General features: G+C 29.8%; 10 protein-coding genes across 15 annotated transcripts in view; 1 reads left to right on the plus strand and 9 right to left on the minus strand.

Annotated features, from left to right (window-relative positions):
• Positions 1-12,189: 12,189 nt before the first annotated feature.
• Positions 12,190-20,225, minus strand: LOC105638779 (nuclear transcription factor Y subunit C-2). Of its 4 annotated transcripts, none has more exons than XM_037635501.2 (7): positions 20,099-20,225; positions 19,601-19,700; positions 19,426-19,496; positions 19,063-19,278; positions 17,904-17,987; positions 12,985-13,083; positions 12,190-12,481 (listed from the first exon to the last, which is right to left on the minus strand). In XM_037635501.2, the coding sequence occupies exons 2-7, from the start codon at positions 19,668-19,670 to the stop codon at positions 12,455-12,457; spliced, it is 567 nt and encodes a 188-aa protein (XP_037491429.1). In that variant the 5' UTR covers positions 19,671-19,700; positions 20,099-20,225; the 3' UTR covers positions 12,190-12,454. The 4 variants fall into 4 exon arrangements, with proteins under 4 accessions (XP_037491429.1, XP_037491428.1, XP_020536847.1 ...); XM_037635500.2 differs by lacking the exon at positions 20,099-20,225 and adding an exon at positions 19,790-20,079; XM_020681188.3 differs by lacking the exon at positions 20,099-20,225 and adding an exon at positions 19,790-20,078 and having other exon boundaries at positions 12,190-12,485; positions 12,991-13,083.
• A 3,501-nt stretch (positions 20,226-23,726) lies between these two features.
• On the minus strand, positions 23,727-25,660 carry LOC105638778 (Zinc finger C-x8-C-x5-C-x3-H type family protein). Its single transcript, XM_012222642.4, has 3 exons — positions 25,313-25,660; positions 24,547-25,212; positions 23,727-24,356 (listed from the first exon to the last, which is right to left on the minus strand). Exons 2-3 carry the CDS (start codon positions 25,186-25,188, stop codon positions 24,048-24,050), a joined length of 951 nt encoding a protein of 316 aa, XP_012078032.1. The 5' UTR covers positions 25,189-25,212; positions 25,313-25,660; the 3' UTR covers positions 23,727-24,047.
• Positions 25,661-27,712: 2,052 nt separating this feature from the next.
• LOC105638777 (uncharacterized) lies at positions 27,713-28,584 on the minus strand. The gene has a single exon (XM_012222641.3). The coding sequence runs from the start codon at positions 28,510-28,512 to the stop codon at positions 28,108-28,110; it is 405 nt and encodes a 134-aa protein (XP_012078031.1). The 5' UTR covers positions 28,513-28,584; the 3' UTR covers positions 27,713-28,107.
• A 1,637-nt stretch (positions 28,585-30,221) lies between these two features.
• LOC105638776 (uncharacterized) lies at positions 30,222-31,015 on the minus strand. The gene has a single exon (XM_012222640.3). It carries the CDS (start codon positions 30,861-30,863, stop codon positions 30,477-30,479), a length of 387 nt encoding a protein of 128 aa, XP_012078030.1. The 5' UTR covers positions 30,864-31,015; the 3' UTR covers positions 30,222-30,476.
• A 3,271-nt stretch (positions 31,016-34,286) lies between these two features.
• On the minus strand, positions 34,287-35,084 carry LOC149497053 (uncharacterized). Its single transcript, XM_089720589.1, has one exon. It carries the CDS (start codon positions 34,929-34,931, stop codon positions 34,536-34,538), a length of 396 nt encoding a protein of 131 aa, XP_089576715.1. The 5' UTR covers positions 34,932-35,084; the 3' UTR covers positions 34,287-34,535.
• A 3,842-nt stretch (positions 35,085-38,926) lies between these two features.
• On the minus strand, positions 38,927-39,827 carry LOC105638774 (uncharacterized). Its single transcript, XM_012222637.4, has one exon. It carries the CDS (start codon positions 39,696-39,698, stop codon positions 39,312-39,314), a length of 387 nt encoding a protein of 128 aa, XP_012078027.1. The 5' UTR covers positions 39,699-39,827; the 3' UTR covers positions 38,927-39,311.
• An 18,454-nt stretch (positions 39,828-58,281) lies between these two features.
• On the minus strand, positions 58,282-62,605 carry EMB2744 (Pentatricopeptide repeat (PPR) superfamily protein). Of its 2 annotated transcripts, XM_012222636.4 has the most exons (3): positions 59,846-62,605; positions 59,657-59,730; positions 58,282-58,820 (listed from the first exon to the last, which is right to left on the minus strand). In XM_012222636.4, exon 1 carries the CDS (start codon positions 62,099-62,101, stop codon positions 59,990-59,992), a length of 2,112 nt encoding a protein of 703 aa, XP_012078026.1. In that variant the 5' UTR covers positions 62,102-62,605; the 3' UTR covers positions 58,282-58,820; positions 59,657-59,730; positions 59,846-59,989. The 2 variants fall into 2 exon arrangements, with proteins under 2 accessions (XP_012078026.1, XP_012078025.1); XM_012222635.4 differs by lacking the exon at positions 59,657-59,730.
• Positions 58,797-59,403, plus strand: LOC105638771 (putative calcium-binding protein CML46). Its single transcript, XM_020681146.3, has one exon. The coding sequence runs from the start codon at positions 58,797-58,799 to the stop codon at positions 59,382-59,384; it is 588 nt and encodes a 195-aa protein (XP_020536805.1). The 3' UTR covers positions 59,385-59,403.
• An 889-nt stretch (positions 62,606-63,494) lies between the features above and the next one.
• LOC105638814 (agamous-like MADS-box protein AGL82) lies at positions 63,495-65,429 on the minus strand. The gene is made up of 2 exons (XM_012222677.4): positions 65,288-65,429; positions 63,495-64,608 (listed from the first exon to the last, which is right to left on the minus strand). Exon 2 carries the CDS (start codon positions 64,597-64,599, stop codon positions 63,634-63,636), a length of 966 nt encoding a protein of 321 aa, XP_012078067.3. The 5' UTR covers positions 64,600-64,608; positions 65,288-65,429; the 3' UTR covers positions 63,495-63,633.
• A 409-nt stretch (positions 65,430-65,838) lies between these two features.
• The window catches only part of LOC105638770 (putative lipid phosphate phosphatase 3, chloroplastic), a 7,184-nt gene continuing 1,436 nt past the window's right edge, over positions 65,839-71,586 (minus strand). For both annotated transcript variants that reach the window (XM_012222630.4, XM_012222628.4), the window contains 8 exons: positions 69,796-69,888; positions 67,991-68,212; positions 67,811-67,898; positions 67,605-67,714; positions 67,434-67,524; positions 66,977-67,165; positions 66,823-66,882; positions 65,839-66,225 (listed from right to left, as the gene is read on the minus strand). In XM_012222630.4, coding sequence (XP_012078020.1) covers positions 66,029-66,225; positions 66,823-66,882; positions 66,977-67,165; positions 67,434-67,524; positions 67,605-67,714; positions 67,811-67,898; positions 67,991-68,206 — 951 coding nt within the window. In that variant the 5' untranslated portion in view covers positions 68,207-68,212; positions 69,796-69,888 and the 3' untranslated portion in view covers positions 65,839-66,028. The remainder of the gene's footprint in view (positions 66,226-66,822; positions 66,883-66,976; positions 67,166-67,433; positions 67,525-67,604; positions 67,715-67,810; positions 67,899-67,990; positions 68,213-69,795; positions 69,889-71,586) is intronic.

Raw genomic sequence — 71,586 nt, forward strand, 5'->3', positions numbered from 1 at the left:
TGAGTTGGAGGTCTAGTAGTGGCTATTTTGACTTTGGAGAATGTTGTTGGATGAGAAATGTTTATGTTGTGTGTTTTGACTTGAGATTTGATTATTTTATGTCAAAGTGCTGTCGAAATTTTTTTATAAATTGTATGGTTTAATTTTTGTGAAAACTAAATAAATCAATGCATTTACTGTTAAAGTTTATGCCTTTACTTTGAAAATTGATGTGTTTGAAATTATTTTATATTGATTTGTGTTTTCATTTGAATGGAAATCATATGAATAATGCATTTGAGTTGGAGGCCTAGTAGTGACCATTTTGACTTTGGAGAACGTTGTTGTATGATATAAAAGTGTTTATGTTGTGTGTTTTGACTTGAGATTTGATTATTTTATGCCAAAATGCTACTGAATTTTTTTTTAAAAAACTGACCCGAAATCATGCACTTACTGATATTATAGTAAGTTTACGTATAAATTGTTAACTTTAGTTTTACGTTCAGTGTATTTCTCATCCATATGAAAGAGAATGCCTTAATTGTCCAAGTAGGACAGTTTGAAAACGTCTGTCGATAGTCAGAGAATGAAACGACAATCTTATACATATGCACTTATCTATAGTTTCTGTTGTATCTCCTTATTGTGTTCTCCAGCTGCTATTGTGGAATTATTCAAGCTATTTGTGCATATGGAGAACTATGGGGAGATGCTGCCGAAATCCCAGTTGGTGCATAGTGTAAGAAGTTGTTTCATATTGACTACTTAATAGAGACATTACTAAATGTGCTAGGTTCGCACCAAATGTAAATGGAACATGACTTTTGGTCTGTTTTAAGGATGACTTAGGATTAATGCAATTACATAATTTACCCTTTACTAACAGAGTGTTCATTACGTAAAAATGGGGATTAATCGAGATTGGATGTACCGAAGGTACAATGTCAATGGGATATTAAGAAAAGAATTCTTACAAGGATTAGAATCATTTATACAGTTTGCAGTTGGTAACCTAGTTGTATGGATGGTAGTAATTTGAGATGTCCATGTAATCATAAAAAGTGTCAAAATAGAGCCTTCTTAGATATCGATACATTTAAACTTCACTTATGCAAAAATGAGTTTGTGGAAAATTATTACGAATGAATACATCATGGTGAACCTCAGGTTTTCAGTGGGTCAAGCCACTCTATTTCTGTAGCTTCAGAAAGAGCTTTTGCAATTTGAGTATGGTAATCGATGCAATGATATGGTAATAGCTGCGGCTAGAGCAGAATTCCATTGGAACAATATGGAGGAATCGCCAAACTATAAAACACAACAATTGTTTGACATGCTAATTGTAGCTATAATGAATTGTGGCCTGGATGGGAGAATCATTAAGTTCTATCTGTAGTAGCACGATTATTGCATATGAAATCGGAGCACCATTTTTCAAAAAGATGTTATGATGATTTTGTGCAGTTATCAAAAGAAATGTAGCCTGAAGGCCATTCGATGATGGATAATTTTTATTGGATAAAAAATTAGTTCGAGGACTAGGACTGCCAGTGGAAAAGATTGATTGTTGTCAGAATAATTATATGATATACTGGGGTATTGACTCCGAATTAAGAGTATGCAAGTTTTGTAATCTTCTAAGATATCAAAGCCGGGTTCAAGAGACTGGTAGAGTACAAAGGGAAAAGGCTTTCAAGAAGATGTATTATTTCCCTCTTGTTCCTCGACCTCGAAAGTTATATGCATCTAAGGCGACAGTTGAACGCATGAGATGGCATGCTTTGCATGAATATGAGCATGGTATGATGACTCATCCGTTAGATTCTGAATCCTAGAAACACTTTGATAACAATCATCCTTGGTTTACTGTTGAGATGAGAAATGTGAGATTGGGGCTTTGTACTAATGGGTTTTAGCCGTTCGGCCAATCAGGACAATGATATTCGTCGTGGCCTATCATTGTCACACCATATAATCTACCACCCTCAATGTGTATGAAAGAGAAATACATATTTTTCTGTGTCATTGTACCTAGCCCTAATAATTTGAAATACAAAAATAATGTGTTTCTGCAATTTTTAATTGCCGAACTTAATGATTGAGTATGGGCTTGAAACGCTTAATATTTCGGCCAATCAGAATTTCATGATGTGAGCTTCTCTACTTTGGACCATCAATGATTTTTTAGCATTTGCAATATTATCTGGGTGGAGTATGGCAGGCAAATTGGCTTATCCTCATTGCATGGAAAACACTAATGCATTTACACTAAAAAATGGAGGTAAACAATGTTGGTTTGATTGTCATCGCAAATTCTTACCAGAATCTCACCCTTGGAGGCAAAATCGATAAAGGTTTAGAAAGAACACGATTATTGTTGATCCTGTGGGTCCTGAATATATACGGCACAACCCAAGAGGGGAGTGAATTGGGTTTTCTAAAAACTGAAATAAATTTTAGAAATTCTAAACAAAAATTAGAATTCTAAGCACAGCGGAAAACACACAGAACTTTGTGAGAATAGAATATGGATTAGAATATCCTCACAATGTTCTAATAAAGGATAGAAAGTCTGTGCGAAGTGCAGCTATTGATTAGAACAGCTTCTCACTGACTTATACACTATCAGAACTTCTTTATGAAGGAAAGTTATAGAAATAGGAACTTCCTCATAAAGTTTGAGAAATCAAGTAAAGCTATGTGAAAGACAGTTATTAAATTCAGAACTTCTTCACAGAGCCTTAATCAAATATTAGAAAGACTTTATGATGGAAAGCTATCAGGATTAGAACATCCTCATAAAGTTTAGAACATTAATTAGAAACCCAATCAATGAAATATACTGTAAATAGAGCAACAGTTAGAACATGGTATATTCACTTTATTAGAATACCAGAGTTCTGATGTTCAGAATAGTTAAGACTTATTACCGTTTTAGAACATCTGAATAATTAACAATTTTAGCGTTTCTAAAAATTAAACAAAAGTGCTATAGAGACAGTGTCAAGCAAACTTCAGAAATAAAGAGATCAACACCGAGAATTATAATGGTTCGGCACTAACTCGCCTACATCCACTCCCCAAGACGCATCTTGAGATCCTCAACTAAGTTATCTCTTTTAAAGGGTAAGAGACAAACCATCAGTACAAGGCAATAGATCAACACCTAGATCTACCATTTTGTCCCACTAGATTTTCCAAAGGTTCTAGTTAACCTCAACCCTTTCTGTTTTTGGCAGAGTACAGAAAACTCAATTCAAGACATTAATATCCCACACATGGAGAAGGTCGCTTGATAACCTCTATCTCAATAGCTTCTAACCTAAGCTATTACACACAAAAGTTTAACAAATAAAGAGCCTGTCTACTATAGATTACACAATCTAAATAGACAGAAAGAAACGCCCATATAAGCACAGGAAAAATAATTTTATCAGATTAGAAGATTGATTAGAACACAGAATTGTTTTTCAAAAGTAATTGTAAAAATTCTTTTTACTTTAAATATTGAAAACGTTAAGTGTAGAGATGAAAAGAAAATGGGGTAGAGAGTAAGTTTTGAGAGATAAAGATTTGATCAATGAGAAAATGCTCTTAAAACAAAAACTCTTACTTCACCAATGTTCAAGACATGAAAGCTCCTTTATATAGGGAGTTAAGAAGCTGTCGCCTTTTGGAAAGAGATTGAAATCAGAATATCTTCTTTCCTTATTTAGAAGATATGAAAATCTTTGTTACCAAAAATTTATTTTATCCTTCTTGGTAAGAGAATAAAACATGATTTTGCTTTCCTTTAAACAAGAGATTTTCGGCAGCAATACTTGGAAAATATTTTTGCGGAAGGATGCTTGTTACTAAAACCGAAAGATATTCTCCTTCGTTTTTAAGGTAAGAAAATAATTTTAAGTACTTTAGATCTTTCAAAATATATTTTCGAAAAAATGTATGATTTTATTACCAAAAACATTAGAGAAAAAAATCTCTTTAGTTTTATGAAAATAAATCATTTCGATTTAAAGAATATTTTCGAAAAATAAAATATTTTTACGAAGGAAATAATTTTGAAGAAATCTAATTTTCCGAAAAATATTTTTGAGAGAGAAAAATAATTTTTGTGCTCATATATGGATTTTCTCTCTATCCTACAAAGTATCCTAAATACCTAGCTACTAGGATCTTCGAATATCTTCACACTCAATGTAGGACTTGCCTTGTACGATTTCTTTCCATACACATTCTGCATAAAAAAAAATATTAGCACAAATAACATAATTTTAAATTTATTTGTTTTGTATTAATCATCAAAATCCGATATTAGAAATTGACCCTTGAGCCAACAAATCCCCCTCCACCTGTGAACTCTAGAGCTAAAATATTAGAAGAAATTGAAGATCTAGGGCTTATGAAAGTTATGGAGTTAGGTGCATAAGCGGTAAATAGTAGAATTGGTGGGAATAGCGAATGGAAAAAACCGAAGCATCTTTTGAGATTTGCCATACTGGAATTCACTTCTTATCCCTAAAACCTTGATGTGATGCATATAGAAAAAATGTGTTCGAAAATTTGTTCAACACTATTATGAACATTGAGGGAAAATCCAAGGATAATGCTAAAGCGAGAGCAAACGTGAAGAAAATTTATTGCCGACCAGAACTCGAGCAATCTGTAGATACTAGAAAGTATCCAAAGGCATGTTATTCTTTAGATAAACCCCAAAGGCAAGTATGGTGAGTGGGTCTGATCATTGAGGTTTCTAGATGGATACGTATCAAATATGGGTAGATATGTCGACATGAGGAAATATAAATTGTTTGGCATGAAAAGCCATGATTGTCATATTTTTATGATAAGATTGATTCATGTGGCTTTTCGAAAATTGTTGCCAGGGAAAATTTAGGAAGTAATGACAGAGTTGAGTCTCTTTTTTAAGGAATTGACCACGACTGTTATCCGATGCGATGATATGGACCGATTAGTGTGAGAAATCCTAATAGTAATATGCAAATTGGAGTGAATTTTTCCGCCCGGCTTCCTTGATTCTATGGAGTATCTGCTGGTTCATTTACCGTATGAATGTCGTATAGCAGAACCGATACAATATAGATGGATGTATCTATGTGAGAGGTGAATCACTACCATCCCATTCTAATCATTACAATGTTTATTTAACTCACATTTACATATTGTCTTTGTACAATTACAGGCACATGCACAAAATAAAAAAGAACGTGCGCAATAAGACAAAGGTCGAGGGATCATTTTGCAATGCATATTTGGTAGAAGAAGCTTCCATCTTCTGTTCACACTACTTCGAACCACATGTTTACACTAAGCATCGGTGAATGCCACACAATGATGACAGAGGAGATCAAATAGAATTTGAGTTAGAAGGGAATCCAACAATTTTCACCTATTCTGGTTGTACGATTAATGAATAAAAAAAAAAAAAAGATGATTGACATATGTTTGTTGACAGACGTGCGTTGGGCGTCAATGTTAGTAACAATGAAAAATTTTTCAATTTATTTGTAGTCTTCTCTTAAGCGTTCAAGTTCAATAAATCTCGCAACTGCATTGATTTATTATTTTGTTGTTTTCAGAAGAACTATACTCCAGCTCGCAAGCATGTTCTTTCTTTTCAGGCTGGATCTGAAGTTGAGCCGAGAATTGATGAGTTAGCACTATATTTAGAGGTCACAGGAGCCGAAAAGAAGAGAAAAGTATATGGCATTGGGTCTTAGGCATCATAGTTTTACTACGGCTCAGCATCTAACGCTCCTGGAGCTTCCTTATGACCACATCCCCGACCACAATGCGGAGGAGATTAATGCATTATGGGTTCGTGTTTATGCACAGGAGAGACAGCTTGCAGAGCTTAGAGCAGTGCTAGTACTTCTTCCTCTGATCCTCCGCCTACTACAGATCCACCTGTTTCTACAGCTCTGCATTAGCCAACCATCATCTTCTCCTCTTGATCCAGATACTACAGACGATACATTGGTCACTCCTGCAGACACTATGGCACATCCAGTAGACACTGCGACCGATCGTCCAAAGGACTGACATCATAGATTTGATTTCGGAACATTTTAGCTTTCTATGATTTTTTTTCATAATTTGTATAGCATATTACATTTACAATTTCTTTTTGGATTGTGATTCTATTGTTTGATGATGATGTTTGTGATTGTGATATCTGTATGTGGTATTTTGATAAGTGAAAAAAATTATAGATTTTAATATTATTAAATTATTTTTTTCTTGTAATTATATTTTGCACTGATTTGCAACTGTCTTGCAATTGATATATAATCGTTGAATTTAAATTTGCAACTAATCACCAACCAATTACTTTCAGATTTTGCGATCAATTTACAACCGACATATTTTGCGATCAAATTGCGACAAGCTCTGAATAGGAAAACACAACGAATATTGGCGCCTTATTTCAATTATTTTGCGACCGATACGTCGGTCAATAATGTGCGAACACTTAGCAACAATGTTTTCCGGAGAAAATGAAATTTTGTATAGAAATGGTCCTAATATATTTTAGTACAAAATAAAAGTTAAAAATAAAGGCCAACTTAAGAATACACCAACAAAGGATTTCTTGGAAGAGACCTCATCCTCCATTTTTCAAGTTAAACACTGATGGATCTGTTCCTTCTCATAATACTGCTACATTTGGTGGAGGGTTAATTCGCGATTCTGCTCGTTTATGGAAAGTTTGTTTCACCATGAAAATGGGAATTACTTCAGTTCTTGGAGTTGAGCTTTATTTACGAGTATCAATCTTGCTTCCTCTGGTAATTACTCTCATCTCCTTGTTGAATGGTAAATTAATAAAGAAAATTAGCCAGTACTAATTATTTATGTATAAATAAATTAGTAAATCAATTATACATATTACAAAATTAACTATTTAAAGAAATTCATAATTATACATTTAGAAAGTTATAATGGAAAACTTATTTTAAATTTTACTTATATAAATAAATTAAAATTTTAATTTGATAACAAAATTTGAAAATTGGGATATATACTTAATTTATAAAAAAATTTATGTGAGAAAATTTAAGCTGATGGAATAAGTATTTATTTTTTCAAAAGAGTATTAAACGATTATATAATGAATTCTTAAAAAGAATTTATTTTTCCAAAAAAGTATTTAAAAATGAGTCGATATTACTAAATTACTATATAATGAATTCTTCAATTATTCACACTTATTTCTTTGGTAGTATTTTTTTATTCATTTAATTAATAAAAAGTGAAACTAAAAAAAGTAAAATATGAAAACATTAAGATCGTGTTCGGCAACAACTTTTTAAGTAATTTGTAGTCAAAACCTCCAACGCTGCTTTTTGAAGTGTTTAGTAACATAACATTTGAACTGGCTTTTAGAAATTAAAGTAACGTTTTATAAAAAGTTAATTCATATAACATTTAATTTTTCGCATTTTACGAAAAGTTACTCAAGCAGCTAATATTACTAAAACAAATAATAACTACAAAAACAGTTAATTTTACCGAACAAATCCTAAATATCGCTGGATAACATTAATATTTTACACAGTAATAAAAATTACAAATAGAATATTAAATCCATTTAAATTTTTACAAAAACACTTAATTAACTTTCTCACTCTCCCTATTTAAGGAGTTGAGAAATAGAGGATTTTAAATATTTTCAAATTTTAATCCCTCAAAAAACTATAAGAAGAACTTTCTATTCTCCAAACCTTCTTCTCAAAGAAACTAATAAATTTAATCTTACTTTATCTTATTTTACTCTTAACGCTTTATTTGGATAATGGAAGAGAGGGATCGTTAAATTAAGATATAGTAAAATATAGTACGGAAAATATGATAAATGTCTTTTTGTATTTGTGGGAGAAAGTATGGTAAATGAAGGTTTAATAACATTGTTTTGTTTGATTTAATGGCAAAAAAAGATATTGTTAAACATAAATATTCTAAAAATACCTTATCATGGAAGATTTATAAATATAATTATAGATAATTTTAAAAATTAAATTTTTTAACCATTCTTGCACTCCAATTAGGAATGTTGAAAATTGGAGTGTTTAGACGGGTTTTCAAAACTTTCAAAAAACTATATTCTCTCATACACTCTCTTCCCAAAGGACTAAATAATCTCTCTATCTTACTTTACTCTCTAAACCTATCAAATAATCTCCATCCAAATAATCTGTAAAACTTCCCTAAACATTCAAATGTATAGTCGTGATTATCACTAATAAACATTAATTAGCAAGAAAACTGGAAAATTGGATTGCTAAATTTTTTTTCTACGATAATAAATAAATAAATAAAGGAAAAACAAAGATAAAAATAAATCAGAAGCTAAAAGAAAAGGATATTAATTTGTACGCAAATGCTTGAGATGGTGAGGAGTGCAGAGAAAAGAAGGGAAAGGGACGAGCTTCTGGAAATCATCGGAATGGGCGACATTGGGAAAGAAATATTTACCATGTATACATTCTCTACTGAAAGAGTAAATTAAATAAGAGAAAAAATATATAATATAATAATTAATTGATATAAACTTCAATTCTTTCCCAAACCGCCCATTCCAACAACTTCCAGTAGCTCTGAATCTCCCTATCCCCCTTCTCATGATCATAATTATCTTCTTCTTCTTCTTCTTATGTCAAAGAACAAGATCAAGCCTATGCATTCGACAAGTGCAGGCTTAGCCTATTTATAGACCAATGGAGCCTACCTAACTCTTGCTTTGGTTTTAAATGTTTTATCTTATTTTTAGACTATACTTTTGGGTTTTGCTTGTTGGACCACAAGTTTTCTAATTTTGCTGCTTTGATTCTTTCCCTCTTTGTATGATTCAATGAATTTTACTGTGATATGGAACCGTATATCCATAAAGAATCTCATTCGGCTAAGTTTAATTCTGCTCATACTGAGTTAGTCCTATAATTAGGAATGAGCAAGTCACGGATATAGCCGAAAATTCAAACTAGACCGAGTAATTTTGGTTTGATTCGACTGTTAATAAATTAGTTTTGGTTTAGATCGGTTAATTATAAATATTAATTTGATTTTTCGATTTTGATGCATTTAGTCTGAAAAAATCTCGGTTAATCCAAATTAACTAGACTAGTACTCAAGATATATATTTTTTTTATCTCAGATTGTTTTTTATCAAAACATTGCATTTTTTACCTCATATTAAAATAAAACCAAGAGTGCAAACTATATTTATATAGTTTTTATGACAGGTGACAACAATATAATATAACTTATGAGATCACTAATAAAAAAGGTCATGCTTAATTGGTTACTAATTGTAATTTTGTAACTGAAAGTTTATTGAATACTTCTTTTAATGTTAATCATATTAATTGTTATTTGGATAGTTGGATTTAGATATGACTACTTTTGTAATTTTTATTTGGACACTTGTGACTCGTTAGATTAATTAATTAATTTTATTAGTTATTTTTTTATTCTATACAATTGTCTATAAATTTATAAGCATTTGTATATAGTTGCTTTAGGAGTATAAATTGTAAATCTGAAGACACGAGCACATATATTGAAAAATTTTGAATTTGGATATTTTCTTGTAATCGGTTTGGTTTAATCAACTGAAAATACTAATTCGATTATTCGGAAGGTTACGGTTTTTTATAATAAAACTGCATATTATTAGGTTCGGTTATTTTCGATTTTACATTAAATATGGTTTGGATTGGATAATAAATTTATGAAATTTGGCTATATTAGGATTGAGTTATTCAGTTTGGATTGGTTCGGATTAATCGAATGCTCACCCCTACCTATAATATCAACTTAAATTAAATAATAAATTACATTTATTAGATTAAGCGTTAAAATTTACAATCGAAATAAAGATTTAATATTTAAAAATTTAATTTAATTTAATTTTCTTCTTTCCTTCTTCCAATGAGTTGTGAATTTAGAATAGTCATGCACATCAAAAAAAATTTGAAACTTATTCATGCTTGGTTTGGAGTAATTAGAGATGGAGAGTTAAAATTAGTCATATGTTTAGTTGACACTGGAAGAGAAGTTTTCGAAAATTGAAAACTCACTTCCTTGACCGTACAGGAAGTTACTTCCTCCCCCATTTTAAAGAACTTAACTTCTTGAATTTAAAGTATTATCACTTTCTATTTTGTCCATTTCTTTTTATTTTTTTGTTTGCCAAAGATTTCATGTGAAGACTTTTCTAGTAGAAATATTTATGTCATTTGTAATATCAAATATTATTAACACATTTTTACTTTCTAAGAATTTAAGGAATCAGCCAAATACGATCATGTTATACTTTCTAGAAAGTAAGTCAGTTTGAACCGTACAAAATTAAAATTATAAGAAAAATGAGGGATATAAGGATAATATCAAAAATACAAGGACTGAATTTGTAATTTACGATTTTGAAGAAGTGTGTTGTGAATTAAGAAAAAATGTCGGTATGAGACATAAGCTTTTTGACTTATTGCATCAAAGAGATGCTTTTTACTTTAGAATTTCACGCAAAGATATTTTCACATTTCTTTAAACTATTTATACTTTGGGAATATTTCGTCATATCAGATTGACAGATTCTACCGATCGTACATATTTGTTGCTCGACAGCTCGCCAGCATAAAGTGGCATGTAATGGAAGTGTACGCAAAGGATAATTAAATGGACTTGAAATTCATTTAAATCCATGAATTTAATAGGCTAAATTTAATTTTTTTTATTGGGCTCTATTAATAAATAAATTGAGATTAAATCTGAGTTTAATATAAAAATTTAAATAAACTTAGTAATAAAGAGACTTTTTTTTTTTAAACATAATCTGCAGATGAATTTCACTGCAACTTAAATTTTTAAGTTCAAGCATATCTCTTTTTTTTTTTTTAAAAAAAAAAAACATCAATAGCTGGACTGCCTAATTCAGTTTGGATTTATTCACAATTAATGTTCTTTACCCCCTCTTTACAAATGTTTTTAGTGATCATCTAATTCAAAAACTTTTTTCACATGTTCAGTCTGTGTTGTCAACTGAGCCACATCAATAAATTACGATTATATCTTTAGTGGGCTAAGTTTGAGTTCAATAACTTTTAGCTCATTTACAATCTCATTTATAATCAATTCACTGAATTTAATCTAACCAATTATAAATATGTGGGCTCTCTTTATTTATTAATTAAGAATTTGATTCTATTGAACAACACATGATGTTGGGATTATAACTGATCCGAGTGAGGCCTGCGGGAAAAAAATATCAGTGATAAAAGTAAAATAAAATTACTATTATCACATATACTTCCAATAATTACGTATTAAATGTTGACGATCGAATCCACCAGAAATAATAATCACTGTAAAAATTTAAATAATAACCGTAAATACCAGATGAAAAATAAGAACACCAAGATTTACGTGGTTCATCATTCAACTGTTATGGGCTACTTCCACAGGACAAAAACTTCGAATAATTCTTCCACTAAAAAATAGTAGGTACAAAAGAAATTACAAAAATAGTGGTATTCTAAGTGTTTCACAAAAATACCCCAAAAAATTATAATCCTCACTATTTTCTCTCTCTCCCAATTTTAAGAACCCTTTCTTAAAATTCTAAACACTATGTATTTCTATTCTTTTTATTTTTGTACGTTTAAATGAACTTCATCTGCCTCCTTTTATAGGCAGTTCAGTGAATGAGTCGTGTATAACTCATTCACGTCTTTATACTTTGTCAAAGAAGATCGCCAATTTTTTTTCAAATACCACGTTTTTCTTTTTTTTTTTTTTTTCCTTCAAACTTGTGTGGGTCCCACATGTTGGAGGGATCCCACAACACAAGAAAATGAAAATGATAGAGACGTGAGTATGAGTGGAGTTTAGAGGCAGTAATTTTTATTTTAGCTTTGTAGAATTTGTTAATTTAAGTAGGGATAATCAAAAAAATTTTTAAGAGCCCAATTAACTAGGAGGAGACCTACTTAGAGTTTGGGAGGGCATGGCCCTTAAATGTTTTTTATCCTACAAATTAGATTTATAGTTTCAAAAATATACAATATTAGTGTCTCTAAAATTCTATTTTTGCTTTTGGCATTCAGAGCTTAGCGTCTAGTTTCATCCCTGCAATTAACTACAATCAAAATTTAGCTTTCTTAAGCTAATTTCATGCCATCAACAGTCTTTAATAAGAGAATTACTTATCTATGAATTCAGTTATGAATCCAGTAACAGCCATCTACTGTTACTTTAACATAGGAGAGAATGTCTCAATTTTGACTTAAATATCATACCGTAAATTAAATAGAATTCTGGTTAAAAAAAAAATGTACTTAACATCAAATACAAATTAAAATATAAGTTCATTTATTTTTCCAGATTAGAAGATGTTTGCTGCCAGCAGCTACTTTCTTCCTTCAGTTTTCGTTATCATGCTTTCTCTGAAGCCTCAGAAGTAAGATTCTCTGTTATACATCTGGCTGTAAAAAATTTAAAATTTAATATATGTACATATAGTAAATTTAGGGTCAGCATTTAAATTCATATAAAACGTTTTATTCGAGTAAACACGACTATACAAATTAACCAAAAAATAATTGCACAAAAATTAAATAAAAAAAATGAAAATTTGCTGAAATTGAGATGGAAATGAAAGTTTTTTAATTGAATTAGATGTATTTTGTCCAGCAATTATATATATATATATATATATATATATATATATATATATATATATATATGGAGATAAAACATATTTAGATTTTAGACCAGTGTGCCAATTCATAAACCGAACCAATCAAAATAAAAATTTTTCAAAAATTATTCTCAATTTATTTATTTTTTCTCAATATAATAGCCAATTGTATCCTCATTTGAAGAAAAAAAATATTATTTCTCATTAATTTAGTCTAGTCTATAAATAGGTTTATAAATTGGATGTAGATAAAATGATTATAATGGAATAGTATCTGATATTACCTTCACCTTAAAATGAGGTTCAAAACTGAATTCAGCAGAAGGCATTGGTGATCTCATCATGAATTGTTCAGCAATTTCATGATCTGTCAAGACCAAATCCTGACAAAAAAAAAAAAAAAAAAGATTTTAGTTATTAGTTTGAACAATGATTTTAGCAGGAGTTTTAGTTTGTGTGTATATACAATTTGTTTTTCTAATTCAATAATTCAAATGTTTGCACTTTTCAAAAATCATAAAAACGGAAAAACAAGAAAAAGGTGAAAGAGAGAAAATGATCATTAGAAAAGGGTGTGAAATAGCCTAGCTTGCTGGTTACTTTGAAGTTTCATAATAATAGTCTTTTAGCCAATTTCTATTATTAATAAGTTCAAATTAGGGGTGTCCATGCTGGGTTGGGATGGGAATTCATAATTTCTAGTCCCATCCCAAAATATTGAAATGTAAAAAGTGAAGTCAGAATCACGTCCCAATAGATATGTAGTCCCGTCCTATCCCATCTAATTTTTTAGGGTAGAACGAGACGATAATTCAAGTCTATGAGACAAGATGGAATAGATCGGGTCAGAAATCAATGGATTTTTCATAATTTTACTAAATTATTTTTCATCAAAAAAAGATAAAAAAAGTTATTATATTCATCGACTACAATCAAATAAAACTCATTTATATAAGTTTGATTTGAAAAACAAAAGAATAAAACAAATAATTAATTCAATCGTTCATGATCTACCACTAAAGTTATAATAAAAGATTTTTAAGTAGTTATTTTATATTTAATAAAAGCGTTAAATATAATAAAATAAAATAATGCAAATATTATATCCAATTTAACTTTTTATGTATTTTATGAATTTTAACTCGTCATTATTTTTGTTACTGTTGTCTTCAAGCTAATTTAAATTTAATACTTATGCAATTTAATTTTGAATATCATTTGAAAAATAAATAATGATAGCATTAAGCATAACCAATAATCCAACAATTATTCCTCAAAAAAAAATAATCCAACAATTAGATTAATTGAAGTTAATATTTTCTCTTATATTGATTAATCTTTCTATTTTTTGTTTAATAGAAAAAAATTTATTAAAAAAGATTTATTCAACATATATTGTGGAATAACAGAGGAAAAATCTATGTTGAAAATTATGTGTAATTAATTGATTTATTTTATATTTTAAAAAATAGATATATTTTTTTTTCGTATTATTATTACTTTAGTAGTAATTGGTATTATAAAAAAAAAAGTAGAGTAAAAAGGATAAAATGATTTTTAGGGGCATAATTTGAAATTCATACAAAAAAGACAACTAGAATTAAAAAAAAAAGGGATGGGAATTCTTGATTTTCGGACCGAGACAGAATGGGACAAAACTTGAATCGGTACAGGTCGTTTTTAATCAAAGAACCAGATCCCATAAATACTTTCGAGACGAGATTTGGGACAGGACTATGAAATTAATGTTAGATTTTCTCGGGATGAAAAATTCGGGATGATTTTCGGGAATGGATCGGCATTCCCGCAGTCCCGTGCACACCCCTAGTTCAATATGCATTGCACTCAGTTTTGATTATTTCAGGGGTGTATTGAATTAAGATTGTGTTAGATTTAAAAAAATTATTGAGTTTGATAGAATTGAAGGATATTCTAAGATTTTTACACATTTCACTAGAATTCTACATAAAGTTTTATGGAATTGGTGAGACTTTTTTCTATAAATTTTGACTGATTTTGATGAAATTACAATGACTTTTATATCTTCAATCAAAATTAATTTCAGGACTTAATTGAATAAAATAAAAAGTTTTTGAATCCAATTGAAAAATGGAAAAACAATGGGGACCAAAAAGCAAAATGCGTCATTTTTTGAAAATCATTTTCTTCTTCGTTAAAACCTTACCGCCACCGACAGTGAAAGATCTGTAATAGCCAGCGTCGCCGTTGGCCATTCATGGTGCCAAAATAGTCGCAATGTTGAAGACCATGGACTTCTCGTCCTTTAACTGAACGACAACCGTCTCCCGGAAAATTGCAAGTGTGTGTGTGTGTGTACATATTTAAAACCAAAAACCAGCAACATCCGCAGCCAAGATCTGTGTCGGCGACCAGAGCTCACACAAGGAGGTGACGCACATTGAGACGGGCTCAATGCACGGCTCGTCACCTATAGCTCATGGAGCCTGGAGATCCGGCCACAACAACGACAAACTGAGTTTTTCAATTTTTCAACTATTTCAAAACTTTTCAATTTTCTTATTTAATTGAAATCAACCCATAAAAATAATCAAATTGATTCCGAAAAAATTTGCAATAGTATTAATATGGATTTGTTGTCAAAATATCAAATTCTCAGCATATGAATTAATACAAAATTAATTCAATAAATAATATATTGTTTTATACCTTAAGGCGAGTTATTTAGGGATGGCAACGAGTCAGGTACCCACTTAGAATGCACTAGCCGGACTCGAACCCGTTCCAAATCTTATTATAATTATCCGTTTAAATGCTCGAATCCATTTAAATACCCGTTTAGCATTAAAAATAATTTTTTATCTTAATTTTTTAAAAATAAAAAGTAAAAGATATAAAATTATTATTTTGACTTAATAAAAAATATAATATAAATATTAAATATGATTATAGCATTAATTATAATTAAAAAGATGTTTATATATAATTTTATTTTTTTAAAAAATTATTTTAAGAGAAAATTACATTCGTACCCCTATGTTTTATCAAAATTAACTATTTACCCTTACGTTTTTTAAAATACACTACTATACTCTCATATTTTAGGTCCCTTATATCCTGTACTTATTTCGTCTATTTTTTGTACTTTCAAAGAACAAGTCAAAGAAAATCCAGCAGTCTAAAGAGAGAGAAATTTTTTTTTCACCAAAACACCTCTTCTTCCTCTCTTTCTCTTTTAGAAAACATTTCCAAAACTTCCTCTCCATAGATTCCAGCTTCTCTATAACACTTTTTCTCCCTCCATAATCACTACCATACATATATGAGAATCTCCCAATAGATTTTTGTTTCAAAAACATTCATTTTTTGCACAAATTTGAGATGTGTCAAAGCTCAGAAAAATAGAAATAGAGATGATAATATTTGAAAGAGTTTGAATCTCGAGACAATGTAAGCTTGACAAGTTTTATTTTGGTCATTGCAAGAGTATCTAAGAGTTGAATTGCTTGTGTTTGGAATAATTTGTTATAGTTTTTTGGCACATAAAGCTGTTTGTGCATGAATCAATGAGTAGAAACAAAGAATAATAGCAATTATACAATTTCTCTCCCTAGCTTATCTCCCTAAAATAAGAAAAAGAAGAGATTAATATAGTAATAGAAATCTTTATTCTTCCTTGTTGTTATTGTTCAATAACAATAAGATTATGATTTTCAATTTAGAGAGAAAATATGAACAAGTTTTTCTCTCTCCAAAAATTTTGGGTTTAAGAATTTTTTGATATTAGTTTTAATTGGTGATAAAAAAAAAAGGAAGTGGGTGTAAAAATTGACTTTCCCATGAGATTCTAATTATTTTGATGGTTAGATTGAAAGATTATGAGATAACTCAATTTTTCGGCCACTGCAGGCAACAACACTAACAATATTCCGGCAAGATAAAAAATTGATTTCAAAACAAAACTGATTTTATCTTTTAGTTAGGGTCATTAAAGTCATCTCATAGCAATTTACTGAAAGTATATAAAATGGATAGAAGGAAAACTATGTTTAACAGTCTAAACCATAAGGGTATAGTAGTACTTTTTTTAAAAAATACAAGAGTACAGTAGTTAATTTCAACAACACATAGGGGTAAAATTATAATTTTCTCTTATTTTAATTTTTTTTTTTTGAATATTTATTAAATGGGTAACAAGTAGCGGATACCCAAGTCCATGAACCCAAACCCAACATGAAATCTTTGCGAGTAACAATACTATTCAAATCCATCCAAAATCCGTTTATCCACTAACCAAATCCGCTAAAATCGGATCGGGGTACCCACTGGGTCGGATAAAATTGTCATGCGTGGGTGTAGTGAAATAAGACTATATTAGATTTTAAAAGACTTTTCAAATATTTGGGTTGGAGGATGAATGTGAATGACTCTTTTATTTATACCTAGCATTTTAAAATTCAATGAAATCAATAATTTTATACAATACTTCCAAATTAGTAATTTTTTGAATCCATCATATTTGTATGGAATTTTAAATAGTCACAATTGAACATATCAGATTTTTATGGATTTTATAAAAGTCTAAATTTAATACCACAAAATTTTAATAGACTCTAAAAAAATCTAGATTGAATGTAATTAAAATTTTAAAAGATTTTAAAATCTAATAGACTCTTAATCCAATAGACTTTAGTAATTTTATATATTACCAAAAAGCCAATATATAATTTGTTTTTCTAATTCAATAATGAAATATTTTAAACTTTCTAAGATGACAAAATTAGAGAAAAATGGTGAAATAGAGAAAGAGGACATAAGAAAATGGTTTGAAATAGTTTAGCTTGCTTATAACTTTGAACTTTTCATACTAATGGGCTTTTGGCCCATTGTTACTTGTTAATAAGATGAAATAATTATTACCACTGTTCTATAATACTTGTCATTTTTGAAATTTCACGTTTTAAGAAAATTGTTAAATTTGTCTAAGTTACAATAAATTATTGAGTAAAATTGACTATATTATCCTTAATTTAATACTAATTCTCTAAGAAAAGTATTAAATTGAAATAATAATTATTGATCATATATAAAGGGTAAATATGAAAACAAAATTTATTACTCATTGAAACTATAATTGTGACAAATATTATGAAATGAAGGTAGTAAAATATGATGCCCTCAGTTTTCAGTAATGGTAATAAGATCATTTGAAGTATTTACTTACCTCATTAATGTCTATCATAGGAAATGGCACTTGGATAGCAGCAACACGTTCATTTGCTTCACCATATTTTCCACTCTCATCCTCCTGAATATAAAATCACCATTACCGAAAGAAAAAAATAAAAAAGTTTATTGCTCCTCTAAAGGAAGAAAACCCAGTTTGCCCCTTGCAATTCAGGAAAAGGGTATAGCTATTCATCCGAACGTGATGGTAGAGTTCGCTTGCTACTCCCGTCAACACTTTATTTGGTGATTTTTCTTTTTTACATGCACTTGAGTCCAGACAACTCCAACACTGTCAGCCTCTAACAACTCACGTGTCTTAGGAGAATGATTAGTCAAAACATGAAAGCCATGGGGTCCAGAAATAGCCTATTTATTGAATCGTCAATCTCTGCTCAAGAGGTCCAAAGCCTCCAAACAAGCTTGAATCAGGTTTCTATAAAGCAGCACTCCTACCTTCTTCAAAGCTAAAAACTGAATAACTATATACCTCAGAATCTAGTTGGAACTGAACCAGATTTCAGTCACCATTCCATTCCTATCTTAAACCCATCGTAGAGACCCCATAATTCAGCTTCCACAGCATCACAGCTGCCTACATCAGCATCATACCCAGTCACCCAATGGCCATCAACACTTCGATATACTCCCACATGCAGCTCTACCTAGTCCCCCTTGAACACTACCATCACCATCCTAGGCCAGCAGACCTCAACAAAACTAAACCCGGAGCAGCTGAGGTTGGGCAACTGGGCAAGTAACAAGCTATTATTCTTCCTATCTCAAGCTTGTTAATAAAAATGAGCTTGCTCACTTGATAAAAAAAGGCATCCGTTCTTTGATTCAAATTGAAAGTGGAAAACTTAGCAAGGAAATTAAATAATCGAACCTTTATTCAATTTTAGCTGAAAAATATAATCAAACTTTAAGGCAGTATATGGGTTAGAATCTATTTCCCTATAAGGTCTTAAGTAACGTACCAATGGCCAAATCCACCAATTGGACGCACACAATAAATATATTCAATAAAAAGAAGCTTTTCAAAAAAAAAAAAGAAAAAAAAAAAAGTAATGTTCGAATGGCAATGCCAAACAGACTATTAATGTCAATATCCAATGCATTAAATTTAGAGAGGAAAGGGAGAAACAGAAGAACACCTTATTAGGATGACCATGGTCATGATCATGATCATGAGGAACCACATCAACCAAGAAATCAAGAGCATCATCATGCCTGATGGCTCTAGCTATGTCACAGCGCTGCAGAGTTCGACGCTTACATTCTTCAGTTTGTAGCCATGCCCGAAGAGTCAGCTCCAGAATGAAGAGCTCACACGCTTTTGAGAATAATATAGGAGTGTCTGCGCTTATCATCTAAAAAATCATACGTTTCGTTGTTAGCTTTGAGCTTACACCAAACAAACAAGAAACAAGCTAAAGAAAGGTGAAGAGAGTTTCTTGAATCTATTAATCAATTTAGCCAGAAGCGCTTAAAAATATATATATATATATATATCAAACCTTCACTTCTCCATCTGATTTCATGATCCTTTTGATCCTTGCGAGAGGTAGTTGATGATGAGTCTTGCACGCTTAGATAGATCAAGAAGAACCCAACGTGGGTATACAGATTAGTAAATATATAATTACATATCCATCTCAATTGACAAGAAATTCAAATTAATTAATTAATTACCTGAAGTAGTTTGAATCTCCAATAGTTGTTGATTCCAAAAAAAATCCAAATTCTGCTTCTGCATTTGCATAAACCTGGAATGCCTTGCCTCTTGACAGTCCTACATGTCAATTATAATGATAACAAGAAGAAGACAATTAACTATAACATACAAAACAAGAAAGCAATTTAATTAGGGTTAGCTCTCACCTGCTTTGTTGGCTGATAATGGTAATTAGGGAACATGAAATTATTAGAGATTGGCATGAAATGATGGATTGGTGGGGGAGAATTAGTGTTTGAAGAAGGGTTGAATTCAGTTGACTGATTCAAATCCATGAAAATGATTTGCTCTCTCTCTCTCTCTCTCTCTCTCTCTCTCTCTCTCCTACCTTTTGATGTCAAAGCACAAATTTATATGTACTGAAAGTACCCATTTTAGGAAAAAAACACAGTAAGCAACATTTGGTTAAAAGTTAAAGAGAAAACTGTAAACATTAAGTGTGACCTAATCTTTACCTGGATTTTATTTGCTGGTAACTGAAAAAGCAGAAATGCTGTGTTTTTTCAACTTTTGTTAACTCATCAACTTATTATTTTTTTTTTTCAAAAAAAGAAATTTCATAAATGATGAGTCAGAGACTCAGAGTTGTAGCACCTTTTTAAGTGTATTTTTATAGCTGAAAATTAATTAAAGAAGATATTCTGTATCAGAAGATGCATACAAATTTATATTTATGTTGACCTCCAAGTGGGTTTCAAATTTCAATTCAAATTTATAAGGCTATATATGGTTAGAGAACATAAATCTACTTTTATTTTCTTACCCACATAATCTGATAGTGTTCCAGTTATTCACATAATGATGTCAAATACATATAAGATGTGAACATCCAATTTCAAATTTCTCATTTCCTATTCAAATCCGCATATAAAGAGGTTAAATTTTCAATTTTAAATTTTAATATTTAAATTCATCTACATCCAAACATTTTAATTAACCTCTACATGGTTACTTTTGTTAATTTTTTTAGTATTTATAATTAGGTTTTCTCGAGTCAATTTATACGTATCTATTGAAATTTTATTTTCTTTTTAATAAATTCTTATTGTGTATATATTTCGTCTCAAATATATTTTTCATTAAAATTAAATTCTGATCGACCGAAAAATTCAACCCTCATGCCATACTTAATAACTGAATTAATTCTATTGGTTTGCTTGTTAGTAATTATTGTAAATATAAGAGAATTTGATTCTTTTCGTCCCACCTGATTTCTTAGAGTCTTATCTCGTTATAAATAAATAAAAGAAATCTTTAAGTAAGCTATACTCTTACTGTCTCAAAATACAAGTCATTTAATGTTTCTATACGGAATTAAGGAAGCAATTAATTTTTTCAAAGCATAACAAAATCAGGGTAATTGGATCGGATTACCTTTATTTCAAAAATAAAGAATTATTTTATCTAATATAAATAGTAAAAGAATTATTTTATCTAATATAAATAAGGATAACATTGAAGAATCATCATTTATTACATATTTACCATGTTGCATATGAATTAACACAATAGAACAGTGTTTTGTAAGTGCTATCATATAACAGTTATATTCTTTTTTAATTATCTTTTACTATTTTCATAGTATAAAAATTGATATAATTTTAGATGACACTATTTTATTGAGTTAATCTATGAATGGTGACTAATATAATTGACATAATCCTATTTAGATTTTCTTTATGTATAAACAAATTCAACTTAATTAAATTTTAGAAAACATATATTTAAAATTGTGTTCATTGTTGAAAAGATCAACTAAAGAATGTTCGAGTTCATATTAGCTTAATTTCATTTTAAGATTTATGTGAAAAACTAATAATCATTTATTAAAAAAAGTCAACATGAAAAAGATACACCTTTTGAGAAATATGAAATCATTAATTATCTTTTATCTTTTTTATAGTCTAACTAGATTTTTTTTACGTTTATTGCACGTAATTATTATTCATTTTTTACTCGTTATTTATGTCTATTTATTATTATTTTTTATAATATTAAGTATTAATTATAATTTTTATCTTACTTTACAACCATGATTTTATAAATCACCATTTGTTGAAATTCCACTCTAACTACCCCATAATGTCACAATATCACCTAATAAAAATCAAATCAAATTCAATTATATATTTAATATTGGGCTTATAACGAGTTGTGTTTATCTTTAACGCAGAATAATCTAAACCATTTTAGTTGGTTCACTCTTCACATTATATGCCCTTTTAGTTAGTTGTATTTATCCAACGTAGGATTACTCACGTACTCCAATAGTATATGATCATTTTCACTAAAAAATTCAAACATATAATTAACAACTAACAACAATTTATATGACATAACTGTAATCATCTCACAATCTCATCACATATGTCAGCTTGCAGTATACCAATATAGCGGCAAAAAATCTCCTTAGTACTCTTGGCATCTAGTTCGTTGTTGTTTCTCTCATACATTTCAATGCATTATAATCTGGTTCAAGTGATTCTCTCATACATTTCGATGCATTATAATCTAATTCAGCTGAGACTAGTTGCAGAGATTCATTAATGACCATTCACTTTTTTTTTTTTTTTTTTAAATCTAAGTTACAGGGAGGGGATAAGGTCAACCCGACTTTCTAATGTCAAGATCATGAGTACCTTCCGATTGGACTATGCCCATTTCCATGACGAGCCGTTTGCCGACAAATAATATTAGAAATGAAATTGGAAAGGCGGTACTATAAATTATGATATGCAGGATCTTCCTCTTGGGGAGACCTAATGACAACAATCTTTCAAAGTACAATGGAAATCACGGGCCTAAGCCATGAGCTTTCATATTGCTCATTGTCCAGATAAATATAATATTAAGTTATTCCGGCTTGTTATTTATAGTCAACCCCTTTCTATTCTCTTCTTGTTTAACCAGTGTGGATATATTTCAAATCTGTCTCCATGTGCCCTCATCTCCTTTATTTTCCAATCTTGTTTCATACATATGTAACTTACTAACAAGCTAATATTCTCTATGTGGACTCAAAGATGGCTATTGACCTGGTTTTGAAGCAGGATTGTTCTAATGGACGTTTTGTTAATGTGCTTTCCCTCATTAGAGAGCTGTTGGCTAGGAGGGACTAGAGGGTTTCTTTACGGCATTGCTACCGAGAGGCGAACCAAGTGGCTGATGGCATGGCAGATCTTGTGGTTGTTGCACCTGTTAGGAGGAGTATACATCATCAACCTCCTGCTGCTGTTTTGGATTTAATTAGATGGGACCGTTGTGGCACTTCATGGCCTCGACTAGTGCCTAGTTAATCTATTTCTTATGTTTTCTTTCTGGATTCCATCCCTTCCTCTAGTATCTAAAAAAATATTAAGAAAAAAAGGATCTACTATTTATGTCATTGATAATTACATAGATTGATTAAATGAATGATGAGAATTAAACCATAAAATTTTAATAGAATAAATTCTATTTACTTCATTTTGTTTTACATAAATAATTGTAAATTCAGATAACAAATCTTGGCATCTGCAATTAGAATTTACTTCTACTTTGATTCTTTTAAGAAGTAAATTATAATAATAATAATTACTTCTACTTTCAATTTTTTAAGAAGTAAATTAATTTGAATATTATTTTCTTTTGTAGTGTATTAAAAGTATTTTTGAAAATTAACAATTAAAAGTATATTAATGAACAGTGATTTTTTTATTTTTACTATTTTGGTCTATGAGTAGAAAAATTTTCCAATTAGCTGTTTTTTTTTTCATACGTAGTAGACCAGATTAAACATTTTATTCAAAATGTGATCTACGTTTTTTTGTCACATTAAAGATGACGTATAATATAAATTTCCAAATCCATGCGTTTCACGTATCATTTAATACTAAAACCTTAAAATATTGATACTGAGAGGCATTAGAAAAGATGTAACAACACATTCCCTCCCACAATCAACATCAAAATTGACAAAATGCAACAATAACATTGATATCTTTACACGTCCACAACAAATCCAAATATTTATAATTTAATTTGACTGTGTGTGCGTGGTGTGTTAGAGTGAGAGAGATCACAAAGAGAATACAAATAACTAACTTGAAGTGAAGGTTGCGTAGCATTGCACAACAAAATATCATCATTACATAGAGTCACCCAACCGGCTCAATTCATATCAGAATGCAGAAATACTTCCCTATAACAAACAATTTCTCTCGCTTACAAAAATTTATCAACCAACCCTGAATTACCCTTTTTTTACTATTTATTATATATTTTTAATGTATTTTATATATTCCTCATTTATCAGTTCTTTCATTATTATTTTAAATTTTCCATGTTGTTATATACGATTAGGTTCATCTTCATATATACATCCCCTTTGGCATTTACTTAATCTTTGCATTTCCTTCCCTTAGATCAACGTGGGCCCATTAGCCTATCATGCTCAGTGAGAGAGTGGCGAAAGTGGCACCTGTGACCATAGGGACATGCTTGGCCGGCAACAACCATTCTGCAAACCTGAGTTTTGTACCTTGGATGCCTTATAACTGGACGGAGTTCTTTTATGCCGTGAGCGAATTGACAATTGTCGCCATAAGGACACGCGCCTGTCTCCTGCCATTTGTTGCATAGCTCTGTTTTCCACATCCCTTGGTTAAACACCTCCAATTCCACTGCAGGATTATCCCCCTTGCCTCCCCCTGGCACACAGACTCGCTGCTGCACCTGCATATATACATTGTAACAAAATTGTTTTTGATCAACGGTTCTGATAAAAAGATCAGTAAATCAAACGAACTGGAAGTATTCTAACATGACGGCTCGACCGGAGGAATCGACAATCGAAAAATACAGTTGACGTGGCGGTGCAATATTGGAAATTCTGTTAAAAAGAGAGAGGAAATATCTAACGCACCAGTCCAGAAACGAATTGATCGTGATGACTCGCGACTCGGGACCGAGTTGAGGTGCTACTCTGATCACCATTGCTTGCATTATCGGCTCGATTCAGTTTGAGATAACCGCTAGACCGGACAGAGATGCTCTTTGGCAACGTGACTCGCTCCCCATTCCTCCTCTCGAACCTGCTTGGTTCAACCATCTCCCGACTGTTAAAGCGGCTCTGAATCGCGGCCTGTGAGGAGAGGCTAAGAAGCTTGACCAGGTCGTTATTGGCCAGTCTGAGATTTGTATTCTCTTGACGGAGTGATTCGATCTCTGTCGTGAGAGCTTGAAGACGATCGAGAGAGAGCTCGTAGTGGTCGCAGAGCTCCTGATACTCCAAAATCAGGCGCGCCTGGTGAAGTTGATGCTCAATGTCGAAGTCGTCAGTGGTGGCGGCAGAGGACGGAGAGGAAGTGGATGGAGTTATAGAGAAGGAGAGAGATGATGGAAGCGGCGATGGTTTTGGCGGGAAAATGGAGTGATACAGCGTGGTGAAAGTCGAGGCGAATTGTTGAGTGCGATTATCAGACGGTGGAGATGAAGGCAGCGGCGGTGATTTTGAGGCGGGAGAGACGGTTATTTGATCCAACGGAGGCGATGCCCTTTTCTCCATTGTCGATGATATTAAAGTATATAACTGCAAACAAACAAAAAAACAAAACAGATAAATATCAATAACGCGAAACCAAACCTAAGAAGTTATAGAGAGAAACAGAGAGGGAGAGAGAAATGATTACTTGAGCAGCGAAGGATTGTCTAGAGAGAGAGAGAAAATGGTAGCTGGAGTGAGTTTTATGGGGTGCAAGAAAGAAACAATGGAGAAGGGTGAATCCACTGTGGATGGGTACACTGTAAGATAAGACGATGGAAAGTTTCTGATGAGTTGTATTTAGAATGATAAATACGAGGAGTATTGGATTGGTTTAAGCCTATGATGCTATCAAGTGCTAAATCACATCAGAAACTTTCCAAAGAGTCGGAGTGGGGAATTCCTTCCCGCCAAATACCTCAAAACCGTTGTTAAAAATCTAACAGAAAAGAAAGCAGTTAGAGAGGCACATGTGGGCAGATATATAAATGATAAATTCTACATATACATATATATATAATTAAAATATAAAAAATATTTAATTATTAGTTAGAATAGAAGGAAACTAAAGGGAGGTTAGTTAGGGAAGGGAAGGGAATGGAAGGGAATGGCGTGGTATGGAAGAATGTGATGAGAAGATAAAAGTGGTGTGGGTTTGTTTGAACTTAGAAGGTTTGATATAGCTATCATGAGTGGATTAAGGCATAGTTTTCAAGTTATATTTTAAGGAAGGTTTAATGATTAATTATTTATTATATATAAATGTATAGTTGCTTCCTTATCACTACTTTAACTAACTATGGCCCTCCTCCAATCTAAAAGGATAAAATGCGTAATGTCTTAGTTATATAACCAACTACCACAAATTCTTATGTACTCTTCTTCTTCCTTTTCTTTTTCTTTTTTTTTTTCCAGTTTTCCTGATTCTGATTAATCAGGTTTCTTGATTCTCTGGCCAGTTTCTTTGTCTTGGTAATTTTATTAGTGTTTGGAAAAGTTTAATGATTAAATTGCAAAATGTCAAAATCGAAAATGGGGAAATAGAAAGATGCTAAGAGGCTAGGACCATTGTTAAAATTTGAAGTTTGGTTCATGGCTTGATAGGATTTAAGCAGCTGGGATATCTTAAGTTTCTATCAGAACCCACCATTGAATATACAATTCGACCAAATATTGATTTCTGAGGAAGCTCTTTCTATTGGAGGTCCTACTTGTTCCCTGTGAGCCAATCACAATTAGATCTGTTTATGTTCAAGTGCTTCCTATAGGGCTAGACAAAGTTCGGTCAAATCAATCCAACTAAATCAGTTCAGTTTGATTTTTACGTATTTTTTGTTTTAGCTTCAGTACAAAAAATTTAAATTTTTTGGTCTAAAAAATTTTAAAACCTCAAGATAATTAAAAAGTTGAATTAAACTGGTTTGGTTTGGTTTGATTTTGTTTGATTTATTTAATTTTATATGCTAATTGATTTGATTTGATTCTTAAAATTTATAATTGATTCGGTTTATATTGCTCTAATTTAATTTAAACCAGACCGATTGAACCACCCCAAACTCATTCGGCTCAGACTGCCTCGACTTCGAACAAAATCTACGGGTTTCCAATATTCAAGCTCCACCTGGCCTGCAGAGAGCCCATGGATGGCCCAAACATATCCATTTAAAAAAAAAAAAAAAATTGTGCTTTTTTTCTTATTTCTTGTATTCATTTTTTTAACTGAAAATTTAATAATACAATAATCTAAATTCTTTCGCCAAGCAGTTGAGACAGATGCAACATAATTACAATTTTATAAAGTTTAGTTAATTTACTTTTATGTCTTTATAACCAAGGTGTCGACAAAAGTCAAAAAGTCAAAAAGATTTTAATTTCTTCCACGTGTCACGGTATTAAGGAAGATGTTATATATAGATGCTGTTTCTTTTGCAGAAAATTGAAATTGGTATATGTACATGCATTCTTATTGGGCTTATCGGACTAGCCCGGCCTAGTCTTAGTGCTACACTCACCCACATCAAGACACAATTACTCACAAATAGTCCACAGTGCTTACTGCTTAGGACCATGCGTGGGTCAAAGGACAACGCCCAAGGTTTAGGCTTTGTTAATATTAACAAATATTACTACAATTTAGCCTCTTCATCATGATATAATGAAAAACTACTTTTTCTTCAGTAATTAACTCTTATTAGAAAAAACTAATAATAAACTATATATTGAATAATTTAAATACCAGTAATTGATTTTTAAATATATTATTAATAAGATATACATAATTTTGTTGAAATGTTACTGATGAAAAGTAATTTAAAACTATATATTATGTGATAGTAATAAAAACTAATTTCTTATATATTGATTAATAAAACTTCAATATTTCTGTTATATTGTTTTTGAAATAACCGAACTAACAATTAAAAAAAATTTATATAAATTAACAATAATCAAAAACTAAAATTTTCTTATCAAAATAATTAAATTCCATTCGTCGGGTTTAATTTTTCCGATAAAAACCAAATAGTGCACACACCAAAACAATGGGATATATAAGTTCTTGTTTAATTCAACAATGGCTATTTAGAGTTCATTATTTCATGCAGGACAATGTTGCTAAATGGGTTAGACGGTTGGACCCGTTTGTCAATAAAATAATTTAATTTAAAAAAAATAACAAAAGAAAAAAAAAACTAGAAGTTTCCAGTTACCTAACGAAATAAATTTTTTAAAATAAAAATAAAAATTAAACAAGGAAAATTACAAGCAAAAACAAAAATACAATACATTATTTCCCAAACTTTCTATGGGATAAAGGCAAGAACTTGGAACTAATTCCTACTATTAAAGGAATCAGAACCCAGTAAAAAATAAATAAAGGAACTAGCTAAATCTACACTCACACCTTTACAGTTTACACAGTAAGAATTGATCCATCGTCTCAATCTACTGAGTTGCTTTCAAGGCCTTATAAATCTCATAAACAAGTCTAGCCTCAAATTCTTCATTAGAATATGCAGAAGTAGGAACTTGCCTTGCTTTTGGAATCCTTTTATTTCCAAAAACACTATCATTATTCAACAAACCAACATTTCCAGCCAAATTAAGCATCATATTAACATAAGCGCTCTTCAGCTTCCCAATAAGCTTCAATGGAGAAGTAACAATTTTCAAAATTCTTATCTTGGCAACTGTTCTTATCTTCCAACCCCTTTTCGGACTTCCTCGATCTCCAATTCTTATTACCTTCATATTCTTTCTTCCTCTTATTCCTCCATCAAGCCTTTGATATCGCTTTCTTCTCCAGTATCTTCTCCATGTGCCTGTAAATGGCGCAGAAATAATGTCCATTTTTAGTTCCTGAAAGAAAACAGAGAAAGAAGAGAACCGGTTGTTTGTGATAGCAGAGTGGAGAAGAAAGATTTGATTTTTATACATGTCGCGAAATGGTAGGGCATCAGAAGAAATGTCTATAAGATTTCACGTGGGAAGCAAGTAAAACGTGGAAAACAAAAGCATATAATTAAAGTCTTATATTATAATATAAGTCAGGTCAACAATAGTGGTCGGACCATGAAATTCAGATATAGAGACAGCTTTGTCTATTATCAAGTTTGTTTATTGACTTTATGCTTCGTAAAAATTGGACTTTGGAATGAATTATATGTTTAAAACATTCATGCTTTAGTTTTAGTTCGTGTCCTTCGATTGAATATATTTATTTTTCAATTATTTTTTCCGGCTCAAGTTCTGTTATATAAAATTTGACGTTTTAGTAATCAATTTTTTATGACGCTTGTGTTGCATGTCTTTTTTTACTCGTTATATATTTATTTAATTTTTTATTTATATAATGTTAATATAAAAATTTTTATTTAGATTAAAATAAATATAATGAACATGTCTTACAATTAACATTTAAAAATAGTATTTTTCTTCTCTCTTTAATATAAAGAATATAATTTGTCAATGTTATTTTATTAATTAATTATATATAAAATGACTAAAAATTTGCATTTATCATACTACAAAATATTTTATAATTTGACGATGTTATGACATTAATCTAATAAATCAAGACTTACTTAATGTAATCACAATATAAAATATAAATGTGATCTTCACATCAATAGGGTGTTTCTCATATGCTTTTAACCTTTAGAGGAGTAATTAAATATAAACTAGTCTTATACATGCATAGACTATATATCCTAAAGGATTGAACAACCTAACATAATATGTATATATGTATATATATACTATTGGGAATATAGTTTCGAGCAAATATCTATATTTAATATGAATGACTAAATAATGAAATATTACAAGGTGAATCACCAAATAATTAAATATTATTTGCAAATAGTTTAACCTTAAAATGATACTTTTTAGTTAGAAAAATTAAATAATTAACATGGCTAGCTATACCTCAAGTATTAATGAGTATATTTCTCAAACAAGAGAGGTAAAATTATAATTATGATCAAACTTGAAGAGCTAAATAGTTATTTGCATTTTCTTTTTTATTTATTTCAACTTGTGAAATATTCCTAATTGCTTGTGCTTGACTTAACTTGGGCTAAAATTAATATAACTAGCTAGTACATGATAAACTAAGATAGAAATATTTATAGGTTTATTTATTTCCATGCCCTGGGAGCATTAAATACCAGACCCATTATTGGTAACATGGGGCATATATAGTTTATCAATATGATACTACATTTGTTCTATGATATTTGTCATATTTGAAATTTCATGTCTTTTAAAAAAATCATTAAATTTATCTAAATCACAATAAATTATTGAGTAAATTGACTATATTATCCTTAATTTAATATTAATTCTCTAAGAAAACCATTAAAATTGAAATAATAATTATTGGTTATATATAAAGGTTAAACATAGATAAATTCATTTATTACTCTTTGAAACTACAAATATAACAACTATCTTAAAATAAACAATTTTCTCAAACGTAATAAGTATTATGGAACATTATGGAACAAGACAGTAATCCGATTAGGAAAAAAAAATATACAATTTTTCAGCTAGCTAATGACACAAAATTTTAACATAAACATTAATTAAAAATTAAAAAGCAGCATTACAAGGAAAAATAAACATACAAAAATAAACATACAAGATATCCCAAGCTTTCCATGGGATAAAGGCAATAACTTGGAACTAATTCCTAAAATTAAAGGAATTAAAGACCAAAAAAGAAAAAATTAAAGACAAAAAATAAAGGAAGTAGCTAAATCTATACTCTTATCACCTTTACACAAAATGGATTGATCCATCATCTTCTTCATCTACTGAGTTGCTTTCAAGGCCTTATAAATCTCATAAACAAGCCTGGTCTCAAATTCTTCATTAGAATATGCAGCAATAGGAACTTGTCTTGCTTTTGGAATCCTTTTATTCCCGAAAACATTATCATTTCCAGCCCAATTAAGCATCATATTTACATAAGCGCTTCTCAGCTTCCCAATAAGCTTCAATGGAGAAGTAACAACTTTTAAAATTCTCAGCTTCGCTGCTGTTCTGATCTTCCAACCCCTTTTCGGACTTCCTCGATCTCCAATTCTTACTACCTTCATGTTCTTCCTTCCTCTTATTCCTCCATCAAGTCTTTGGTATCGCTTTCTTCTCCAGTATCTTCTCCATGTGCCTGTAAATGGTAGAGAAATGATATCCATTTTTAGTTCCTGAAAGAAACAGAGAGAAAGAAAACCTGTTGTTTATGATAGCAAGTGGAGAAGAAAGATTTGGTTTTTATACAAGTCTGGATTGTGGTTTAAAAGGTTTCAGTTGAGAAGTAAACCATGGAAAGCAAAGCATATAAAGGCCAAGGAGATGATGAAAGACAGGTCAACAATGGCAGTTGGACCACGAAATTCAAATATAGAGAGCTTTGTTTGTTATAAACCTTACGTTTTAAATAAAAAATTTTGCAGAATAAATGATTACGTTTAAAAAAATGCGTGCGACAGTGATTATAATTATTAATTAAATATTGGTTCTTCTAGATGGTTGACCACAATTAATAATGACCAGCAGTCTTTGCAAGGAAAATACTGTAAGTCTGTTTGGGAATCGATTTAAAGAAAATGAATAAACTTTGAGAAAACCGCAATTAGAATTGAAGATTATGATCAAATTAAATAATTGAAATCACCAAATCTGATTTTGATTATAATTTGATTTAAATAAATAATTAAATTTACATGTGTATTATTTAGTATTTTAATTTAAATTTTCATAAATAAAATTAAAACTTGCAATTTTCAGAAATGAATATTGAGATCCGTATTATATTAAATTAATCACATTGCACTTTGTTTATTAGTTGTCGTATCTCGTACAAAGAAAATTCTAAGAATACTCAATATATGGCGGCAAAAAGGGATCTAACAGTAGTAGTCTTTTTAGGAAAACAGGGCTACAAATCACCATCAGATTTAATTGTTTCAATATTCAATATTTAATTTTAAAGTAATAATTCAACCTTGTCAAGCAAGTTTTTTTTTTATTTATTTAAAAAATAAATTAGTCAAATTCCAAGAACTCCGTCATTAGATACAAAAGCAATTGTGTGTGGACAAAATATTTCTTTTTTTATTTTTCTTCTTCTTGGATGGATGTGAAATCAAGTTTTAAATTAAAATTTAATATTCAAGGATATTGTTCGGCAGATACTAATTAATTAATTAAGGGAACAATAATAATACTTAATCACTAAATTATTATACGATAAACATGTAAAATGATCGGATAGACATTCATTCTCTTCTTACCAGAAGTTTCGAGTTCGTATCTTGAATATAGAATCTCTTTAAATACTCGAGAGAAAGCGTTTTATCTCTTTATAGGTCTGTCCGGTGCAAATTTAAATTAATCAATCTAATGAACTATCAACGCAGAATCAATAAAATAAAATAAAAAAATTATTATACGATACATGTGATAGGAATGAGATCTGTTGGCTGTTACAGTAAATAAATTAATCAAGATGCAGATTCTCTGTGTTTTAAAATCTGATCAATGTGAATAGGATGTTATGAAACTGTCAATCTTTCTTTATTTAATTAAATTGTCAATCTAATTTTTTTTTAACTTGAAATAATTAAATTAAATTCTTTTGAGATAATTAAATTACTATTGAAAGAAAGAATTTTTCCACATTGTATCGACATATCCGATCTGTTCAAATTAAGCTGACCTCCAAGAAGAAGATAGCTGGACTAAACTAAATATTATACAACCTGCATTTAATTTATTGGTTAATTATTTATTTATTATTTTTGCATCACTACTTCATTTTGGAAAATCAAAATGAAGGTCCATCAATCTCCCTCCTAACTTTTTCATTACATTTTTGTCTTTTGAAAAAAAAAAAATTCAATCAGTCTGAAATTATTGATTCCACCACTGGTTGTAATTCAGATTTTTTCTCTATCCGAATTGAACCTGATTTTGATTTAAACTAAATTGTGGTCATCTTTACACGTGTATAAAAAAATTATATTAATTCAATAAATATGCGAATGAGATTAATTCATACTTGAACTGAAGGTGAAGGTGGTATGTAAATAAAACATTTCTAATTGTAATAACAATTTTAAATTTTGAATTTCTCATTTTGCATATTAAATTCGCTTAAAAATAGTACAATTTATTGGTGCTGATCCAATCTATTGTTAATTTATTTAATAATAATACATCATTTTCAATGTTGAGGATACTTAATAATAATGAGTGTTAAAATACAACAAACACTAAATTCAATTGATATATGATAATTAGGTAAATGACAGCCAAATGATACATCATCAACAAAACCTATTATTGATATTGAATAATAAAAATTCTTATTAAAAAATAAAATGAATATCTCTTCAAAAGAGACAGAAATAAGAATTTTTAAAGGAAAGAAAAAAAAATAAGATCATAAAAATAAAATTGATGACTAAAACAAACCAGCATTTCTATCTGTATATATGTTGGGAGCGAGTCTTAGACGAATGGGGCAGGTAATAGATAAATCATGAGAGATCGGACAAAGGAAAAAGGAAAAAAAAAAAAAACAAATGAAATCAACAGTTATGAGTGGAAGAAGTCTCTTAGTTTTAAATGTATGAGGTGGACGTGAGGAATCGCACCTTAAGACCATTCAAGACAAACATTTAATGCCAATGCCAGTAAGGCAGTTGAAGAATACACTAACCATATATATATATATATATATATATATATTTAAAGAAAGGATATGATAAAGTTGCGGGGACCCTGCAACTATTTTTTTCATTTTTTAAAGATAAGATTACGATATGATATAATAAAAAATATAATTTTGATGTAGGGATAAGAATAAAAATAAAACTAGCACGTTAAGGCATACCACAGTGATAAGCATTACAAAATTGAAATATCTTAATTTTTTTTTTTCTTATCAAATGTAATTAAATTGATTTTTTCTTTCACATATATCTCAAGCTTGAGACCTCCCAGCTTATGTAATGCTTTTAAAAGAAAGAAAAGAGAAAGGCGGAGATAGTAGGTTTGAAGAAAGCAAGGCATGGGAGAGAATGCAGGGAAGGAAAGGTAGAGATGGGAAGGTAGAGTACTGATTATTCTTAGTTATACGTGCTAGTCCAATAATAATGAGCTAAACCAACTGTCGGACACCTCAAACTGTATCCAAATAGAACAACAACAAAGCATTTCTATAAAAGAGTTCTTCCTTACAAATCCTTTTCGCAGATTCCATAAAAGTTCGAGCCTGAAGAATTTAATTTTCCAAACAAAAGAAAGAAGAGCATTCTATAGACATTGTAATCAAAGTTATATATATGCACACTCACATAGTTAATCATGTTTTTGCTATTGCTAGTGTTAAAAAATAAACACTTTTGCCCAATTTGCAATGAAATAGGGATTCTAAGGGCAGATGGATTGCTACTGATATAGGAAAACTGTTTTTAGCAACATATTTTTATTTCTCCTTTTCTTGAAAAGTAAAATAAAAAAGACAGTATTATTATTGTGCAGAATCATTCGGCCAAAACAGAAACAAGGAAAGCTATCATTAGAAAGAGATCCCTAGAAGTTGAGCGGCTCTATTTGCTTGCCCTTTGATCCAACACAAGCACACATTAAACTTTTTACAATCAAAATAACAGTACCAAACTCCAAAAAAAACCTCTGAGAAACTTCTTTCGGAGTCGATTTCGACTACAATATAGAGTTGAGTCCACAAGAAACCCAGGCCAGCACCTCCCTTAGTCCTTAAGCTTCAGCTTCCCTTGCGTTCAAGCATTCTTGAATAAAACCAGATAATCCCACTAAAGAACCTTCAAAAGTTTCATCATCTACTGAGTTGCTTTCAAGGCCTTATAAATCTCATAAACAAGTCTGGTCTCAAATTCTTCATTAGAATAAGCTGCAACAGCAACTTGCCTTGCTTTTGGAATTCTTTTATTTCCAAAAACACTATCATTATTCAAAAAACCAACATTTCCAGCCAAATTAAGCATCTTATTAACATAAATACTTTTTAGCTTCCCTATAAGCTTCAATGGGGAAGTAGCAGCTTTTAAAATTCTAACCTTGGCTGCTGTTCTTATCTTCCAACCCCTTTTCGGGCTTCCTTGGTCTCCAATTCTTATTACCTTCATATTCTTTCTTCCTCCATCGATTCTTTGGTACCGCTTTCTTCTCCAGTATCTCCTCCATGTGGCCGTAAATGGTGCAGAAATAATCTCCATTTTTAGATCTGAAAGAAAATAGAGAAGGAAGAAAACCTGTTGGTATGATAGCAGAGTTGACAAGATTTAACGTGGTAACTAAACTATGGAAAGCAAAGCATATAAAGGCTGAGAGATAATGAAAGACAGGTCAACAATGGTTTGGATCATTAAATATATAGAGAGCTTTGTCTCTTATCAACTTTGTTTATTGACCTTCTGTTTTTTAAAATTTTTGGTTTTTAGTTTATAGAATACCAAAAAAAAAAAATTGTTTTTTAGAATAAATTATAATGTTTAAAAAATTTGTGGGGCAATATCATTATTAACTATTACTAATAAAATATTGGTTCTTCTAGATGTTTGACCATAATGAAACGTACACATTACAGGCCATGAATCATGATGACCAGCAGTACTTGCAAGGAAAATATTATAAGCTTGCTTGTATTGGAAATATTTGAAATTTAAAACCTTTTTTTTTTTTTTTAAGGTAACAACCAATTTAATTTTACGTAGTGTTGTTAAATTCACAACATTATTTAGGGCAAATGACTGAAATTCAATAAAAATTAACAATAATATTACACTTATTACATTTTTTTTTTTTACTTAAAACCAAATAAAACTGATATAAAAATTAATTTTTTTATTAAAAAGAAATCTAACAAATATGGTAAAAATCAAATTAAACTAAAAATTATTTCAATTTGGTTGGTTGTATCAAATCAAGCTCAGCCCTATTCCCACCTTACCACTAGCTAAGGCATTAACAACTAAATAGAAATGATAGTATATCAACTAAAATTTCAAAGATGAATTTTTCTTTTTTTTTTAAGAAAAATATGAATATAAAGTTTACTTTAGTGCACATATAGATATAAAATTAAAATATGATTATGATAATTGGATTGGTTCTAGTTGAGATGTAACAATCGATTATACTGAGATTTTTTTTTCTTTTGTCAGAAAAAAGTGACATAAATATAAAAAATTTCGAGGTGAATGTAAAGGGAATCTTTTATTTTCTTATACGATAAAATAAATATTTAGCCTGTACCGAAAAATAAAAAAATAAAAAATTATTTAGCCATTGAATTATTTATCCAATGGTAACATAAAGTTTTTATTTTTATTTTTTTTTGAGAAGTAATAAAAAGTCAATTTAATAAAATACTGAGACTGAAACTTTTCAAAAAAAAAAAAAAAAAAAAAAAAAAAAAAGCTTAAAAGAAAAGAAAAATTCTCTAGATCCATCAGCTGCATTATATTGAGTCAAAACTCAAAGCTCAAGCTAAAAATAAAATTCAGAAGTAATTTAGTCTATGCATTATTATTTCATGAAAATAAAATAATATTAAGTAATATAGTAATTAGGGCTGTGCATGGTTCTTGGGATCCAAACTGAATCATAGAACTTATCCAAATCGAAAAACAAGTATTTTTAAGAATAAAAAAAATATATGTCCCGATTTTGGTTCTGGTGCTTACTAAGAACCAAATTGGAACCACAGCGGACCCAAATCGAACCAAAGAACCAATTAATAAATATATAATTTTAATTTTTTGATATATTATTTAATTTAAAACTTTAGAAAATTTGTTATTTATTATTTAAATTAAAAATCATATTACTATTTTACTAATAAATATTAAGATGATATGGGACTCAAAGAGTAACCAATTGAAATACACTTTATTAATTATTAGTTAACAATGAATTTGATATTTAAAAAGAAAACTTAGGCTCTATTTGTTTCCGTAAAATAATTTGCATGAAAATAATTTGCTCAAAATATTTCTATAGAAAACATTTTTCTTGAAAAATATTTTTCAAATGACATATTTTTTATTGCTTGGTTGTAATATTGAAAATTAGTTAAAAATATTAAAGTCTTTAATCTCATAAGACCATAAAAAATATTAATAGCAATAAAAATTTTATAATTTTAAAAATTTTAATTGTAAATATGAAAAGAATGCAAAAAAAAAAAAAAATTATGAAAGCCGCTAGTAGCCAATGGTGGTAGCCGGTGGTGGTGGTCGGTGGTAAATCATGACTAGTGGTAGTAATTATGATGATTAATAAATTAAAAAATATGGATTTATAAGGTTTGACGATGTGCAAAAAATATTTTACTCTCTCGAAAATGAGAAGTTGGTTTTCTTAAAAATATTTTACTCTCTCGAAAAATATTTTCCTTTGATTAGGAAAATATTTTCCGTTAACTTATTTTTCTGAGCGCTTCAAACAACAGAAAATTATGAAAAATATCTTCCTACAAATTACTTTATGGAAACAAATAGAGCCCTAAAATTAACTCATTTTCAATTTAGACATGCATTTTTTTCTATATAACTTTTTTTATATTATAACTTACGAATTACTAAACTTCTATATATATAACTAGCCATATGTATAATTATGCAGATTTATTATTATATAAAATTATAATCAATAGTCATATAAATGTATTAGTATTTTAATAGTACTTTAATTATAGCGTTTTAGTGATAGTTTTAGTTTGTATTATTATCGTAATTCTATAATTACAATTATTTTTAAAACTAATTAATGTTTTAATAGCATTATAATTTATAATTACAATATTTCTAAAAACATGTGTAATTTGTATTATATCTAATGTTGTTATAACAATTAATTCAAATAATATAATAATTATTATCTTTGTAATAACTAATAACTAATAATAGTATAGTTAATTATAATTATAATTAATAATTAACATTTAACAATTAAAACTACTTGGTTTTTGAACTTGAGTTCAATATAATTTTTAATGGGGAACTGGAACTAGAATTGAGGAATTAGAATAAAAAAACAGAACTAAATCCGTACCGAATTATGATTCAATTCTGATTCTGGTTCTAATGTTATTTGGTTCTAATTTTGGTTCTACATGTAATAAAAATCAAAAAAATAAAATTATGATTCTAGTTCCGGTTTTTGTTGAGAACCGAACCAGAACCGTAACCAGCACAGCCTAATAGTAGTAGTCTTCTTAAGAAAACAGAGCTACCCATCACGGTCAGACTTCTAAAGCAGTAATTCATCTTTGCCAAGGAAGTTTTTTCTGTATTTTTTTTTTTATGTATTTAACAAAATTAGTCAAATTCCGAGAGATCCGTAATTAGTTGCGAAATCAAGTTTTAAATCGATATATAATTTTCAAGAATAGCGTTTTGCTGGCGGCAGATGCTAATTAATTAATACTAAACTATTAGATGGGTCACATATGATATTGCCTGTCAGTACATAAATTAATCAAGATTGAGATGCTATTAAAATATGATTAATGTGAACAGCATTTATGACATTGTTAATCTTTCTTTATTTAATTAAAAAAATTAGTTTGTTTTTGTTTTTGAAAGAAAGAATTTTTCCGCATCGTATCCAATCTTATTTTAATTAAGCTAGAACCTCCAAATCAAGATAGCTTGACTAAAGCAAATATTGAACTGCCTGCATTTAATTTATTGTTTAACTATTCAGTTACTATCTTTTATCAAGTAGCCACTTCAAATCCTTGATGACATTCTCTTTTCATTCTAAAAAAAAAAAACCAATGCTCACAGCATTGGTGCAAGTATTTTCATTATTTATTTATTAATAATAAATTACTTACAAAAAAAAACTAAAGTTTTGCAATAAACCCATATATTTTTAGCATAAAAATTGTAATATAATATAATAAACAATATAATTTTAATGCAGGAATTAGAATGAGAGCAAAAGAGATTTGAGTTGAGTCAATTGTCCAAGCCAATCCAAGTCAGTACCTCTCTAAGTCCCACTGCAAAACAACCCTCATTATACAGAAAAAATTATAATTTTATCTCTATATTTTACTAAAAATAATTATTTTATCATTTTATTTTTCGAAATACATTACTTTGTCTCGATTGTTTATTGCAGTAAACATTATTGTACTTCCGTTCAATTTTTCAATTTTAGACTGTAATTGCAAATAATAAAAAAATAAAGCAATCTAGAATTATATAGTGAATAAATCAAATATCATTACTCATTAGAAAAGATACATCAAACTTAATCACTTCTCAACAAAACAATCAAAAACCAAGGATTTCTCTCTTTGCCACTGTGACTCTGATGTTTCCCAATCTTCCTGTTATGGAATAACATTTCCATAACATGAACAACCATAAAGAGCAGCATCCAAATTACATTTAAACATGGATATAAGACTTTAAACATACCATCCATTAGTCTTCCTTCGTAGTGCTAGCGCCACTCAATAACTTTTATCGAGTTGCTAACAATTCTCTGTGGAGCATTATCAACTGCATGCCGACCAAAAAACCGGTTCCTTGCTGCCCAAATAAACCAGGCCACAAGGATTGATGAGCCATCTCCATCATCTACTGAGTTGCTTTCAAGGCTTTATAAATCTCAAAAACAAGTCTAGCCTCAAATTCTTCATTAGAATAAGCAGCAATAGGAACTTGCCTTGCTTTTGGAATTCTTTTATTTCCAAAAACACTATCATTTCCAGCCAAATTAAGCATCATATTAACATAAGCACTTTTAAGCTTCCCTATGAGCTTTAATGGAGAAGTAACAGCTTTTAAAATTCTCAGCTTCGCTGCAGTTCTTATCTTCCAACCCCTTTTCGGACTTCCTCGATCTCCAATTCTTATTACCTTCATATTCTTTGTTCCTCTTATTCCTCCATCGATTCTTTGGTAACGCTTTCTTCTCCAGTATCTCTTCCATGTGCCTGTAAATGGGACAGAAATAATATCCATTTTTAGTTCTTGAAAGAAAACTAAGGAAGAAGAAAATCTGTTATTTATGATAGCAAGTCGAGAAGAGGGAATTTGCTTTTATACAAGTCGAGTTATGGTCTGGATATCAGAAGAAATGTTTATAAAGATTTCATGTGGGAAGTAACTATGGAAAGCAAAGCATACGAAGGATGACTTTATGAAAGAAAGGTCAACAATGGTGGTCGGACTATTGAATTCAAATTTAGAGAGCTTTGTCCGTTATCAACTTTGTCTATTGACCTAATGTCACAAAAAAAAAAAAAAAAAAAAAAAAAAAAAAAAAAAAAAAACTTTGTCTATTGACCTTAGGTTACCTTTATACAAAGCATTAAAGGCTGACAATGAGTTTCCTAGGCCGAGTCCATGGCAGTGACGAGCCAGAATTTTTTGTCAGGGGCGAAAATATCATTTCATACGAGTTAATATATATTATATAATCAAAATTTTTCAATGAAAATAGTATAAATAACCACAAAATAATAAAGATATTTAATATAAATAATAACTTTCAATAGAAAAATAAAAATAACTTTCTAAAACTTTTATACTAATTATAATGAAAATAATTACTAGTGATTAAAATTTTAAATATATTATTGTAAAATTCAATATTCTGTAAAGTATTTTAATGAGCATATGTAGAGTTAGTTCATATATTTTATTTTTATTGCATTTCATATATTTATAATTTGTACCTCAAAATAAATGACTTAATATTGAAAATATATATACAATTTGACTTTGATGTTGACGTACTAGAAAAATATAGTCTGTCATAAAACTACATGAAATTATAATTTACCATAATCTTAAAAATATTAATTTTAAATTACATGTTAGAATTTGTTTGATAAATTTATTTAAATTATTATTAAAAGAACTATTTCTTTAAGTTTTAAAAATTTTAAAATATTGTTTTTAAAATACTTAGTAAAGCAAATGAAATTACGAAAATACAACATAGTCCATCATTTAAAGTAAAAAAAAAAAAAATCAACTTTAAATAAATTTAAAATTTGATCAATTTTATTTGATATTATTTTTAAAATATTAAAATTTGACCATAAGTTATGATGTTAAATCAATCTATTTAAATAAATTGAATACCATATATTTATTCACTGAATTTATAATTCTAAAGTTTTTACAACTTGTTAAGTTTTAATTAAATAATCAATAATAAACAATTGAATTATAAATAAATAGTTACTTTTCTTCAATAGTTTTTATAGGTAAACTATCTGAAAAGAAAATAGGATTTTCAAAAAGAAAAATAGGGCTAATCTCTATTCTAATTTATAAAGAACAAATAAAAATAAGATATCCTTCAAAAAAAATAAAAATAAAAGCTTGTTAAGGTTATGACTTGAATTGAAGTCCAATGGCATTAGTGAAAGAGAATAATACGACTAAGTTACCAAGAAATCAACAAGCAAATGAATCACTCAGTGTTTTTATAGAGGCTAGGGGCAAGTCTACCTCCGTCACTGATTTATGTTTTTAAATTAAGATTTTTCGACATTTATTGGAAAAACTAAAAATAGGAAAAATTTTTATTTTTATTATATTTTTATTAATTTCGTCTGTGTATGATTCATAGATAGAACGTAGATAAGTTTTATCCATTAAGATTTGTAAACGGATAAAACTTGCCTAGTCTATAAACCACCAATGCACTATACCAATTACAAATTTTTTAAAACAATTATTTACATATATCATTTTATTTTTCTATGAATAGTCAAAAATATCCACGTTTTTCAAAAAGACACATATTTTTCTTTTATTTAGACTTATAAACGAAATTTAAATAAGTTATTCTCTCCTAGAATAATATGTTTTTGTGCGATGATTATTCGTTCTTGTAGATGTTTAACCATAATGAAACATCTAGAAGATGTTACAAGGAAAATTCTCTAAGCCCGTTGAGTGGTTGAGATTGGAAATTATTGAAATTTATAAGGAATTTTATTTGAAGTATGGTGTATAATTCACATTAGTTAGGGGAAATTATTAAAATTTAATAAAAATAAACATTAATTTTATATCTCTACATCCTGATACCACTTGTACTCTCACCTTACCTTAACACTGATAATTAATATATAGCTATAAATCTATATCGAATAGATTTTAGTTGAAATGCATAAAAAGAAAAGAAAAAGGAAATGTATATAAATAATATAGAGAGGAAAATAAAGGGAGTGTCATATTTGAATCTCTGATTTTTTTTTTTTTATGATAAAATAAATATTTAGGCATTGAATTTAATCCAGTGGTAGTAGGTAGTTAAATTTTTATGAGAGAAGTAATATAAAGGTCAATGCAACTTTTATTTTCAGGAAAAAAAAAAAAAAAAAAAAAAAAAAAAAGAGAGGTTACTTTTCAAAAGTAAAAAATCACTATATCTATGAGCTGCATTATATATGGTCATGGATAAGTTTTCATAGTCAAAAGTCAAAACTTAAACCAAAAGAAAACAAAATTCATAAGTAATTAATATTAGTCGATATGTTATAAAAATATATCTGGTTTTAGTTCTAGTTGGATTTGAATGGGTGGAAACCTACAATGATATAAAAATATTCATAATTTAAAATTTTATGAATAAAATGTTAGCGTATAAGATTTCCGTGTTCATTCTTATTAAATTAAGATCGTGTTGATTGAGGTGTTTATATATATATATATATATATATATATATATATATATATATATATTACAATTTGCAACTAATGGTATATTAGTCGTCTGGTCGGGTATTAAACAACTTCGATTCTACAATAGTGAAAGTATAAATTTGATTTTCAAAAAGCGATTTATAACAGAGGATCAAAATTTTTATACTTTTCAATTCGGTGACAGATTAATCTAAAAAAATAGAGTGATGCCTACCAAAAAAAATAATTAAAGTAATCACATTACTCATACTTAATTATTTGTGGATCTTCTAAGTGGCCTTTGGCATTAAGGAAAATGTGAAATACTCTGTGCATGGCGGCAAAAAGTATCTGCTACTACTTCTTTAAGAAAACAGAGCTACCAATGGAACTGAGTTGTTTTAAGTTTTAATATTTTAATTTTGCCAAATACACAATTTCACTTCTGTAATTTATGACAAAAATTTTGTAATATTTCAAATATTGAAGGGAATTTATTGTGCCGCTAAAGTACTAGATTTTGATAATATTACAAACTTCTTCACACTAACAATAATAATTTTTTAAAAAATTTTTAATTTTTTTAAGCAAAATATAGATATAATAGCACAATTTTACAAGTTGAATATTTAATATATGCAATTTTATAAGTTTAAGTATTCAAGGAATCATGCAGTTGATTTTTTTTTTTTTTTTTTTAAAAAGTATTCAACAAATCAAAATAAAAATTAAAAATGACATAAAATTTTTTATGTAAACTCAATAGGTGAATTTATGCATTTTTCAAGTTTAATTTTAAAGAAATAATTCATCTTGGCCAAGCAAATTTTTTTTTCTTTTTTTATTTAACAAAATTGGTCAAATTCCAAGAAATCCGTCATTAGATACGAAAGCAATTGGATGCATATCAATTGCGTGTATATAAAATAATAATTTTTTTTTCTTAAGGATGCAAAATCAAGTTTTAAATTAACGTTTAATTTTGAAGGAAACTGTTTTGCTAGCTGCAGATTAATAATTAATTAATTAAGGGATCAAGAAGTAATTAATTGCTAAATTATTATATAGTATGCATATGGGAATGACGTAGATAAATTAATTAATGAAAATGATAAATTAAATACTACCTCTGTCCTAAAAAGATAGTCCGCTTTTTATTTTCACACAAATTAAAAAATATGGTTAAAGGACAATTTTATTCATATAACTTTTCGATTATGTCCGTCTTAAATAACATATGAGTATTGAAATAATAACTAAGAACTAATGAGGGTTATTGAAGATAAGATAATTTAATAAGGATATAATAGATAATTTAAGGATTAACTATAATGTAAAAAAAAAAAAATAGTGAATTAAATTTTGGGACAAACCAAAAATAAAAGATAGACTATTTTTTTGGGACAAGATAGTACGATTAACGTGCATAGTGTTCATGACATGACATTGTTAATCTTTCTTTATTTAATTAAGTTTTTTTTTTTTTTTTTTTTTTTGAGATAATTAAATTGAACTATTGCAAGAATGAACTTTTCCGCATCTGTCCACTTTTACTCAAATTAAGCTGCCCCCAAAGCAAGATAGCCGATCTTATGGAAAATACTTAAAGTGCCCCTTAAGTTTGGATTAAATATGTGAAAAGTCAAATTTTTAACTTTTTTGGCCAAAATTCTATATAATCCTATTTTAAGACTCGATTAGCCAGTGTTTAGGCTCGTTATGGTGACAATGAAAAGACAAATGCAATTTTCATACAGGGAATAGACTCATATCTAGAGTTTCTTTTTGTATATTATAGGGATAATTCGATCTGTATGCTAGGTATGTAAGAAGTGAGTTTAAATTCAAAAATTAATCATACTTGGATAACTTTTCGTAAGGCAGAATATGATTTTTTGGAGGTGATATTGCAATTCTCATATTCAAGTCTTAAATTCGAAAGATTTGATTAAGAGAGAATGAGTTCTAACAAGCATTGTTGTTATGAATAAATTTTAGTAAAGTGAGTATCATATTTAAATCTTGATTTTCATATGGAAAATATAAATATTTAGCCATTGAATTGCTTATCCAATGATATCAGAAAGCTGAATTATTTTGGGATTGAATAATGATAAGGTAACTTTTCAATAAAATTGCCAATCAGGTGTGGTTAGGTTGATTTTCTTATCTCTTGTAGAAAATGTAAGGAGTGAGTGATCTCAAGTTTTAGTCTTTTCCATCGTAAAAATTATCACCAATTTATTGAATGTTATTCAAAGGGGAGAGTTGTCTTTGCTGTATAGCTCATAATATTATTCCAGTCCATTTGATCTCTCATCTATAAAAAAAATAATAAAAAAAAAACTTTTCAATAAAGCGAAAGAAAGAAAAACTCTCTAGATCTATCACTTGCATTATATTGGTCATGGATAATTTTTCATACTCAAAACTTAAAGAAAAAGAAATCAGAATTAATTTATTTAATGTAATATTTACACATAAAGACAATCTTACTTTTTTATTTTATGAAATAAAAGTGGTAGAAAAACCATGTTTAAAGGAATAATGCTATTTTTGGTGTCTAAATTTGCATTTTTTTTTTCATTTTGGTATTTGAATAGAAAATAGTGACAATTGAGTGCTTGGACTTATAATTTTTTTCAATTCGGTGTCTCCTAAATAAGTGGACAACCTAATTGTATAATAGGACGAAATGAGGCGACTTTTGGTTACGTGTCCACTTACATGGCCTGATAATTAATCCACGGAAGCAGTCCAATGTGGCAATAGGGTTAATTTTCCATTTTAACCTCATTTATTATTGCTCAAACAATAAATCTCCCCAAATTCCTAACCGAATTCACTATCATTGTCCTTTTTTTTTCCTCTCTCTCTCAATTCGCAATCCACAGTTCACCTTCAATATCACAACAGAAAGAGAGGAGTCTAATGAATTGTAAGTAATATAAATCACAAACAACTTGAAGATTGGAAGGGAAAAAATATAGAACAAAGGGAAGCAAAATAAGCACTGCATCTCGAAGATGCAAACCTCACCAAGGGCACCCTCCAAGAATCCAGGCAAAAGCTGATGCCTCCGCTCTACAGTTTGTTTATACTTATGGCTAACCTTCTCCCTCTTTCAATTAAGAAGTACATTTGCTCTAATTGTTTGAATTTTAGTTTACAAAACCACGAGGACAAAATAAATTGGAAATCTATGAACACAACATTGGACATAGTTGCTACGACAACTTGAGCAATTTATTACTCTTTCTTTTTCGTCTTTTTCTCTATTTGGATCAATGTCAGTGATGCAATTCTTAACTTTATAAACTTTTCTATGTCATGAGTCAACAAGAGCACTCAGCAATCTTTGGAAATTTGATGAAAAAAATGATGGCATAAATCTCATCTTCCTTAATATTCTTCCTTGTGATTGAAGAAGTGATTGCAAATAGAAAAGATGATTTCTACATCGTTTACCACAATAAAAAGATGTTAAGAAAGAGAATTTTAATATCACAGCAAAAGATGGAACTTCAATTTTGCAAGTGTGGATTGTGGATTGAGAATTGAAAGAGAGAGAGAGAGAAAGAATATAAAATGACAGTGAATTAGGTTAGGGATTTTCGGGGATTTGTTGTTTTAGTTATAACAAAAGAGGTTAAAATGGTAAATTAATCATATTTGCCGCGTTAGACCGCTTACGTGAATTAATTATCAAGCCATGTAAGTGAACACTTAGATAAAAGTGGGCCTCACTTTATTCTATTGTACAATCCAACTGTCCACTTCATCAGGAGACACCAAATTTAAAAAATTATAAATTTCATGCATTCAATTATCACTATTTTTCATTTAGACACTAAAATAGAAAAAGAGCGTCAATTTATGCACAAAAAATAACATTATCCCCATGTTTAAATCATTGTTTGGCACTAATAATTTGGTTTTAATTCTAAATTTAACTCTTCACCTATGTATAAACTATTCATTAAATTCATGTCTTATCAATAAATTTCGTTGTAAATAATTCAAAATATAGTATTAGTCTTTCTAACAAAAAAACATGTAATTTCTTTTCTCTCTACACTTAGTGGTACTATAATTTAAATAGACTTATATAATTATAATTTCAAATATAAATTACATTTAAATCCTTGAAGAGCAATTAAAGCATCAATTTTAACTACCTAGACTGGGCATCATTTAGTTTTTCTTTTTGATTGGAAAAACAAATTTAATTTTATTAAAATTATAATGTCCATGAAAAACTTAAATTATCCAAGCACTAATCCGAACTAATAAGCTCTCCAAATACATCCAACCTAAATTGGATAACTTTTTTTTGAAAATGCAAAGGCGTTATATATTATTAGAATCAAAGAGTAAAGCATCCAAAATAAAAGTTGGAGGACACAACTCACCAGACAAAGAACTAGCAGCCTTTGCTAATTGGTGGCTCACATGATTCGCTGAATGTTTAATAAAAGAAACAGAAATAGATTGATGCTCAGACAAAAGAGCCTTACAATCATTAACAATTGAACCAAAATATGATAAATCCTGAGAAGAGGAATGAATAGCTTGGACTAAATACAAACAATCAAACTCTACTTGAACTTGCTGCCAAAACTTTCCTTTGAGCCAACTTAGTGCTTCTCGAAATCCAAGAGCTTCAGCCACTTTATGCTCCAAAGCAACAGAGCTAGCACAAGACTTCCCTCCCTTGCATCATCCCATATGGTACCCGCACTATCCATGCATATGCTGACTTAGAATCAACATAATTGAAAGAAGCATCAATATTACACTTGAGAGTAGGCATCTGTCTTGATTTATCTTGTAACAGCTGGGTATTCTGTCATTATCTTAGGGCCTGGTGTGCTTTCAAAAGAACAGTCGAAGGAGAGTCACATTTATTTTTCCAGACCATGCTATTGCGGGACAGGATAAGAGCATAATCCCCGTCATTGAACATAGACTCCAAAACCTCTATATCCCATTGCTGCTCTATAGTATCCATGAGGCCCCGAACCATAAATCTTTTATATCAGTATTATTCAAGCTCGAAACATATGTGTTCACATCAGGGAGCCAAGGGCTCGACCATACGAGGGTAGAGAGCCCATCATCAATACTTCTAACACAACCGGCCCTCAATAAATCCTGCATTGCCATAGTGTTTGTCCAAACAAAACTGGGATTTTACCCTTTTTTGCCTACAAGAAAGGCTAACGGGATAATATCTCGCCTTATACACACAACTCACCAATGAATCAGGCTGACTCAACAAGCGCCATCCATGTTTAGCTAATAGAGCCATGTTAAACTCTTTTAAAGATCGGAATCCCAGTCCTCCATGTAGTTTGTGCCAACACAATTTCCTCCATGCAAACCAATAAATACTAGAACCTGAACTTTGATTCCACCAAAATTTATTCATCATAGATTCAATCGAAGAAATAGTACCAACTGGAAGAAGAAGATGTTCATAATGTAGTTAGGAACCGCCTGAGCCACAATTTTCAACAATAGTGCTTTCCCTGCTCTAGACAAGAGCTTCCACTTCCAGACTTACAGTCTTCTCCAGACCTTGTCAACCACATAGTCAAAACCTCTTTCTTTTTTCGGCCAATAATGGAGGGCAAACCCAAGTTGGCACTTGATTATTAACTTGCAAGACCTGTAATCTGCCAGCAACAATAGCTTTAGCGTTGCTGGAAGTATTAGCGCTGAAGAAAATACAGGACTTATCATAACTGATTTTCTGCCTAGACGCTTCTGCATACGTCAACAAGCAACGTTGAACAACTATGGGTTCTTTCTCTATGGCTTTAAAGAAAAAATAGCTGTCGTCGGCAAAAAATAAATGAGAAATAGACGGAGCTTTTCACGAGACAGCACACCCATGAATGAGACCACGAATCTCTTGCTTCCCGATCATAGCCGAGAGAGCCTCTGGACAAATAATGAACAAATATGGAGACAACAGGTCCCCTTGGCGCAACCCTCTTGAGGGAACAATAGGACCAAAACTTCTACCATTATGCAAGAAATTGTAAGTAACAGAAGAAACCATAGCCATTATTTTGTTCACCCATAAAACATGAAAACCAAGTTTTAACATTAATTGTTCCAGAAAAAGCCATTCAACTCTGTCATAGGCTTTACTCATATCAGTTTTCAATGCTGCTACACCAGTCTTCCCCTATGTCTTTCTTTTTAGCCACTGCATTATCTCAAATGCTATTATTAAAGAAATTTATGTTCAAAGACATATAACAAGAGAGAATAAAAGAAACTTGTCACCTAGAACAAGAGAGACGTAAACTTATCACCTAGAACAAGAGAGACAAATTAAATTTATGTTAATGGATTAACCTAAATTGGATAATTTAAGTAAAAAAATTTGGTCAAAATATCGATAATCTCATACCAGGATACAACAGTAACACCATATACCAAAAAAAATATAAAACTAAAATCCTAAGCACATGCTCAAACAAAATATGCCACCGCGTCCAGATGAAATATTCAACACTTTAGTTTAAAGTACTAATAATTCATCCTTGCCAAGAATTTAAAAAAAAAAAATTAGTCAAATTCCGAGAGATCGTCATTAGATGCGAAAGCAATTGGATGCCTATCAATTGTTTGTAGCAAAATATTATTATTTTTTTTTAAATTTCCTTTATCTTTTTCTTCTTCTTGGATGGATGCGAAATCAAGTTCAAATTAAGATTTAATTTTCAAGGATATGTTGCTGGCAGCAGAAACTATTTAATTAATTGAAGGGATCAATTAAATATTTTTTTTTTGAAAGTAATAAATAAAATATACTTAGTAAATTATTATATGGGACCCATGACAGGAATGAGACGTGTTGGCTGTCACAGTACATAAACCAAAATCTGATTAATGTGATTAGTGTTTATCAAATGGCTAATCTTTCTTTGTTTAATTAAATTAACTGTTGAAATAAAGACCTTTTCCACACGTATCCAATCTATTCAAATTAAGCTGAACTCCAACATCAACGTAACCGGATTAAATCAAGTGAAAATAATTAATTCGTTTATGAGATTTGACCAAATTAATTAAGTCACTCAATAGTTTGACAATATTAATTAATGGTTTCCGAAGTTACCTCCATCAAACCACTTGGTTTTTTCATCCATTTTTTCTAGATTTTTCTGTTAAAACCTTTTAAAAGACTAAAATACCATAACATATAGGAATGGAAATTATTTAATTCGTCCTTGAGGTTTAACTAAACTAATTAAGTCATTTATGCAGTTTAGCAATATTAATTAATGATCCCTGAAGTTTACTTTCGTCAAACCATTTGATCATTCTATTTATTTTCTCCTGATTTTCCTATTAAAATCTTAAAAAAAGACGAAAATATCATTACAGTTAAGAAAAATAAGACTAAAATAACTTAGGTTATTTGCTTTATAACGGAATTACACTTAAGTCTTATCAATTTTACAATTGGAATTCTGCAAAAACGGTGAATTTTTTTTTATTTTCTAAAATATTCTTACTATTCCTGTGATCCTACCTTCATTTCATTAGTTGTAATTTGTAATGGAATATATAAAATAACTTGTTCTCTTGAATTAAATGTCTATTATTTTTATTGATATTAACTTGATGTATATTTTTCTTTATCTTTTTGTTGGTGGCTCAAGACAGTAAAGTGACACATTATATTCATCAAAATTGACTCTTCGTTTTCCCTCCACAATAAATAAAAATTCTAACCTAAGTTAGTTTAATCTTTTTCTTCTTAAATGTCAAGCTATTTTATTCTTTTTTTTTTTTTTTAGGTTTTAATGGAAAAATCTGGAGAAATGGACGGAATAATCAAATGGTTTGATAAAGGTAAATCTCGGGAAGCATTAATTAATATTGTTAAACTGCAGGGATAACTTAGTTTGGTCAAACCTCAGGGATGAATTAATCATTTACCCTTCTTAAGTTTCAGGGTATTTTTTAAATCTTTTTTAAAGGTTTTAACGAAAAAATCTAAAGGAAATAGTTGGAAGGACCAAATGATTTAACGGAGGTAAATCTCAGAAACCATTAATTAATGTTGTCAAACTACTGGATGACTTATTTAGTTTAGTCAAACTTCAGAGACCATTAATTAATATTGCCAAACTACTAGGTGACTTAGTTAGTTTGGTCAAACCTTGGGGACAAATTAATTATTTTCCCTTAAATCAAACGTTGAACAATTTGCATTTAATTTACTGTTATATCATTTATTTACCGTTGAAGAGCGTGTATCGAGCGACTGCTTATAACATATATCATGTTTTCTCAACTCGATCAAATACTTCAAATCAAGTTTTTATTTATTTTTTGTATAAATAATTTATTATTAGACTTTCTATATAAAATCATAGAAATATGTGAAGTTTTGAATTTGAGTCAGAGGCTTAGAGCTAATCTATTGTATAGTTCATCGTGTTATATTAACTTATTGAGTTTCTTAATAAATAAAAAAATTATAGAAACATATTAATTTTTATTCCATGAATTTTTTTTTTTTTAAAAAAAAACAAGGTTTTCTCCTCCTCAAAGGGCAAAGCTAGATTTTATAAAGAAATGAGCAAACTATTATAAAAATTTATTATAAAAATATTATAAAAAAATAGAAGAGGACAAAATGGTTGAAAGCGTTTCTGAAATTCCATTTAGCCAAAGTTCAAACATGGCTGTTGTTAGGAGAAATTGTTTTTACACAGAAAATAGGAGGGAGCAATTGCCCCTCTCCTTTAACATGTAGTCTGCTTCTCCTAATATTTGATATATTATATATATATTGATAAATATGCTCCTTAAAAATTAAGAATGATGATGAGATTTGACAGTTTCATAATTTTTACTATTGTTTAGTGAAATTGGGATAATATAGTTCATAGAAAATATATAATGAATTTTTTTTTTTTTTTTTTTGTCAACTAAGGTTTTGACGTGAGTTTTTTCCCTTGTTTTTTTAACCAAATCTAGTTAGTAAGAATAGTTATTAATTAGAGCTCAACTGCAGAATTATTAGTCATAATATTTTGAATTGTATCAAATCAATTTGGGAGAATAAGCTTTTAAAATATCTAAAAATAAAATTTAATTTTGAAACGTCTAAGCTGATTCGAAAATACCTTTAATACTAATTGAAAAAACAAAATGATGAGGTGTAAACTCATTCATGTCTTGCCAGTTTTAAAATCAACACTTTTGTCCAATCTGGGATGAAATAGGGCAGATGGATTGCTAATGGATATTGATATCGTAAAACTGTGTTAAGCAAAATATTTTTATTTCTCAAGAAAATAAAAAATAAAAAAGAAAAAAAGGGTCTTTGCAACTAAAGTAGTAGTGAAAGGAATAAGAAAGAACAAAATGTGATTTATTTTTATTTTTTTAATTTCAATTATTACATGACCAAAATTTTTTTATTATTTTTTTCTATGCAATTATTTTTTCAATTTAATTATTACAACATATAAAAACTGACAAATTTACTCCTTTTGTTTAATGGTTCGTTGTTTTAGTAACTATTAACTGTCCTAGTAGCACGTTTCATCAAACATTAAAGAAAGTAATGTTTCATGACATGCTCCCTTAAATTTTAAATATTATTATAAATGCTACATCACCGAATATTATTAATAATATAAATGATATTTGACTCAGTCAAAACGCTAAATGTTATATAAAAAGCTAATGCGGAGTAGAGTCTTCATATTTAACTAGATGAAGGCCTGCCCATTACGCGGATTGCTTTTTATATATTTAATTTTGTAATTTATAATTTATAGTTTATAATTTAAAAAATTGTAAAATAAAATAAAATAAAATATTTCATTTTGGTTTGAAAAATCATAAGTTCTTCAAATTCAATATTAAAACCTAACTAATTGGTAAGTAATTATGTAAATAAAACAAAATTATTACCTGATCAAGGAACTAATTTAAACATGCAATTCTAAAGTTATTTATCTACAAATCAATTTAATAAAAATTGAGATATAAAAATTTAAATTAAATATTAAAAATCAATATTTATTAAATCTATGCATAAATATATACCATAGAACCAAATAGGATTTCATCTTTTAATTTTCTATTAGTTGTAGTTAATTTACATAAATAATTATCACAATCGATTTATAATAAATGATTATTTATTATCAATATATTTATCATCATTTGAAATATGTGTTAAATATGGTATCAAAAGACAATACCATGACCCATGCATGTGCAAAAATAAACGAAAGAAAAGAGATGAGCTTAACTCCATACAATCAGTTTTTGTAGCATATAGTAGCCTATCAGTAATTTACTAAGTAACTAAATCTAAAATAGGGGTGAAGGAACACTTTATAAATCCTGCACTAATATGCATAACACCACTTCCAAAATTGGCACACAGGAAGAAAAATAAAAGAAACACAAATATAAAATACAATAATCCTCACCCTCACTTCGTAAACTTATAGTGGCAGCAGCATAAAAAATTTAGTACCTCCGTTTACAGCATATACCTTAAGTTGATTTTTGCAATGGGTTATCTCCGAATTTGAGTTCTTTCCACTTACTAAAGACCTATCTCTTTGATCTTTGCTTAAAAACATAGAGAAAAAGTTTAATGAAAGAATCTAAGCATATGAAAACCAGTACAATGGACTGTATTAAGCAGTCCTGCCTATCAGTGTTTTTATCGATAGAAAGACATTCCAAAACCTCAAACTGTCATCTCTGCTCTAGGCATGTTAGGGCCCGGTGATAAAAATTATGAGAATAATTATGCAACGAAAAATAAAAATATAACACACAAAAATTTACGTAGTTCACCTTTAACTGTTTAGGGTTACGTCTACTGGACAAATTCTAAATATTTCTTCCACTAAAAAATAGTATGTACACAAAGAGAGTAATACAAAATAATGGCACTCAAAAGTTTTTTCTAAAAACACCCAAATTATCCTCATTATTTTTTCCTACCCTAGTTTTAGAACACTTCCTAAAACTAGATAACTCACTTCCTCTCAAACACATATTTTTCTTTCTCTTCTGTGTTTATTCTTCTTGTTGGTGTGTCGAAATGAACTGAATCATTTACTATTTATAGGAGAGGTGGACGCGTTAATCATGCGTCCACCGAAAAAAAAAAATTGTCTTCACTTCTTTTATTTTCAAGTTGCGTGAGTCCTATATGTCGGAGGAACCCACCACGTTTTCTTCTTCTCTTCCTCTTTTTTTTTTTTTTTTTTTTTAAATGTGGGTCTCACTGAATGGGCACCCTCACAACAAGACACTATATCTGCAATTCATAATTAAGTTCATTACTTAATAAGTTTGTCTGTGAACACAAAAGTGTTACTTGTAAGATTGATAAGTTTGGCTTTTATTTTTGATGCTTTTGTAAACTGCAACTGCAATATTTAGAGTTAGCAAGGTGTAGGAAAGATAGAAATGTCATGATTTTTCTAAAGCAATTTAAATAAACACCGGAAAAATATAGTTTATGTCAAAGAGGCAACATTGCATACCTAACCATCAAGGGACATGGCAAGACATAGTACTCACATGCTATACAAATTATGGCCAAATAGGATTGCAACCTGTACATATTCCAAGGAAAAAAATACAGATTTAGTCCCATGCATTCAATTATAAGAAAGTTTTTATCTTTGACAGTTTCAATACATGATACCTTTGTTAATAGCATATATTTCCACACCATAATTTGATTCTGGGAGTAACCATGAGAGCTGACCAATTCATTCACGTTCTTACTCCATTCTAGATTGTATATCTGAATATTATGCTCAAATGAGAAATTAATTTAAATTTCGTTCCTCATTTATTTATTAACTTAAACCAATAATAGATAAAAGATGATTGAGATTTAACCAAAAGAGAGTATATAGATACATAGTTTTTAGAGACACAACATTAAATTTAAAAAATATTGGTTATCATCATAACAATATTAATTTTTAAATTAAAAAATATTTTTGTGTCCAATTAAGTTGTAAAAACAAAGAAAAAACCATAGTAAATAAAAGAAAAAAACTCAAAAATTTGTAAAAAAAGAAAAAGAAAAATATTCAAAAAATTGAGTACCAATTTAGCTTCATAAATATTTTTTTTCTTCAGAAATATATATATGGTCCCATTCCATGACGCACAATGGGATAAGCCCGAGTTTTCTTACGGTTCTGTATTATGAGCTTACCATGTTTGGTATAGAAATTATTTCGTATTCATTACAACAAGCAATTATATATATATATATATTAGCTCCTATATTTTTCCCAAAAAAAAAAAAGTATAGTACTTTAAACTATACGGATGACCTATCATACTTTTAAAATTATACTTTTTAAATTAAGAAGTTTGAGAATATTATATATATTTTTCATATTAATAATAATAAATTTTAAGAGTTTTTAATTTTTATATTTAAAATATTAAATTAATATGTAATTGATATAACTTTTGGAATACTAAAACGTTTTTTAACTATTTAAATATATATTTAGTCAATCTAATTTTACTAGTTAGGAGTTATATAGGTTAAGTTAGAATGTTTAGCGCCATTGATAATTTTTTTTTTCCTAAGAATAAAGTCCGATTTGCTGGATGAACTTGTAATTCAGAAAAAAGAAAAAATAATAATATTGAACGTTTGTCCTCTAAACTTATTATTCACGCGAGTCGCAAAGTTAATATCAGAGTCTTTGCACTGTTTAAGTATGAGTTGGTGGGAAAATTGAACAAAAGTTATAAAATTCATGTAGAAAATTGACGCAAAAGATTGAGAACGATGGAATGATGGAATTAGATTCAAACTGCTTTTTTTTTAGTTTCGAAACAGCGGGTTTTAGTTTTAAACTGAAATCAATGTCTTCTTTTAAGTATTTTTAATTTTAATTATTTTTTAATTTTGTAGCATAAATAATAATAATAATAATAATAATAATAATAATAGTTAATAAGTTTTAAACTGAAATCAATGTCTTCTTTTAAGTATTTTTAATTTTAATTATTTTTTAATTTTGTAGCATAAATAATAATAATAATAATAATAATAATAATAATAATAATAATAATAATAATAATAATAATAATAGTTAATAATAATAGATAAAAGTGGGAAAGAAGGGAGAAAAATGAGATTACCTATAATAACCTTAGTAAAAGTTTAGAAATCCTAAAACATCCTTTTGGATAATTGATAATAATTTGAGTTTATTAAATAATTTGAGTTTTTAATAATTGATAAATTATGATATTAAATTATTAATCAATTGAGTTTTTTTAATAATTTTTATTAATTGATTTGAAAAGTTTACATTCGATTATTTCTGAATTTCATAATGAATTAATTACTAAATAAATCAACAATTATTTTTATTTTTAATGGTATCCATGAGTATTTATTTAAACTTTAATTTCTACTATACATGTAATTATTTATTTTATTGCAATACCGAAGTGTATCCCTAACTTTTTCGTTCAACATTTTTGCAAACTAAATTATAATATAAAACAATGTAAATATTTTAAATATACAAGGAAAAATCGTGAAAATAATTTAAGAATTTTTAATACCAAAATAAATTTATTTTCTCAAAGATGTAATGTGATTGGATATTTAATATAATACGTGATATTTTCTTTTAAAAGAAACCTAGTATGAACATATTATTTTTTAATAGATATATATGATAAGGAGACTTTTGAAAATTTTTATATTTTATTTTTTAAATTTATTTTTTAAATATTTGATTCTATTTTTGTTATAATTTAAAATTTTTATTTATGAGAGATAAAAAATATATTTTTTTATAACAATTTTTCAAATAGAATATATATAATTAAACTTTTCAAAATTTTTAAATTTTTACTTTGAAAATTTATTTTTAAATAAAATGAAAATATATGTAGGCAGGATGATGGGCAGTTGAAAATTTTAATTTTAAAAATATATATAATATTTTATTATAATATCTATGTATTGATATATATTGAAACATATTGTAGTTATAATGAATTTTAGATAAATGACAATATAAATTAAGTTGAAACGTGTGTATATATACACTGCTTTTATTAATTAATCGTTATATTCGCATTAATCTTATATAAAAGTTTATTTTAATGGTATAAAAATCTAAATAATATAAGACAAAAATTATAATCAATATTTAATATTAAAAAATAAATATAAATATAAATAATAAGTAAAAAATTGAACGAGTATGAATTACAAGTATAATCAATATGCAACGCACGTTGTAAAAAGACTATTAATAATAAGGACGTAGATAACCTTGGCTGCAACAAAAAAGTTTTAAACAATAATAGGAGAAACAATAAATAAATAAAAGCTTGATATTGATACAAATTATTATTAAAAATAATATAATCCTTGACTATGTAATATATATATATATGTTCAAGCCTAGTGAATTAGTAAGCAGGATGGGTCAAGTCCATGTACTGATTTACTATAATTAGTAAAAAAAAATTATATTTAATAAATAAAAATAAAGTTGAAACACTAAAATAAAAAAAAAAATTATAATTTCTTTACTAAATGGAAACACGTTTTATTGTGAATGGAAATTGGTGTTTTTGCGAGTTACATGGCATTAAAAAATGAAAATGACTACAAAAGAAAATTTGCAGTTCACATCTATTCTTATGAATTTTACTTCATCTATACCTTTCTGAGACTAAAAAACAATGTGAAATGAACACAAAGAACAGAATCTTCATGGAATCTGTCATTCTCAGATGTCTTGTTGAAGAGTTTATGGTCCCCAATCTGTATTTAAATCTGCTTGTGGGAAAAGATTTAGAGAAAGTACAAATTACAAACCCTTTATATATTTCTTACACAAAAAAAATTCAATTTAAAATAATCATATATTAAAAGTCTTGTGTTTGAATAAATTTAAAATTGATAGAATTGTTCAATGTGTTAAATAATTAAAAATTAAGATAATTTTTCTTTTTTTTTTTTTTCCTGTCCACGCAACTTGTCACATGATTTTCATTTCTTTCAAATTAATTTATTCTTTTAGCTTAAAAAAATACATTCTCAAAATAATAGTGTCTAACATGAGAATTTAGCTAATTGAATTCTTGCAAAAAAAAATATAGGGTTTTCAAACATTAACAACTATGTATTAATTCGCACGTTATTTTCACAGTTAAATCTACATTAATATCAAGAAAAAGTAAGCTTTTTGTGAAAAACTTTCCTCTGTATTGTTTTAGATCTGTTGTTCCCTATTTTCATATTCACAAGGGGGCAAAGCGCTCCCTCCCAAGGGTTTAAAAGACTTCATACTCAGCGCTCAAATTAAAATCTCTGGTTAAAAAAGAAGAGATTCAATTCATCCCATCTTACTCCTCGGGAGTATCTACCGTTTTCCCTTTAATTCCCTTCACCATCAAAATATGACATTTATGAATCAATGCATAAAAAGACTTATCTACACTCTGATGTATGAAACCAATCATACACCAAGCAATCAAAGAAAGATTTTTTAAATAATTGTTATGGTTTTATTTTTGTTCAATGAATGGTTAAAAATACTTTCATTTAAACTAAAAAACTGTTTTTTAATTGGTGTTTCCGTATATATAAACTTATACATTGAGTGTAAATAAGTCATTCGTTTCCGGACGTCATTGTCTCACGCCCTAAATAAATTCCAAGCCATTTTTCCAGGAATTTACAAAAGAAACGTTTCCCACAAGTTTCCACTGGTTGACCGACTCCTTTTTAACGTGTAATTACCTCCAAAGTCCAAATGAAATTATTAATCGGGTAGACCACTGCATGGAAATGAAACTGATGATACAAAATCAGTGCTAATGAAAATGAAAAAGAGTGAATAGTCCACTATTTTTCTGCTTTCCAAGAAATTCCAATTTAAATATAAGTGTACAGATTTCAGTCAACTGAGAAATCCACTGAGAAGGGCATAGACATATTCTTGGTAATTGTCTACTATTTCCAGGTAGATAAGCCAAAAATGAAAAATCCCCGCCTAACCCTTTTTTTTTTTTTTTCTTTTTAAATAGACTTCAACCAAAATTCAGAGAAACTTCCTTTCATTTGCACAAATAGACAGGTGACCGTTTCTCTGCCTTTCTTTTCTTGCACCTTCTCCCAATATTAGATTTTCTGTTTGCCGCCCGACATTAAGGCAATAAATACTTCCTAAACCCCCTGCTGTATAAACTATATATAAACTACTCATCCATTCCATTCCTTGATAAATTCCTCTGAAGCATCTTTCCTCTTTGACTGCTTTCTTGAGCTGAAAGCATTTCCTTTACTTTTAAGTTGGAAGAAAGTTAAGCCTTCCATTATCATTTCTTGCAAATATGGAGTCGGCCATGGCTCAAAATCTGCAAAAATCATCATACAACGAGTTGTTATTGACATCTATTGACATTTTATTCTGTGAAGATAAGGTCAGTCACATACAAAAATTTTTCTCTAGATTTTGGTTCTCTCTCCGATCCCAACTTAGTTTTGGTAACTCAAGGAGGTGGGAAGAGAATAAGAACCAAGAGTCTGAGTCATCCAACCAACAGCATCACTGTGGCGTTAAAAGGGATGATAAAAGCCTTTGCAGAGAAGAAGTGGAGATGGTGATGGGAAAGTTAGGACTTTTTTGCAGCCCAGAAGGCGAGAAGCTCAATGAGTTTATTGGTTTTAATGAGCTTTCAGGGCTATTTAATGAGGAGCCAAGCTTAGAGGAAGTAAAGGAGGCTTTTAATGTTTTTGACGAGAATACAGATGGATTTATCGATGCGAAGGAGTTGCAGATAGTGCTCTGCAGATTTGGATTAAAGGAAGGATTTGAACTGGAGAACTGCAGAAATATGATCAGAGCTTATGATCAAAACGGAGATGGAAAGATAGACTTCAGTGAATTTGTAAAATTCATGGAGAACAGCTTTTCTTGAATACATATCGGATTATATATCTGCAACTCTTTTCCACTCTCTTAGTCTTTTTTTTTTTTTTTTTTTTTCTCCCTTTACGAACAGGGGCGGACCCCTTGTTTACTTGGCCCCCCAAAATTTCAAAAAAATAAAAAAATGATTTTCTAAAAAATTTAAGTTTTAATTTCTAATTCCGCCCCAGCTTACGGAGTTAAGGTTATATTCAATGTGAGCAGTAACTCCAGATGAATAAATCAAAAAATAAAAAGTTAATACGAAAATGGTTTACTGACCGATAATACAACTCTAGTTCCATTTTTTTTTTATTTTTTTTCTTTTTTTGTCTGAAAGCCTAAACCTTGATGACCTGAAAGGAGAAGCAACACCAGCATGTTCACTTTCTAATGAAAAGGACAACAAAACTTGAAGCAAAAAGAAACGAAAATGCAAGTAACGGAAATATTTTTTTTTGAATAACTTACATAATATCATGCCGCGTGGGACCTCCAACAGGCTCAACATCTTTGTGTAGCAGGAAGGTTAATATGGTATTGGTCTCAGCAATCTGTGTGTTGTCAATAATGCAATTTTCTGCTTATACGTACAACTGAATAATACATTAATAATCACCAATAATCTCCACAAGAACAATATCCATCTTGAAAATGATGGAAACGATTGGTATCTCTAACAATGATCCTCCTATTTGTCACCTTTGAAATAAGTTTCACGGCCAAGTGGCAATCATCACATATCCTTAGATTCTTTATTACAACGATAGGTGCTTCTGAAGGCGTTTTCATAAGACCATATGCTATGGCCAACTTCTCACTGTGATAACTAAGATAGTGATCCTTCTGCTCATCCTCTACATCATGCAGTACTGCGTCAACATCAGGAACATATCCCAAAGGCTTAATCATAGCCAATAATTCCTTTACCTTTTCATAAATCTTAACGTGTTCTGGATGATTAATATCTTCTGAAACAAAAATATGGGTAACACTTCTTACTTCTATCCAGCTTACTCCAGGTTCTTTCTTGATATGTTTGTCTTTCATCAACTTCCGAATTTTGACTACTCCCTCCCAACTCTTTGCCTTGGCATACATATTAGATAACAGTGTATATGTTCCCACATCATCAGGGTCCATCTCTAAGACCCATTCTGCAATCTGCTTTCCCAAACCATAGTTTCGATGAACATTACAAGCATTGAATAAAGTACGCCAGGCAACGATATCCCATTTTATAGGTGTAGACCTCATAAAATTATAAGCATCATCAATTCTTCCAGCCTTGCTGAGAAGGCCAATAATACATGTATAGTGCTCCAATCCAGGTTCAACACCACTCTCTTTCATTAAACTTAAATAGGAGAAACCTTCCTGTACATGACCTAGATGACTGCAAGCAGAGAGAACCCCAATGAAAGTCACATAGTTAGGATGCTCCCCTCTATCTAACATTTCTTCCAACACTTTAAGTGCTTCCTTGCCTAGCCCATGATGTGAATAACCACATATCATTGCGTTCCAAGTAATGGTGTCTCGATGTATCATATCTGCAAATACTTTGTTTGCTGCTTGAATATTGCCACCTTTTGCATACATATTGATCAAAGCATTCCCCACAATGACATAATCCTTAAAACCTGACTTCTCTGCGCATGCATGTAACAGATGCCCATGTCTTAAAGCAGACAATCCTGCACTAGCATTCAGTAGCACAGCAAAAGTAAACTCGTTTGGTGTTGAAACAAGTTTCATTCTTGGAAATAAATTCAATGCTTCCTCAAAGCACCTATTTTGGAAATAAGCAGCAATAATCGTTGTCCACAGCACTACATTTAGACTTTGTAACTCATCAAAAACTTTTCTTGCATTTACAGCTTCTCCACATTTTCCATACATATTAATTATCGTGCTACTGACATATGCATCACATTCAGCATCACTTACTAACATTTTACCATGAACTTGCAAACCCAATCTCAAATCTTTCAAACAAGCACAAAGCCCAAAAACATTAACATAAGTAACACTATTCCACTTCACATTCTCTTTCACCATCCAGCTCAGAACATCTAAACCTTCTTTCAGATAACCATTTTCCAAGAATCCACTCAAAACAGAATTATAACCAAAAACATCATTTCCAGGCACTAAATTCCAAACCCGCATAGTCTCTTTAACAGTGTAGGACTTCGAATACATATGCAAAAGAGCATTCCTCACATATTGATGAAAAACTAACCCAGACTTCAATACATAACTATGGCATTGTTGACCTTCCTTGACTCTTCCACTATCAGAACAAGAAGCCAAAGCAATAGCAAAAATATACTCATTTGGACTTACATTATCATCCAAAATCATATCTTTCAACAACCTAATCACTTCTAAAGAAAACCCATTACGTAAATACCCAGTCATCAACGCACTCCAGGAGACCACATTTCTTTGAAGCATATTATCGAACAGTTTGCGAGCAATCGAAACCTCATTGCATTTAGCATAAAAATTTATCAAGGAGTTAACCTCAATTGCATTGTTTTGGGTGGTTTGATTAGTAATGATCAAATGGGCATGGATGATTTCACCAAATTTGAGGTTTTTCGTATCGGCTGATAATTTTAAGAGCTTAATTGGACTTGAAGTAGGGGGTGAGTGGTTTGGTCTAAAAGGATACAACGGATAATTAAGAGGCGTATGGGATTTTCTTGGCGGCTTTAGCATTTGCCTTGGTAAGATTTAGCAACTGACCTTCTAAGAATGTAAAATGTTAGGCACTTTTAACAAAACGGTGAAAATACAAAATTAAGGTTTTAACCATTTACTCGTTGAAAATAGTGAAATAATGTAAGCAATATATAAACACAACGATCTTATCTTCTGCTTATTTCGCAACCATGAAATCCAAATCCAATTACTTCTACCCAAATAAAGACGACTCAAGCTTCATTTGGAACACCAAAAAGAAGAAGAAGAAAACTGGAAACCAATTTCCCGTAACGGAATTTCTCCAAGACAACTACCGTAAAGTAGAGGAAGCAGTGGTAGGTCCTGGAGGCGGTATAGGAATAGGATGCGGCATTGGGGCGGGTTTCGGTTTGGTTGGCGCATTCGGTTACGGTGGCTGGCCGTGGAACCATTTTAAGCTTGTATTTGGAGTCGGAATGGGCTGTGGAATTGGACTCGGGTTTGGGTATGGAGGTGGAGTTGGATATGGTGTTAGTTTAGATTCTTTGAATTCTCAAATGTCAAATGATAGGAAGTCGGATTCTAACAAGAAGGGAATTTTATTTGGCATTTGATTATCCAATCAGTGAGGTAATAATACCCAATTTATTTGGTTATCATCTTGTTTTAGTAGTTTTGATCTTAATTTATTTGATTATCGTATTTAATTTGCAAATTTGTGGGTTGATTATTATTATTGATATATTTTAATTCGGATAAACATAATTTTAAATTTAACTGTATTCTTGTTGGATTGCTTTTTTTGTGCTTTATGATTAGAAAATGCGAAATGATAAATTCTACACTAATGATCCGTTTGTTTCTATAAAATAACTTGCAAAAAAATAACTTGCTAAAAAATATTTTTATGAAAAACATTTTCTTTGAAAAATATTTTTCAAATGATTTATTTTCCGTTGTTTGATTATAATATTGAAAATTAGTTAAAGATACTAAAGTCTTTATCTCACAAGACCATAAAAAATATTATTAATAATAAAAATTTTATAATTTAAAAATTTTATTATTAAATATGAGAAGAATGTAAAAAAAATATAAATTATGAAAGCTGTCAGTGGCCGGTGGTAGTGTCCACCGGTGGTGGTAGTCGGTGATAAATGGTGACCGTGGTAGTGACTATGATGATTAATAAATTAAAAAAATATGAATTTATAAAGTTTGTCAATATTAGGAAAATATTTTACTCTCTCGAAAATGTAAAATTGTTTTCATTAAAAAATGATTTAATTTTTCTTTGACCAGTAAAGTATTTTCCGTTGACTTATTTTCTTGAATGCTCTAAACAATGGAAAATTATGAAAAATATTTTTCGTGCAAGTTATTTTACGGAAACAAATGAAATCTAAAATGAAATATTGCACATCTCACACGCACCAAGAGACGAAATTAATGCTTTAGCCAAAATGATATGTACCATGTAGTATATAAAAATCTTGTTAGAACAATAAAATCCTAGTAAAAACAACACATAAAGGAAATAAACCAAGAAGCTTCAGAAAATCCCACATCTAATTCCCTGCATCTTTCTCCTTCATTTGAAGGAAATCAGTAATCCCATTGTTTTGAGAAGTAAGCATTTCAGGAAGAACACCAACCATCATCGGATACTGCAAAAAAGGCGCTGGCATTGGCTGCATAGCCGGAGCTAAATAGTTCAACCATGGATTTACATTATTATTGCACATCACATCCTCCCATTTCCAAGATGCTTGACCATAACACATAGGTATACTCACTTGAGGAAACTGAGTATCATTATTTTGTGCAGCAGCAACAGATTCACTGCTATTTCTGATGTCATTCCACATTTTCGGTTGCCAATTCCCATAAAAATGTGGATTCAATGGAAGCATATGAGGATAACCTAGAGAACCATCTTGGAAATAGCTTGGTACTTGAATATCAATTGGCATTACATCAAGAATGTTAGATTGTTGTTGCCCACTTGAATATCCATGGCTTCTGTGGTCTTGAGCCTCAAGAAAAAATGACCTTTCCATATGATTCGTGTCTGTTTCTTTCATCATTTTGATTCTGTCATCTGCAGATTTCAGTTTAGCATCCAATTCACAGATGAGTTGTTTCAATTCATCCTCAGAGTAATTATTGATGCGATCATTCCATGGAGGATACTTAGTCACAGATATTTGTTTCCGCAAATCTGTAAGTTGAGCATTAACCTTCTTCAGCTTGTTCTTGGAATGGTCAGAGATCTGACAGTGTCTTTTTTCCTGCACTTTCTGTTTGTATTTCTTGATTATGTGCTTAACCTTAAGAGGATCAGCAGGCCAGGTTTCTGGTTTCACTTGTTTGTTGTCACCTTGTTTTGGATCGAAGATGATAATGCACAAGTCAATACCACATAGAGTTGCTAATTCATAGCCTTTTTTGAACAAGCTTTTCTTTCTCTTTCGAAATGAAATCTTTAAAGCTCTCTCCTTCTTGATCATGTCCTTCCTAAGTTCAGTATCCATGTATTTTGTCTGATAAGAAAATGGAGATATATATTTTACTATCAGGAACATGATAGCCAAAGGATTTATAAATGTAATAATGCACATTTTTCATTTGATGTTATTACAACATAAATCTATTTTTTACGTAGTGAATTAACATATATATATATATATTAAAGTATGAAGAATTGTTTTTCTTTTCCCCCAATTTCAAAGAAATCCAAACATGACCCAGAAAAAAAAAACAATTGTGGTGGGCTTTGATTTGATATATGAAAATATTTCATGAAGATGGAAAATATAAATCTGTCACAAAATAAAATTACCCCTCCACGATGAACAAAATAAGAAAAAGAGAGTGAATACATACATATATATATATATATATATATATATATATATATATATATATATTTAAGATGAGAAAAAAAGAAGAAAAACAAAAGATAATAAAGCTATGACAAAATTAGGACAGCGAAAAAAAATATTAAAATATATAATCATACAAAAAAGAAAAAAGAAATAAAAAGAGAAGAAAGGTAGAATTTCGACACTGTAAATACATAAATAATATAAGCAGTGAGTCATCGTATAAAGCTTAAACAGTATTACAGAAAAATTAATCTGACAATAACTAATTAACAGAAGAAGCATTCTCAAAAAAATAAAAAATAAAAAAATAACAGAAGAAGTAAAAAAGAAATACCTTGCAAGTTACAGCTTTAATGGCTTCTCAACTCTCAAGGCTAAAGATTAAAGAAAGAAAGAAAGGTCTTTCAATTCATCAAGAATCCGTAAAATACAAAAGAAAATTAGAGATGTATTATATCTTTATATTGGAACAGAAAAGATGGTACATCACTATTGTGGAAACAAGATCGTAATTAATTAATTATGATTCTTTTCATTCAAAAATAATAAAATAATCAAAAAGTTCAGTTACCATAAACCAAAAATAATATAATAATAAAAAAAAGGTGACTTTACCATAAACAATCCATTAATTAGAAAGATCTTTTCGGATCTCCGTTTTACTTTTCTTTTACCGACTTATTAATTTCTTGTTTATGTTTACTGTTTTTTCAAAGGAAAAATTGAATAAAATAATAAAATAAGCAATGTCAATGATTACATGGGTCGTTGGTGATTTTCTTGTCAGCGCAAATAATTACGTATTATTAGTCATTAATCACCTAAAATTAAGGAGGATACTTGTAATTATTTTTAAAAAGTCGTAACCATGAAAATTGTAATGTGTTTTGATAAATTATGCCTTTTATTAATAATATAGTCTGGATAAATATATACATTTTACTTAAAAAAGTTAAAATTAATCTCTTGGAAACCTGATAAACAAAAGAGCTACTAAGTTGCAGGGTGATAAACAAGGAGAAGCAATATTTCCTTCTACTCTGGTGAACTTGAGCCTTTATATAGCTACTGGAAATTACTTCCTTCCCTCTTCAATGTCTTGGTTTTCCATTGGCAAACTAGAGTTGTGAGCCAAATATAGCCCCATAAACCCATTCCTTTCTTCTTCTTCATTCTCTCTTGCATCTGAATTTAGCGAATTTATAGTAGTAGATGCTTGTGCACTTCCACGCGACTCCTCCAATACCTTAAAGTAAGCATAAGGCCCCCAACCTACAAACAGACATGAACAGAAAGCTCAGATGAACATGATCTAAACTGTCCATCAATTAGGTCAAGTTGAACATAAACACAACTTTCAAGCCTTGGTTTTGTGGAACTCATTTGAAAGTTTATGTTTCTTAGTATGAATGAAATGTTCAGTTCCCAAAGATCAAATTTTATGAAATTCGATAAACTAAAAAAAAAAAAAAAGAATCCTGTCATTTATAAGCTTCTACTTGTTTGAGTGAAGACTTGCTCCCAATACACCATGTAGAACAGACATGCAGATTTTTGAAACAAATGTCTAGAGAGACGTTGACGCTGAAAGTCAATGTTTGTTCACATCTCATCCATTTAAAACAGAGTAAGCAAAATTACAAATGAACTATGTCAAATTCAGCAGGGGACAAAATGGACAGAGCATACATCTTAATGCAGTTTAGAGAACTCAGAAACTGTATTGTTGAATAATTGCACAGAACAAGATAAATGGATTTTGTTTCAATCTATTTTACAAAAATTTCAATGGATGCACTGAACGATACCATCATAGAATCCACTGGACGCTAATGAAGGGAGTTTCATGAAATTTGTTGAGGAGCATACCTTGAGGATGATATGGTGGAGGGAAGAACTGCAAATAACAAAATGTAGCAATTACGAGCCCTGCAAAGGATAATACAGTTAAGTTAATCATTGATTGGACAGTGAAAGCACTTTCAACTTAATAACTAAAATAAAAAAGCATAGATGCACAAACCTAAGAGACCTCCAGCAAAGACATCCTGCCAATGATGCCAGTAGTCATCCACTCGAGAAATGCCAACAAGACAAGCAACTAGCAATGGAAAAAAGATGATGCATAGCTTTGCAACATGACCTCTGCGGTCAAATACTTTTATTTTTCCAGATAAGTAGAGCGACAGAAAACTCAGGCCAGCAAAGGACCCTGACAATGGAAATGATTATGGATGAAGTTAACGAAAGAGAAAAAAGTGTGAGCAAGTATAACTAAGGGTATTATGTGTTCAACTAATTTGTAATACCCTGGCCTCTCCTAGCAAAAAATGTAAATGCTTCAATATCCACATAAAGACTTTATTTATTGTTCAGTTTAAAATAATACCAACCTGCCCATGTAAAATAAAGTTCCACTTATTGTCCATATTTTTTCTTAATTCTTTGTTGTAACGATAAAGAAGCCGAAATAAACTTACATGAAGTATGCCCACTTGGAAAACTCTTGTGCCCTTCCTTGATGACATTTTTATCGCCATGACATATTACATTTCCCAATTGGTCATAAACCTGAGAAACAATCAGATATTAACTTCTAAAATCTGAAGGTACCAAACAGTAGAAGGCAGGTCCACAGAATAGAAGCATACATCCTTTCCATCAGGAAAGCAACGCCAAAAGAAATCAGGTCTAGGCCGCCCAACTGCATTTTTTATTGAATCAGTAATGACAGCTGTCACTAGAACAGAATATAAGAGACCTGCAATAGTAAAAGTGTTTCGTGCATCAGTTAAGCATAATGGAAATTTTCACAGAAAAAAAAAAATAGAAAGAAAGAAACAGATGATTATTTCACCTAGTATGGCATGATGGAGATCGTAGATGTCTCTCCTACGAAAATAGACAACTAGGAAAATCACCATAGGCAAAAGAATGGCATACATCTAATTATACCAAAAAGAAAAAACCCATCAACACTGTTGCCCAGATGGCTTATTAAAGGTTTTTATCAAATGATTGTTGATCAGAAACTTACTGGAACAGCCCAAACAGGCACTGTATTACTTTTCAAGGGGTATCTAAGATCTGTCATCATATCCTTCCCAATAAACCGATAAAACGGATGAACAACATATAAAATGACTTCTATCACCACAAGAAGCACCAATATAAGCCAATCATGCATATGTGTCCTTGCAACTGCAACTCCATGGGACTTCACAGTATGTGAACCGAGCTGGACCTCCCTCATCTTGTACTGCTTGATACATGTATACACAATTTAGAGTAATCAGACAATAAATTAAGCTTCTAATTAAAGCACACTAGAAATGCAACTCAGCTCTGCAGGGAATGTATATTAAGAAGTTGCAATAGTAAAAATAAATTTGGTGAAACACTGTTTATGCAGCACATTCAATTATGATTTCCTTGGTGAAACACTGTTTGCAGATAACATAGTTTTAATTGGTGCCTTGAAGGAGTACCCTAGAGTTTAAGGGTTTCAAATTAATAGAACTACAGAGGATATGCTTGGCAAGTTTGACAATGGAAGAAAGACATAGAAGGTCGCGATTAAAGTCTAATTGAGTTGATTTGAGCATGGTGAAATGTGATCACAAGCTTGGGCAATTTCTTCTCAAAAACTGCATATTAACATTACTTCTTTAACTTATTGAGTAAAAGTGTGAAACCAGATATACTTAATTCTGTTATATCATTATTCTCATAAATAATAGAGAATAAGACTGTCAAATTATGTGTATAGGAAGGTGAGCATAGAAAGATATTGTAATTAAAACCTTGTGGTAGAACAATTTATTTTAAACCACGAAAATGTCCAAGTGAAACTGAAAACCTTTATACGAGTCAACTCTGAATGAAAATTGCAGGCAACTAAATGTCAGAAGAAAATAACAGAGGACTCCCTACACCACTGTACACATTATCATCTCCCTCCAAGCTTCATATGATCTCTCCACGACCATAGTAAACAAATGCCTGCTCACTCCCCACAGTCCCCCAACCCACTCCCACGAAGAAAAACAAAAAGAAAGAGGTAATGGCCAATAACTCCAAAACTTTAATGAATTTTTAAAATATTGCCATTTTTCATTTACATAAACCAACTTTAACATTGTATCAAACATTAATTGCAGCGAACCTTGAAAAGCCTTAGGTTGAGTATGCTAGTGCACATCTAAAGTGCAAATGGAGCATATGTGAAATGCTATTGGAGCAAAGCAAGAGATGCAGATAAGGGCTGAGCTGAGCTGGTGCAAATGATATGACCAATCACAAGCAAATAAAGGTGCAACTGGATTAGGTAGAAGTAAATTGGTATAGGGATAAATACAAATATTCCGATACAAGTGCAGTGATACAGGGAGAGATATAGGTTCAAAGTAGATTTAGTCAGTTTTTTCTTTTCAATAATTAACACATTTAGCTTGGGCTTCTGTAGGATTAGGTTCAATTGATCCAATCATTGAGTAAAAGAAATGGCCATCAATGAATATACGACTCAAGTCTTGAATTTAGTTCTTTCAATAACCATAAAAGAGAAGAAGAAAGGTGTATGCGAAGTACAGATGCTGTAAGTCAAATTTACGATGACACTTACATATTTGATTCAGTACAATGATGATAATTAGCTTATTTACCTTCAAATTCCAATGATTATACAAACAACAAACCAAGAAACCTAATGTTCAATACTCTTTTCAGAACGAGAACAAACAGAACAACGTTACTAGCCCTGCCAATATATATGCAAAATCCTATCAAATTATAAGATTAAATCACCCACACTCAACAAAAATCAGAAGGGTAAAACTATACCTCTTCATTCTTGTGTTCTATCAGTGCAAGGTTAAGAGTTGAAAATGATTGGCAAGTATTTGCAGTAACATCCAGCCTCTTAGTTGAAGCATCCTATATAATCCAACAAATCATTTTTCAGGGAAAACTGATAGTATAGATAGTGCCCAAAAGTTTTATGTTCAAAACCTGGTTATATTTTGATCCACTACTAAAAGCTTTTGAGGTTAAACCAAGATTTCAAAGGATACCAAGGAAAGATGAGCAATGCATTAAATACATATTCTACCAAAACACAATTAATTCTCGATGACAATATTAATCATGTTCATTTAATATGCTGCACATCATTCTTATATAATGCTACACTACAAATGCCAATGCGCAAACCTGAAATGCCAGTGTGATACGAACCATACATGAGAGTGGCTCATGAATCTGCAAAAATAAGTTCCTCAAAAAGCAGCAGTACTTGCTAGTTAGCTGCCACAAAACACTATTTAGAGACTCCATCATGATCCCTCGTGAAGTGTGCAGCACTATCCAAGCATACTACTATACATATTTTTAAATAATTCCACCGCAATTACCAGTGTATTTTAAAAGTTCTGTTTTTTTGACCTTGGAAGATCAAACGATGGAAAATCTGAGAACCGACAATGAGATTTTTTTATGTTTGTTTGTTATTTTCCAAACTGCATTGTGCTATCAGACTCATGACAGAAATCTAGAGGCTAAAGAAAATATTTCAAATATGAATCAATAGATCTCCTTAATTAGATGCAATAGAACCTAGGGCCGAATATTACATGATCGAGCAGAGATATTCGTCTTCCTCAATCAACCCCTTGATATGAATAAAAGAAAGTTCATAAAGGAAGTTGACTCAGATATTACATTTTGAGAATTTATTTGACATCATTACAGTATGCAATACTAAGTTTTCTCGTAATTCGATAAGCATCTTGCTGAAGACTATCCAACTCACTATATAGAGTAGTTTCCAACAACTTCCCAAAAAAAAATTAGTTCACAACAAACTAGACCACTGGCTAAAAGCAAAATGTCAGATGGGTCAACTATTTAACTTTCCCAGCATCCACTGCCCTGAATTGCCATCCTATAGGCTGATAGCTTACAAATTAAATGTCCAAGAAATATGTTTTCTCAAATGCCTTCACCAGCTACACTTTCACTTGCCAGAGAGTGCAATGTGCTGTTCACACAAGCTGTATGTTTTACTTCCTCAGCTATTTCTCAAACAACAGCTTATTTTGAGTGGTAAATGACATGGAGAATTCAAAGTTAAGTAAATAAACGTGTCTATAAATGACTGGTACTTTCTAAAGTAAAAAGACCGCAGAAATGATAATTTAATAGAACATCATAAATCTTATTTTGTCAGTATTCCATGTGCTAAAGGAAAGGGCTAAAATGGCCAACACCAGGTAGTTAATGGTATAATTAGAGCTTTGTCGGTGATTTAAGGTTTACCTAAAGAAATCCAAATTATCAAAAAGGACAGAATACAAATCATCATTTGAACAAATTTGGGGCCATTATACTGTCATGCAAAAAATAGAATTCCATCAAGTAACTGTAGATTCTAAATCTAAGAATTGCCACTTCAAAAAGATAATAAAAAAAGAGAGTGCAATTCAAAATGTCAATTTTTGACTTTCATGTCCAAGAACCTACTTAAGCAACAGTAACCAGATAGGTCCCTATCCTTCGGGACAAATTTCAAATGCCATTAAGGATCATGACTAGAGCATGATCCAAACTCCAAGATATGTAGAATTCTACATTATA

Source organism: Jatropha curcas, chromosome 4 (genome assembly GCF_041381405.1).
Source record: "Jatropha curcas cultivar XTBG-Jc1 chromosome 4, XTBG_Jcur_1.0, whole genome shotgun sequence".
Taxonomy (NCBI): Eukaryota; Viridiplantae; Streptophyta; class Magnoliopsida; order Malpighiales; family Euphorbiaceae; genus Jatropha; species Jatropha curcas.

Excerpts from the sequence above, each read along its gene's own strand:
- LOC105638778 (XM_012222642.4), bottom strand. The coding sequence starts at position 25,188 with ATGGAGAAAAGGGCATCGCCTCCGTTGGATCAAATAACCGTCTCTCCC. Across the intron at positions 24,357-24,546 it reads ATCAATTCGTTTCTGGACTG|GTGCAGCAGCGAGTCTGTGT; the intron begins GTGCGTTAGATA and ends GTATATATGCAG.
- LOC105638777 (XM_012222641.3), bottom strand. The coding sequence starts at position 28,512 with ATGGACATTATTTCTGCGCCATTTACAGGCACATGGAGAAGATACTGG.
- LOC105638776 (XM_012222640.3), bottom strand. The coding sequence starts at position 30,863 with ATGGATATCATTTCTCTACCATTTACAGGCACATGGAGAAGATACTGG.
- LOC149497053 (XM_089720589.1), bottom strand. The coding sequence starts at position 34,931 with ATGGAGATTATTTCTGCACCATTTACGGCCACATGGAGGAGATACTGG.
- LOC105638779 (XM_037635500.2), bottom strand. The coding sequence starts at position 19,918 with ATGGATTTGAATCAGTCAACTGAATTCAACCCTTCTTCAAACACTAAT. Across the intron at positions 19,279-19,425 it reads AATCAGATGGAGAAGTGAAG|ATGATAAGCGCAGACACTCC; the intron begins GTTTGATATATA and ends ATGATTTTTTAG. Across the intron at positions 12,482-12,984 it reads AACCTCATTTTAAGGTGAAG|ATGTATAACAGAGAATCTTA; the intron begins GTAATATCAGAT and ends TTTTACAGCCAG.
- LOC105638774 (XM_012222637.4), bottom strand. The coding sequence starts at position 39,698 with ATGGATATTATTTCTGTCCCATTTACAGGCACATGGAAGAGATACTGG.
- LOC105638771 (XM_020681146.3), top strand. The coding sequence starts at position 58,797 with ATGGAGTCGGCCATGGCTCAAAATCTGCAAAAATCATCATACAACGAG.
- EMB2744 (XM_012222635.4), bottom strand. The coding sequence starts at position 62,101 with ATGCTAAAGCCGCCAAGAAAATCCCATACGCCTCTTAATTATCCGTTG.
- LOC105638814 (XM_012222677.4), bottom strand. The coding sequence starts at position 64,599 with ATGGATACTGAACTTAGGAAGGACATGATCAAGAAGGAGAGAGCTTTA.